Below are 72,089 nucleotides of genomic sequence, written 5' to 3'. Positions count from 1 at the left end.
GTTAGCCTCCTCTTTCAACTTGGAGTCAGAAGTTCAAAAATTGAAAATATCTGTGCCTCTAATAGAGTTGGTAAAGAGTGAAGTATTTAGAAAGCCTATCCTTGAAGCTCTTGAGCTGGAAACCACACAAACCTCCACTGACTCTGTCAATTTGCAAGATGACAAGCTTACCATTGTGCTTAGCCCCATGATTGAACCTGCTAATAATAATTCTCCATATTTTTATGTTTCATTGACCATTCATGACAAAATCCTCCACAACTACCTGCTAGATACAGGGGCCAGCCACAATTTGATGCCTAAAGCTGTCATGGAAGAGTTAGGCCTTGACATCAACAGACCATATCATGATTTGTTCTCTTTTGATTCAAGAAAGGTGAAATGTCTTGGATTGATAAAAGATCTAGCCATTACCTTAACTCAACTACCCATGAAGAGTATGATGATGGATATTGTGGTAGCAAATGTCCCTCCTAAGTTTGGCATGTTGTTGTCTAGAGGATGGATTAAGAGACTAGGTGGGACATTACAGAATGATCTATCTTATGCCACTGTCCCGATTTTTGGAGGAGAAAGAAAAAGATTATACAGAGAAGCACAGATGGCATATATCATTAGTGATGGGAAGAATCCTATGAATCATCCCATATATGCAGTGGACACCAATTTTGGAGCATGTATTCTCCAAATAGAAGAATCTCAGAAGGCCGCAATGCAGATAAGGAAACCAACAGTTTAGACCGATGAAGAGCAAGGAAGTCAGGTTTGGGAGATGTTCTTTAATGGAGCATGTTCCAGGGAGACTGCAGGAGCAGGGGTGGTGCTAGTATCTCCAGAGAAAGAAAACACATAGTTGTCTTTTAAGCTGGTTTTTCGAGTCACTAATAATATAGTAGAGTATGAGGCTCTGATGTTGGGCCTTAATGTAGCAAAAGATAGAGGAATTAGGAACATAAAGGTGTTTGGAGATGCTGATTTGATCATTCAGCAAGTAAATAAGACATTTCAGTCAAAGCACCCAAGGCTAAAAGCATACAGAGATGAGGTATGGAGAATTAGAGACTCTTCTGATTATTTTTGTATTTCATATATCCCTAGAGCCAAAAATCAGCTTGTTGATTCCCTTGCTATGTTTGCTAGTCTATTCATCCCTCCCATGCCTCCCAGACTAGTTTATGAAGTCCAAATAAAGTACAAACCATCCTTGCCTAACAATGTTCACCATTGGAAAGCTTTTGATGATGATGATGAGATAAATAGGTTCCTTCAAGTCGTTGATGAGTTTTCCAAAATGCAAATTGACCAGGAAAATGATGCCTTGAAAGAAAGCCCTCAATCCCAGCTTAGAAATAAAATTGGCAAAAATAGCATTGTCCAGCTTCCTAGTAATCATATTCCTAAGGGTCTAATTCCTCTAGAAAGACTGTTTGACCAGAATTATGTGCCTTACAAATTTGCCCAAAAAGAAGACCAATCTGCAGTCTATAAGCATGATATAGAGAGTCCAGGTCAGCCTAGATACATACATTTGTCCACTCATCTATCTGCTGACCAAAGTGCTGAATATTGCAAATTAATGAAGCAATTTGCTGATGTGTTTGCCTGGGAGTATAGTGACCTGAAAACTTATGACAAAAACATAATCCAGCATAAAATTCCTTTGGAGAAAGACACCATTCCTTTCAAACAGAAGACGAGACCAATAAATCCTATGCTTCTTCCTCTAATTGAAAAAGAAATTAAGAAATTGTGGGCTGCCAAGATTATAGTTCCTCTTAGATATTCCAAATGGGTAGCCAATCTAGTAGTTGTGATTTCAGAAACTTGAAGAAGTGCTCAAAGAAAGACAACTATCCTCTACCATAGATGGAGCATTTGTTGCAAAAGGTCTCAGGAGCCAAAGTAATGTCTTTCTTGGATGGTTTTTCAGGCTTTAATCAGATTGTTGTGCATCCAGATGACCAAGAGAAGACTGCATTCACCACTCCTTGGGGCACTTTTATGTATGCCAAGATGCCTTTTAGACTGATGAATGTTGGAGCTACCTTTCAGAGAGATATGGATATAGAATTTGTGGGAGAGAAGAATAAATTTGTCCTCATCTACCTTGATGATATAATAGTATACTCCAGCAGCCATCAAAATCATTTGCAGCATTTGAAAAAAGTGTTTCTGAAGTGCAGAAGGTTTGGGATTTCAGTCAATCCTAAAAAGTCACAATTTGCTTTAGAAGAAGGCAAGCTGTTAGGACATGTTGTTTCTGCTGCAGGTGTCCGAATTGATCCAGAAAGAGTGAAAGCAATAAAAACTTTGTCTGTCCCAAGATCAAAGAAAGATATCCAGTCCTTTCTAGGCAAAATAAATTTTGTCAGGAGGTTTATATCAAATTTTCCAGAACTGGTAAAGCATGTTACCTCCATGTTGAAAAAAGGATCAGAGGTAATATGGACTGATGCAGCAAGAAAATCGTTTGAGTCTATTAAAAAAGTTGTTATGGAGGCTCCCACATTAATAAGTCTAGATTACAGCAAGGAGTTCCATGTATTCTCATTTGCCTCTGAAGACACCATTGCAGCAATTCTGTTGCAAGCAGATGAAGAAGGTTCAGAACATCCAGTAGCATTTTTCAGCAAGAGCTTGAGGGATGCTGAACTGAGGTATGATATTATTGAAAAACAAGCATATGCCCTTATCAAATCCTTGAAATCTTTCAAAGTTTATATTTTGCATTCAAAGATAATTACATATGTACCCTCTGCTGCAATAAAAGATTTTTTAACATAGCCTGATGTTGATGAAAGAAGGGCAAAGTGGATTGCAAAGATGATAGAATTTAATATAGAACTGAAGCCCACCAAGCTAGTCAAAGGTCAGGGTCTTGCCAGATTGTTAGCTGAGGAAAATTGCAGATCTTTAGATATTGACTTCCTGTGCACAATTGCAGAAATTGGTCAGATAGATAAAATAGAGGAAGCAGCTGAACCAGAGAGAAAGCAATCAGTGGCCGAAAATCTAGCTTCTTGTGATTGGTATTCTGCAATAATTAATTTCCTGCTGAAGCTAGAAATCCCTTCAGGATTTACTCAAAGTCAAGCTAGGACTATAAAGCTTAGGGCAGCTAAATATTGCATTAATGAAAATGTGCTCTACTGGAGGGATCCATCTGGAGTGCTTTTGAGGTGTCTGGACAAAGAATAGTCAATATAAGTCAAGCATTAGTTTCATGCGAGCATGTGTGGAGGGCACCATTATTGGGAAACTACTGCCCATAAGATTCTTAGAGTTCGGTACTATTCGCCCACTTTATTTTCTGATGTATTTTTATTTGTTAAATCTTGTGAGAGGTGCCAAAGATTTGAAGGAAAACAGCAGTTGAAGTCCCTGCCCTTAAAATCAATACAGGCAAAAGGACCTTTTCAGTAGTGGGGCTTGGATTTTATTGGAGAAATCAATCCACATTCCAGTGGCCAGCACATATGGATATTAGTAGCTGCTGATTATTACACTAAGTGGATTGAAGCAGTTCCTACCAGGAAGGATGATCATAATGTGGTCATGAAGTTTTTAACAGAAAATATCTTCAGCAGATTTGGTTATCCACATAAACTGGTCACAGATAATGCAGCAGCCTTCAGGGCAAAGGAATTGGTGGAAATGTGTGATTCAATGGGTATTAAACTGGTTCATTCCACCTCATATTATCCTCAGGAAATGGTCTAGCAGAATCCTCTAATAAAAGCCTGATAAGAATAATTAAGAAGCTATTAGCGGACAACAAAAAGAATTGGGATTCAAATCTCAAGTATGCACTGTGGGTTGACAGAGTGACCATTAAGAAATCCACAGTGAATTCTCCTTTCAAGCTGGTATATGGCACTGAGGCTGTATTCCCAATTCAGCTAATTCTCCCTATGGCAAAATTCCTTCAAACAGAACAGAATGAAGAAGAAGACATGGCGAAAAGGATCACTGAATTAGTAGAGGTACATCAGATTAGAGAACAGCTGGTTGAAAAGGCTGTAGCACATCAGAAAAAGATCAAGGATGCTTTTGACAAGAAGGCAAAAACAAATAATTTTCAGGTTGGTGACTTGGTTTTGAAATGGGATGCATTGAAGGATAAGAAAGGAAACCATGGGAAATTTGATGCTTTCTGGATAGAGCCTTTCATCATTTCACATATTCAGGGGAACAACACCTTCATACTGAAAAGTATGGGAGGAGAGGCAGTTTTTGATGGCCCAGTTAATGGGCGTTTTCTAAAAAATTATGTTGTTTAAGGTCCTTGGCCTGAAAAGTTGTAAATGTTTTGTTTTCATCAGTTTTGTGTAGTCAATGTAGACTCCATACCCAATGCAACATTAGGAATTTTGGTTAATTTGTTTTCATCAAGAAGGCATTGATCTGTAGGTTCTTGAGACCTCACAGGGAGGATCTCATCCCCAGAAGGAGCCAATGTTAGCTCTACTATAAGATTAAGCTTTTGATGGGTAAAACACAGGTTTGGTAGTGCTGGTTGTGTTTTCAAGAGGTTCGTAGCAGTTGGTTTCATCTCCCCCTTCATTCTCCTTATTCTCCTTTAAACCCTTTTATCTATGTTTTTCAACCAAAACCCTGTTTAAGCCACCCTCCACCTTGTTCATCATCATTTCTCCTTTTTCTCGGGGGTCCTTTGTTTAAAATCACATATAACGGTTTTTGTTCTTAGCCCGAGCGCAAAGTTGAAATGGACATATGACCATTTCCTCATAACCTTAAGCTTTTACAAAATCCTTGGCGCGCGGATTTCCCTGTCACATCACATCCACCAAACGTGTGTGTTTAACATCCACCATCCAATCATCTACCGCACGATCTGATAGCATTTGCTCCTCCCCTCATCGAATCGTGCCCGCTCTTTAACTCGCGGGGAAAGCAGTTTCCCCGCCATCCCATCCACCACTCATCACAATCTGATTACATTGCACCCCCACTGTATGGTTACTACCCATTCCCGTAAGCGGTGTGGGGAAAACCATTTACCGCCCATCCCGCCTACTCCCGCACATGTTAGCCTCTCGTCAGTCATCGGATCCGCCCGACCATGATCCAACAGCCCTCATTTATTCCGATCGTCCATCTCCCAATCTCCACTATCAACAAATCTCAGTTGTTCATCCTTTTCATGCAACGGCTCGCATCTGTTGTTCCCACTCCCTCCTGATAGCTATTGCAAAGCACTCTCCACCATCAATTCACGCTATCCAATGGTGGATCTTCCTCCATGCCACCTACGCCCACTGCCTCTGTTACACTTCCAAGGGATGAAGGATAAAAGTGATCAGCTTCCCACTAGCACTCTGCACATTGAATCCTCAACAACCGCATTCAACACAATGTACACCCAAAGGACGAAAAGGACGGCATCGAGTAGATCAAAGCGTAAAACAGTTATGGAACCCCTTCAACATTACACTCCATCTGTTCAGAGAAGGACAACCGAGCAGCAGAAAGGTCATTTTTCTCATTAAAACAGTCAAAGTGTGTCAAAGACCATATTTGATTGTAAATGTGGTTGGTGGTCCATTATGACCCCTCCACGCATAGCATAGCAGAGAAATTTTGTAAACAAACTCCATATATACCCACAAACAAGATGCAATGAGGGTTGATGAATGTTATTTTTGATGTAAGGTTCAACTTCTGGAGACTGTAATTATTGTGATACCTGCAGCTTCTGGTCTTCATTTTCAGCTAGTGCAAGCTTCTTTTGTTGTTAATTGCTCACTTTCCACTTCTTCTTCTTTGTTCCAGGCTATGCCTGTTATGCATTTTTCATGTGCTCTTGATGTTTAGCATTAGAGGGGCCATCATCCCACCTCTGTGTTAGAATCCAGTTATTATTATTGAATGTCTATGTAGGTTTTTGTTGTTTTAATGCCAGAGAGCTATCATCCTGTCTGTGCATTAGGAAATAGATTTACATACCTTTTAACTGGTTGTAGCTGGCCATCACAGGGTCCTGTGCATCTACTAGTGTGATCAGTATTCTCTATCATCACATTTTCCTTAAACTGTGAGTAATTTGTGGTCTAAAGCCTTGTAGTCTAAGGGTGTTCACCCATGTTTGGGGTCAAGCATAATATAAGTGGTTATCTGACTTGAAGATGCATCATTTCTTTCATTCATCCACCATTTTCCAACATTTTTGTTGAGTTTGTAATGTTCCCGAGCATCTCTGATATACAACCTAGGAGAGTTTCTTGGGGTGATAACAGTAACATCTGCAATAGAGGTTGGTTTTCATCTATTGCACTTATTGAAAAATTAGAATTTTGGGAGCACAGGGGGGTTTTCCACTACTCCTATAATCTGAAGGTCTAAATTCATGACAATGTTAACAAATGAATCCCTTGAAGTGGGTTTATGATATAACTGAAGGCAATGCCCATTATCAAGCAATGGTGTCCTCACATTATCAATGGTAACCAAATTCACAGTCCCATTGTCAAAGACTGCATCTACCTCATAGGGACCTAGCCATCTACTGTAGATCTTACCCTTGAAGTCCTTGAATCTTGAATCATATAAGAGAGCCCAATATCCTTTCTAAAATTTATTCCTTTTGATAAACGTGTAATTCCACTTAGCTCTTTGTTGTTGGATAATGTTTGTTTGTTGGATAGCAGCCAGTCGTTTCTCCTTCAATGCATTGAGCTAGTTCAATCTTTGCTTTTTTGTTGTAGCCAGATCCAGATTTACCTGCAATGTTGTTCTCAATTTCTTGATTTCAAACTCGATAGGGAATAAGGGATTTTTACCGTAAACAAGTTCATATGGTGAGAATCTCGTAGTATTCCTCCATGTGGTTCTATATTCCCACAACACTTCTAGAAGTTTATCAGCCTAATTCCTTCCATGACTAGCCATAGTTTTTGTAATAATCCCCTCAATGACTTTGTTGGTGCTTTCCACTTGTCCATTTTCTTGTGGGTGATAAGGTGACATGATTCTATGATGGATTTCATGTTTTTCAACCAACGTTTGGATCAAATGAGATGTAAATTGGGGTCCTCCATCTATCACTATCTCCCTGGGTATCCCAAAATGAATGAAGATGTCTTCAAACAAGAAGTCTAAAATTGCCTGCACCATGGCTCTAGTTAGTGTTTTTTCCTCAACCCATTATCTGACATATTCAGTGCAGACCAAGATGTAGGACCTAGGTCTAGATGAAGGATTAATTGGCCCCACAAAATCCAAGGCCCATTTCTTAAATGGTTCTAAGACTATTTGATGTTGTAACAACATCTCATCCGATTGCAGTGGTTGGCCCATCCTCTAGCAGCTATCACACCCTTTCACGAACTTCTTGGTGTTATCACCTGGATTGAACCTCATGCTAAAGGAAGGAAATGCCAAGGTAACCAAAAACCACGCTTAGCCAAGTAGCTAGCCCTACTAGGCCAGGAGAGGGCTCTCTCCATAAGGATCCTAGCCAAGATGACTAGATCAAGAAAATGATATTATTCTAGGTATAGTAGCACAAGGTTTGATTTGATTTTGAATGGTTTTGCTGGATCAGGAGGAGCCAAATAGTTAGGGCAAGGAGATTAGGTCAAATTTGTAGGGTTTTCAATGGGGCAAGGTAGGCACAAGGCTCGATACTCTAGGGTTTGATGGGCGAGATGATTTCAAGACAGGTGAGGAGCTAGAAAGAGCATGTAAGCAACATGGATTCTTCCTAAACTGAAGAAAACATAGACTGTGAATATTTTCCAAAAACAGATCATAAAGTTATGGGTTCTGACTATCAACTTGAAAACATACACATAAAGAATATGAAATGATGAAATGGAGTCAAAAATACATTTTAACACATGAAAGCATAAGAAAAACTAAACTAAACATAATACCACATGGATCGGAAAGAAATAGCTGCAACTTTTTATTAATCTCCTGCTAAAACTGATACAAAATGATGTCTACTCAAAGCATAAGCATCCAGCTGAGTCCAACCCTTTACAATGAGAAATAATAAGAAGATATAGACACTGATTCAACCTCCTCCCATCCTCATAGGTTGAATCCCTAAGATGGGGAACTAATCTAACAAAAACTGAACAAGAAACTGGAATCTAGGTATCCTAACAACTTGCCTCTAAAAGTGAGGAAACTAGTTCATTTGTCCTCAAGATAACTTTTAATCTAATGAATCTACCTTCTAGTACTTATTATCCATCATATTTACATGCCTAGTCATCATTTACATCAGTAAAACACCGTCCATGAGAGGAAACCCAAAATTACAATCAAGGCATAATGAAATGGAAACCTAGCACAATTTTGTCCTATGCACAGTGCCCAAGCTCTATGCATAACGATTTTTGCAGGGCCATTTTGGAGGCCTTCCTGGTGTCCAAATTGAGCTCATGATAGTGCATTGGAAATATCTTCAAGTCTTCTTTCCAGAACATCTTGAATTCCTTCTTTTGAAGTTTATTTGACCCCTCAAAGATGGATTCTCCCAAGACTGCTTCTGTGTGTCCAAAAAAAAGGTAGAAATGTTTTTTGTGGGTGTTTTTTGACCTTTTGGTTGACCAGTTCTACTTTAAAATCTTAGAAAATACACAGGGTACATGTACTCATCATTGTGAATCCAAAAATTCTGACCATTTCCTCATTGGATGCCCCTAGGAAAAGCACAACGTCAGTGGCGTTGTGCATAGAGCCAAAATTTATGTGTCAAAAATTGCGAAATTCTTCAAAAGGAAAAAATTCTTCAAAACTTGCTCAAAATTTGTGGAAAACACCACCATTAAGTATCTTGGTTAGCCAAGGAATCTTTAGCAAGCAACCTAAGCCTATCATCCTCCTTTTTGCCTTTGAGTGCTTGTTTTAGCCTTGTTTTCATTTGCTTGACCCTTATGTTGCAAATCTTATTCTGAGTTCTGTAATGGTGAGCCAAATTCCTAATGATTTGGTTGTCCCTATTGGCCTTTTGTAGCATCTTCTCCAAATGCAAATTGACCTTTTCAAGCCATGTTTCTCTATCCTCCTCAATTTCCTTCTCAATTCTTTGTCTTGTAGTCAAGGTAGTCGGTGTTTCTTCCTCTTACATTACTGACTTTCCCTTGTCACTTTGCCTCTTTGCCTTGAGAAGTTCCAACTCCATGAGGACTTGTTTGTCACTTAGTTTTTTGTTTTCTTGTTGAAAGTATGAAATGACATACTTAGCTCTCGCTAAGTTTTCTATCAGTGCTTGGATCTGTGCATTTTTTTCCCTTATGGTTATATTTTCTTTTGTTGCCTCATCTTGAGCCTACAAGTCAAGTACCTCAATGCCATGATGGATGTGTGGCTATTCTAGTTCATCATCTTCCATCAAATCAAATTCCCCTTCCTCCTCATCATCAAGGCTTTCCTCCAGCATCTTTTCTTTCTCTTTATGCACCTGCTACACTTGTTGTACCTGTTGTATTGATGAAGAAGGAAAAGCCCCTTCCACATTTTGTGGAACAAGTATTTGCCTATGAACTGATGAAGAAGGAAAGGCCCCTTCCACATCAATTGGAGTAAACACTTGCCTATCTACTGCAAACAACTTTCTAGCCCCTCTCTGATATGTCTTGTAGGCTTCTGGCTCCTCAACAGCTTTAGTCTCTTTAACCTTCTCATCTTTATTTACTTTGGCACTGTTGAAAGGTCTTTCTGCTTCTTGAGGCACTGGTGGAGGAATCTAAGGACCATTGAAGATGTCATTGGCAATGAATGTATCCTAGGAGATGTTAAGGAGGTTGAGATGATGTAGAAAAATCATCTTAATTAGGGAATAGTGATAGATACTACTCATATGCTGGGGGTATGGATTTTTTTGTACAATGTAGGCCATCTTCTCAATGTTCCTGAATAAGAAATACAGGATGCTAAACATTTTCACCCTCGTAAAGTTCATAAGAAGCTTAATGTGATAGGTGTACAACCTAGAAAATCTGCCCTCACATGTAAAATATTTCATAATCATCCTCATCATAGGGGCATACTTGTCTTCAAGGAACTTGAAAGAAAAGGTCCTCTTCTTTTCATTTCTATACCTAGATTTGATGTATGGCTCATAGTAGTGCTCATCAAAATCTTGTGCCTTATACCATTTTTACCCCACTGTTACCGGGAAATCTAGTGTCTATTCAAAACTGCTAGTCCCACTAAGACGTGTAGCTATCTTAGAAATAAACAAACTAAAGTTACTTATATTTTCCTTTACGAGAGAGAGATGAGAAAGAAGCAGAGAGTACCAACCTAAGTCTTCAACTTGGATCCTTGCTTGTTTCCTTTCCCCTTTGACAGAATCTTGCCACTGCCTCCTTACTTGTCCCGCTTCAAAGAGTACTCGTAGAATCACAGCAGCATAATACCATCAAAGCATAGAGATCTATCACTGTAAACAATATAAGATCAGATATATATTGACCATACACATGCATATATCAACAAAATATTCAGAGATACACAAGAATATGGACGAAAACTCAAATAGCTTTATTGATAAAAGTAGTAGAAGAGAGTATTACAACCACTTGGTCTGACCCAGCACCATCCTCCCAGCTTGAAAGCCCTCTTCACCTCATACAAAGCAAGATCACCCAACAATGTCTTCAAAGAGAAACCAGCTGCACCTCTTTGTAAATTACCAAATTCCAACCTCTGGATCTCTGGGATGAGGGATCCATATATAGATATTTGTAAGGGGGTGAGTCAGCTTCTGGGATTTTGATTAGTGTCATCTCTCTGATAGTTCTTGGTTCCACTTGGAGATTTAATGATCTCTTACTCATCCTTGGGCGAATTCATGGAGGCAAGTGTCAAATGAACAGCTTCTAGAAGATTCTCAATGTTTCCACCTAGCAAACTGTTTTTGCCATTTGTCTGCTCTTGCTCATCACACCCTATAGAAGGGATTTCCAATATGCATCGCACTTTTTGCATGTGGCAGGTGAGATGCATCGCACCCTTTGCTCTAGGTAGTCTGTACGGTCCTGCTTTGACCAGTTCTGAGAGGTTTTTCATGGAAAACTTCTGAGAGATGATGTAATCAGTTGACCTTGCTCCTTTAGGGTATGAAACAACACTTTTAGGGACTTAGAGGCCCTTGGTTTATGGACATATGTGATTGGGGTTGCAGTGCCCAAATATGTCTATAACACGCACATTTGGAATCCTGGTGGCATCAACAATCATGGAGGATGAAACTTTAAATGTCACCCCGACAAGAGTTACTCTGTTATCACAGAGATTGGCTACAAAAAGCCTGGTCAGCTCAAGATGATGTTGAATTCTTTGTACCTACTCACAAAACTCATAATAGCCAAGATGCCTAAAACAAGTGATAGACATATGAGAAGCCTGCAACTCTCTAATGTTTGATGGTTCCTGCCTAATAATTCTACCTCCCTTATGTGGTTTTCTTTGATGTTGAGGTTCATCTCCGAAACTTTCATTGCCATTATTTTCCTCCTCCTCATAATCTCTATCCTCTTTGTCCATGTTTGTTGAATTTTGAAGTTGTGTAACCCTAGAGAAGGTAATCAAGGAGTGAGTTATGGTGAATAGAGATAGGGGAGGGGAGATGAGCTTATGCGGTGTAGGATGGAATATATATAATATGATAATGAGAAGGAGGGTATTCTTCTTTCATAGGGACTATTTAGTAAATAGGGTTTAGGATTGTGTTTGAGGGAATTAGGGTATAAGGAATAGGTGGAGGGATTTGTAGGCAATCTAGGGTTTGAATTTTGAAATAACAAACCAACTTCAAAATGATGAATTGAATGTCGGGAGGATAGCTCAGAGGTTACACTTACTTGTTTAAAAGCTATAGAAGGCAAAAAACACATTTTGAGTGGTTGATAGGGTGTTTTGGCACTTGTTGGCCCTATGCGCAGCGCCACCTACAGATGCGCAGCGCTTCAGCTCTATGCGCAACGCCTTTCAAATTTACACTGGAGAAACTGTCGTATGCCCAACGCTCCACTCCTATGTGCAACGCTCTGGCCTATGTGCGCATCGCTCTATCTCCTATGCACAGTGCCTCTCTCCTATGCGTAATGCCTCTTCTTTGCTTAGCCACCAATTGGCCTCAATTCCCTTCTTCCCTTAAAGGTTCTTCTTTCTCTTTGTCAAATGAAAGTGATGAATTTGAAAAAGGAATTTGACATCTTATATAGGGGTTGATTTTGATTTTTCCTTAAAGAAAACCCACTTTCTAATGTTGTGGAACTTTCTCTTTGTCTTGAAATCTATGTTTAATTCTTTTCCTTCTTGGTCTCTTTTCAGGTGGATGATACTTGGATTGAACTAATTCCTTCAGTGGTTTCACTTTCTTGCAACAAGGAGAAATGTTTGGGGCAAATAGGAACACTTATTACACAAAATGGATTGAATTACATCAAAAGAATATAAATCAACTAAAAATTCTCTATTTTTACCTCAAAAACATGTTTTTGAGATGAAAATTACATTAGTGACAAAGGATCTTTGCAAAATCACCATGACTTACTGGTAATCACTCTTTGTTTATTGGTCATCCTCATACTTTTTTCCCTTTATTTGCACTTGAAACAATGCTTTTGACCTTGGAAATGAACCCTAAAACAGACCTAATGGAAATACCTTAGAAATGAACCCGAAAACCTAATGGAAAGACAACTGCCTTGACACCTAAAGTAACATATTTGAAACCTCAATTGAATACAACATGGAGATGTGTCAGTGAATGCACCTCATGAGGGAATATTTTATTTTCAGAGAAGAATACAACCATTAGTGGACCATTTTGACATGACCTAATGAAATGATCCAAAATTTCAGTATGAGACACCTAAAATGAAAATGCAAAGAGAATATTTGATCCCTAATGGAAGTATGCATATACTGACACTAACACTTAGCATCCTGAAATATTGTTGGCCAATAATATCCTATCAAAAGGAATTTGTATTCTATCCATTTTTCTGCGAAGTTCCCTCCACAAGGTTGCTCGTGACAAGCCTTAAGGATATCAAAGATCTAATCTTCCCTAACATAATGTCTTTTCTGGAAATGTGGTCCAATTTGATAGATATTCCCATCTATCTAGGAATAAGTAGAACTCTATTGTATGATTTTTCTCTTTTTCTTGGAGGATAAGTATTGTGGAAATCTCTCTATAGCAAGATAAATGGTTATATCTAAATGCCATGGTGAGTGAGTAGAAATAGCAAAGAGATACTCATCAGGGAAATAATCCTTAGTAGGAATGAAATTGTAATCAATAGTTAACCTAGAAAGAAAAACAGCTACTACATTATCTTTTCCAGGTTTATCTACAATTGTGATATCAAATTCTTGTAACAACAATAACCAGTGTGTAATTATACCATTGGTAATTGGATTGTTCATTAAAAAATGAATTGCGGAGTGGTCAGTGTGTACAAATACTTGATACCTAGTAATATAATGTCGAAACGTGTTGATGGCATGCACTATTGCTAGGAATTCCTTCTCGATCACTATGTAGTTGAGCTCAACCGAAGTCAAATTCTTGCTTATGTAATAAATAACATAAGATTTCATATCCTCAAGCTCGCCCAAAAATGCACCTACAACAATATCATATGCATCTGTATCTATGTGAAACGATAGTTCCCAATTAGGTCCACATAAAACCAGAGCTACTGACACAACATTTCATCTTCAAAAAGGCCTGCTCACACTTTCCTCTCCACAAAACTTCCACATCTTTCATAAGTAAGGAGAACAATGATGATGCAATTTCTGAAAAATTCTCTATAGACCTTGTGTAATACCCTACATGTCCCAAGAAACTCCGTACCTCTTTTTGTGTCTTAGGAGTTGGAATTTTCAGAATTACCTCTATTTTAGCAGGGTCTACCTTGATCCCGAGCATAAATGTAGTGTTCCAACACTATCCCTTTAGTGTTCATCATGTGACATTTCCAGCGCTCAAATCAACATTAGTCTGTATACAACATTCCAACACTTTTTCTAAGTTAGCTAATTCTGTTTCGAAAGCATCACCATAAGGTGTAAATTCATCCACGAATATTTCAAGGAAGTTATTCAACAAATCAGAAAAAATTCCCAGTATTGCCCTCTGAAAAGTTGTTGGTGCATTGCAGAGTCCAAATGGAAGTACTATGTCTGCAAAAATTCCCCAAGGGAAAGTAAAGGTTGTTTTATCCTGATCCTCTAGGGCAATCTGTATTTGGTTGTAGCCACTAAACCCATTTAAAAATTAAAAGAAACTTTTTCCCATAAAGGGTGTCAAGGACCTAGTCTATAAATGGTAAAGGAAAATGTTCCTTTTGGGTGGCTTTAGTGTGTTCCCTGTGATCCACACAGACTCTCCACTTGCCATTCTTCTTAGGGACAATGAAAAGCAGAGACGCCCACTGAGTATTATATATTGGATAGATAAAGTTAGCATTTAGGAGCTTTTGTAATTCTTCTTTCACTACCTCCTTCAATGCAGGGTTCATCCAATGCTGCAATTGTCTAATTGGTTTGCAACCATATTTCAAATAAATCTAGTGAGTGCACAAGCTGGGATGAATCCCTTTCATATTCATGTAGTCCCATGCAAATTCCTTTTTGTATTCCTGTAACATCTGTAAAACCAGTTTATTTTGCTCACCAGTCAATTTCAGATTAATATTCAAATACTTTCCTGGTTCTATTTCAACTGGAATGTTGACAACATGCAGAGTGGTTCTCATTCATTCAAAGTTTGCATCTTCTACCTCTTCTTCCTCCCTTGAATTTTCGATAGAAGTGACAGAAAGTGAGTTACTAATAAATCCATTAATATCATCTTCTGTCTCATCCTTGAAATACTAAGCTTTTCCTAGAGTGAGGAGCAGTAGGGAATGATATGATTCAGGCTCAAATTCATCCCACTAGGGATTGTTCAAATACATATTTTGTTTTGATGGGGGTAAAGGTTAAGGTTCTCTATAGCCTGGCCATCTGAAATCTTTATAGATCTAGATCTGCACCCTATAAATGCATCTGCAGTGGCCAAACAGGGTCTCCCTAGAATCAAATGATTTCTCCCCAGGTTGGATTTGGTTTGAAAGATAATAAAGTCAGTCGGATACCTCTAGGAAGCTATTGTGGTTACTACATCTTCTAATACCCCCTTGAGTTTAACATGAGACCTATCTATTAATTCAAGTATAGTAGGCATATGCCTAAGTCCATGTAGCCCCGCAGTGGTAAAGAGGTCATTTGTCATTACATTAATGGATGCCCCAAGGTCAATTAATGTATTAGTTATGAGTTGGCCATCAATATAAAAAGTAATCGTAGGCTTCCCTTGGATCATCATACTTGGTTAAAAGAGGTTGAGAAGTCATTAATTCGAACAATTTCCCCATTACGTATATGGTAGCAAGGTCCTTAGGCTTCTGTTATCTCAAAACTAGACCCTGATAGGCTGCCGATTAGGTAGACTTTAAGTAACTCTTTCAAACCTACTTTAGGCTGAGGCTTAGCCTGCCCAACTTGAGAGGGCTCTCTCACAAGATTAAATATTTGGATAATGAATAAGATGGCTAACTCTATGAAACAAAATGAACAAGTATAAGAGTTTGAAACACAATTAGAAAGTATCCATTGGGCTTATGAGGTTGAAACACAATTAGAAAGTATCCATTGGGCTTATGGAGTCAGATATGCTTCAGTAGTGACAGTAAGGTTAGCTTTACATAGAAGTCAGGGCATTTAGAATCCAACATATGTAGAACAAACCAAACACATAGAGGGCCAACACAGTTTACAAATGTATGAAGGAAATTAGAGCACTGTTAGTGATTTCTAGGTAATCACACATTCATAACACTATAGATAATAGGAAAAAGACAACACAAGACATTCATAACATCAAATTCCTTCTGATTCCTGAGAAGCAAAGCCAATACTGTATTACTAAAAAACAGAGTCTTTACACAAAGCACAATATGAGAGCTTTTCTGAATAATTTTCCAACACTTTGTACATCAGCTCTTCTGCTATATATAGAGCTCTTTACATAACTTAGATTCCTCCTCTAGGATGAGGAAAATTCGAATTCTACCTGACCTGACACCTATTGACACTTAAAACTAACTATTAAATGCAAATGACAACTAACTAGCAGTCATAGAGACCTAAAACAATTAGGAGTGTAACTCCTCATTATGATTAAAAAAACCTTATCTAGGAATTAAACACTCCTTTTGACACCTATTACGCCATGAATTTGAATTTGATGGTGCTCATAACCCTCTAGCTAGCCCTTGATGACTCATCCTTTTATTGTTCCTAGAAACTAGGAGACTATTCCTTGCTCTGTTCTGGCTGAAAAATAGGTCTTGGGATAGAGCTCATATCTTCTCATAAAAAATGTATTCGGAAAAACTGAAGGAGGTTTTTGTGAACCAATCCAGGCTGAGAAAAAGGTTCTCTTGGTTTTTTGAAACACCTTCCCTACCGCCCAAAATTTGTCTTTGAAAAACAGGTGTAAAACAGAGAAATATGCTTGTGAAAAACTGCACCTACAACATTTTCGTAGCGCAAGTTTGGTCCTTCATTTCTGCCATATCATAATGGATTTGAAGAAAGTGGAAGAGGTTTTTGTACTTCAGTATCTTAGGAATGAAAATGTCTTTCAATTTTTAGAGATGAGTTTTTAACTGCTCAAAAACTCTTCTAGAAGTTGACTGGTAAAAACAAGGAGATAAAGTTCCTCCTTTTTTGCTTTCGGTCTCCACAAGCATCTTCAAAATCAATTATCCTTGTTGTTCTTCATAAAATTGCATTGGATTATCTTGTTTTACATAGACTTCAGACATTTTCCATATATACGTTTGAAGACAAAACCCCTTTAATGCTAACTCAAGTATTATGAGCAATACTTAGCTATGAAATAATGATCCTTTTATAACAAATAGCTTAGAGTTCAAATATGTCTTCCTTCTGCTTGTTTTGCCCTTGCTGTATACTCACACTTTGTAGATGATCCTTTTCATAAACACCCTTTCAAAAATATTTTCCCTTTGTCTCTGAAAAATCGGACCATCAAGTCATAATATGCAACTACAGTAGTTTCGTAGCGCGCTACGAAACTGCTGTGCAATTCTAAAAACATAGCTTGAGGCCAAAAATTCAACTCTCTTGATCTTTCCTTTGCTTGAAATGGCCTTTCCATCTGCCATGAAGTTGTTCAAAATTGCTGTGTGATTTCTTTCAGCTAACTTTCTCCTGGTTATTCTTCTTTGTACCGTTTCACCTGTGAATTGTTCTTGTATCTTTTCTTTGATCTCACCTTTCCCTTTTTTAGCCTGCTGGGGTGTGTCTTGAATTACTAATGGTCTTATGGGCTCCTTTCTTTCTGTATACTCCTCCATGGAATTCCTGCAACGTGAATATTAAAGAAGCCTGCACCGTCTCAATTTTGATCACTGCCTCGCTTGCAATGGATAAGGAAAGCTGCCTCGCTTGCAATGGATAAGGAAAGCTGCCTCGCTTGATCTTCAAAGAATTCAAATTGAACACCTGTCAATGTGCTCCTCATGCATGAACCCAAACCTAAATCATAACTGTGAATACTTGGCCCTTTTTGAAACTTGCAACCTAAGCATACCAAGACACCTAACGACTTTAACAATGAGAATGAATGGCTGCATGTGATAGGCATGGTTCAAGGACTGACACATGGTGATGAAAAATTAACGAATTTTGATGGAAAATACAGTTAGACCAAATCTGGCACAAATCCCTAATTTCGTAGCGCAACCAGTGTAAATTATGTGTTTTGCACTATGAAATCTCCTATTTACAAAACTATCTAGGTGTTTTCGTAGCGCACATAGTGTATTTTTGTGAGTTTGTGCTACGAAAACTCCTAGTTGATTTCGTAGTTCATGTAATTTTTGAAACAACCTTAACACATGACACTTTGAATAAATGTGGGACTAACGGCGGGTAAAACAAGATTGTTGGACATATTTAACAGAGGGAACAAGACTCTATCCTATGTTTTAGACTCCTTAAATGAAACAATAGAAATGACTTGACCAAGACTGACTTAGAACTTTGAAACCATACAAGTTGTCCAAATTATTTTTGAAATTTTTTTCAGTGATAACAGCTTCCTTCCAAGTTTCTTAATGCAGAGGTCTCATACTATTTTGGCATAAATAGGTACTTATTTAAGAGCTTGCAGCAGAGGAATTTGTATGTGCAAGTTTTGCAACTCCTAAGAAAATCGGATTCGGGTTTTGAGGTCATTCTAGTCAATTAATCTTTGAGGATATGAAGGATCCTAATTCATAACAATCAAATCAGTTTCTATAGGTATATCAGCCTTACTCGAGTTGGTTGTTACAGGAGTAACATTCCTTCTCGGGTTGGATATTACAGGTGTAACGGTCTGCTCTGTATCGGCTGTTACACATGTAACAACTACCTCAAGATCTACTGTACCTTCTCTGGAAGGCTCGCATTCCTCCTCGGTGATGATAGGGGAGTGGTTTGGTTTAATAACCTTACCCGACCGTAGTTGAATTTAATTAAGTCTAATGGGAGCAATAAGTTAAGTCTGGAAGGTAGTTAGAGCCTCTATGCTTTGGGATGCTTCATTATTCAGGTTAGGGTTAGGTTTCACAGGTAATTAGAGTCGCACAGGCAGTGTAGGAACAAGATTTTGCAAAGGGGGCAATTGTAGCTATTTATGCATTGGTAATATAGATGGAACTAGACTTTGGGAATTCCCCCTCCAGTTCTGATTCCAAGGATATGGTTGAGATGGAGGATATTGAATGGATCGAGAGGGGGAACACTGGTTCTAGGGTGAAGGAAACTGTGCTAGAGAAGGAGAAGAGTATTTGCATGGATATTTCTGACTGTTATATGCATTATTCCACAAATTAAGAAAGGAAAAATATTGGGACATACCTAGAGGTTCTGGGTACCATGGTCTCCTAGGAGTGATGAAATAAGAGGATTCAACTTCTTCACTCAACTCTCTAACCACTGCTTTCAGTCTGGGCAGCTCTAGACATTAACTTGTAGAATTTTCTTGCTCACAAATATCACACAAGATGATGTTGTTCACTTCACACTCCCTCAAGGGATGTTTCTTTCTACATTTAAGACAGAACATAGCTAAAGTTGTATTAGCTTCTCCTTGTGTCTTCTTGATCTGTGCCATCGTTATCTTGGTAGATAGAGTACAGAGGATGTCGGTTTTTATATTTTCAAATAAATTTATGATCCCTACCACGTTCACTCCTCCACTTTCATATTTTTGTATCCAGGCAGAGGCATCTCAGATTGTGCTTCTCCCCTTCAATGATCCTCTAGATCATCTCAAACAGAGCTTTATGATTTTGGTGAATGGTTGTTTGAGATATCTCCCCCTTCCCTAATAGATTCAAGATATCAAGCCAATCATCCTTGATTCCTCTGATGAGTATGGTCTTCAAGATCTCGTGATCTAAATCACTATGTTTAGACCTCTACAAATTGTAATGAAACTGCTCCACATAGTTCTCCAAGCTCTCGTCCTCCTTCTATATCATCCTGAATACTTCCTCTCTCAAGCCCTTGGTTCTGCAATAATCTTGATACTTTGATAAAAATGTCTCCTTCATGTCGCTCCATGTTCGAATAGAAGCAGAGCCTAACCCATGGATCATCTCACGGTTACTCCTTTTAGAGTAGTAGGAAATAATTTTAATTTCTGAGCATTTGAAACATAGTCATAGCTCCGGCACAAGACATCAAATTCAAATAAAAAGGTGTCAGGATCTTCTACATTTATTCCTTGAAAAGCTGGTAGAGATGACAAAGGAATGTTTTTCAAGGGAGCCTCGCCTCTAATATCCCCAATTGGGAATTCAAAGGTGGTGATAGTAGCATCTATTTTAGTGTTGTTGTTATTGTTGTCCCCCATTATTAACCCTTCTGATCCTTGTTGTAACGGCTGTTTTTCAGATCGTTGTTGTGATTGTCTTGTAGGTGAAATTGGTAGCTCACGCTGCTTCAGGGCTAGTTATTTCACTGTGTTGCCCAAATCTGGATATTGATAAACCAATAAATGTTCTCATGTTTCAGGCTTTTGATGTTCCCCTTCAATTTCCCCTTGTCCCTCTATCCTAAGGTTTTGGTCAGTAACTTCCCCTTGCTGCTCCTGAATTGGATGCTTAGTCTTGGGAATGTTCTCACTAGATTTAGAATGGTATGGTCCCCAGACATAAGAATTAGACGATTTTGTTCTTGTTATGGGAGTAAGAAATTTTTGTGGCCTTGTTTTCCTTGCGTCCTTCTAAGTACTTGAATATTATTTTTCTTCCCTTGAGATCAGTTCATGGATAAATGCTTTCCTTTTTACGACCCATTTTTCCTGTGACTAATTAGAGTTGGGGGTGTTTTGGGTATTTCTATAATTACTATGGCTGCACACATAGACCCTATGTGTATTGATTCACACCCTAAGTGTCTCATTCTTGACAATGGTGAGCTTGCCCAGGTATGTTAGAGCGATGCGCAAGTTCTTACCTCTCGTCTTACCGCCCAGCAACTGAACAACTAAAGACACGCTTTAAGAAAACACCAAAATGCCACAGCCTAAGTTCCTTAGTGATCCTAGAGGTGAGCATGCCCAAGTATGTTAGAGCAATGTGCAGGTTCTTACCTCTCGTCTTATCGGCCAGCGGCTGTAGACTAGGAACACTCTATCATCAAATAAACAACTTGGCTGACTGTATCATCAACTGCCATCCCCGGCAATGATGCTAAAATGTAGTGTTTTTTTAATTAATCCTAACTGGCCAAGACTAAAACCATTTAATTGTCAGCCCAAGGTAGGTCTGTTATTTCAATGGATTTTGCACTATCTATGCCTATATAATACAACCAAGAGTGAAAATAGAAAACAATAAAGAATGTCATTGAACCAATTGCAGAAACTTAATCATTCATGCATAAATCAAAACATGCTATAGAAATGGAATCACACTTCACAATTACCAAACCAAAGGTGCACCACACACTATACTGATAACTACTCCAGCTGGTCAATTACCATACTGCTAATCAAATTTTTGTAACAACATAGCATAATTTTGGAACTAAAGCAGATATATTCTACAAATTATATAGTGGTAGCAAAAAATCATCCAAATAATAAAAGAGAGAAACAATAATATAAAATTGCTCTACCGCTACAGTCCCTGCTAAAGAGGAGGAACCTTCCTCCCTAACAGGGGCGCAGGAATGAACACACGATTAGTTGAGTCAATTTAGAAACAACAACAACATCATTGTAGTGTCTTTGATACTAAAAACAACTAAAAGTTACAAGATCAAAATAAAAATACTCTCTATGATGTCCCCCCCACCTAAGGGATTAAGTTTTCCTTATAGAAATTACATACCCAAAATTAGGAATAGATCAGTCATGAGAATCTCATGATTCTCATGTTGATCATAAAATAGAAATTGTTATAACTAGTTTCTAAATACGATTTCTATTTAAATACATTTGTTAAAATCATAACCGCTTGGATCTGTCACTTTCTAAATATGTAGTTCATAACTTCCAGTAGTTATTGCATGCAATAGTACCCTATTGTAGTGGCTACAACCGCCCTAAAAAAGTTTTCCTTCGCTTCATTTTGGAGCCTCCCTACCAGCTATCCTCAGCAGCATGTCTTGCACTATCAAGTACATGAGCTTGAGTGGTTTTCTAGCAGCATGACGACCTCTGCATGACAACTTGTTTCACTGCCCTCAAAGGCTACTTCAATGGACTTGGTCCAACTGTTGGCTGAGCAGCTCCCTTAGGAAATTGCATAATTCTAGAGGGGAACTAACCTTCCCTCCATAAATCGTGCAATCCTGTCTAGCAGCCTACTGGGCTCAAAAATTGTGCAGTCCTGTTAGTCGGCCTTCCCAGAGAAAACTGCACAATCTGACCTAGCAGGACTGCTCAGCCTAGAAATTGCATAATCCCTTTGGGTAGGCAGCCCAGCTCCCTCCCAGAAATGCACAGATTTCTCCCTCAGGCAAGCAAGTTGTTGCATGAGCCATCAGGTTGACCAGTTCCACCCAGGACCCTGAAAACTTGACTTGCATGCATGGGCTTCCTTTTCCTAAAATAGAAAACGTCAACATGAAAACAACATCCCTATATTTTAAGGAGCTATTTTTAGCAGCTGGAGGTTACATGCAAAGATTGTTTTAGAATATTTCATCCAAGTGTCACTTTTTCTAGCACCGTTTCAGTTTTTGTTAGCATCTCACTATTGTCACATGCATGACATTGTTTTTCATGAACAGTCGTTGATTTGACGTCTCTATTCACACACATGCATGTTGTTCCATTTTCTGAATCTTGCATTCACTATTTGCATGCACGATCATTCAATAATACTTACACTCAGTCTCGTCATGCATTCACATCCACATTTTCTTTTAGTTGCCTGTCGACGAGTTTGGGAAACCTTGGCCTAAACTCTGCCTCACCAAGACAGCATTGTGCAATCCTGAGAGAGAAGCCTCTACCTTCCTCCCAGAAAATGTGTCATTTTCCCCAGTGACTATCCTCTAGTCTTACATTGGGAAATCCTGAGAGGCATTGATTGTTGGCCCAGAAAATTGTGCAGTGCAGTCACTGGGCCTACAACCCTTGCCAGCTGAAATTACACATTGCACAATCCTAGCAGCCAACAAGCCAGTCTAGATTGTGCATTACACAATTCAAGTAGCCAACCAGCCTCTAAGCAGTCTGGACTACCTTTTGTGTAGTTCCGGCAGCCAGTCTCCCAGCCTCCCAAAACAAATTGTGCAATCCTTTCCAGTCAATCCCGAGTTATGTTGCATGTCCTCCCTGAAGTTTGCTTTAGTTTTAGCTGATATATTTCCTTCCATGAATGTCGCCATGTCTGTAGATATAGCAAGTGTTTGTCTGCTTCTCAGCAGTTTAGGATCAATGGCCTCTAAGAGAGCAGGATCAAAGGATATCGACAGAAGTGCAGCTAGAGCAAGAGTTGAGTGAGTGTCTACAAGTGTTCCGATCTATGAAGACACCAAGCTAACTATAGACAAGGACATCAAGTTTAAATGGAAAGAGGTCAATGATGCATTTTTTGACACATTTGGGGAAGACCTCGAAGACTGCCAAGTCTATGTGAACATTCACAAGTCTAGCTTGTGCCAGATTGCATGCTGGTATCCCATGTTCCCATGTGCGGACATGATACATTGGATTGTATCGCACACTATTCCCAAGATGATGACATTGAGCAGTGTTAGCGGGACGAATATTGCTACCTTCAAGGCACAGGATTATGAACATATGTACCATATGTCGAAGCCAATGATCACCATGGAGACACCCTTCAACAGACCCAGTAGCAATTCCAACTCTAGATATATCTTTAAGTACTGGGTGAACAAGCCGGCCAAATTAAGGATGACACCCAACGAGGTTTACAAGACGAAGATACTATGGAAGGCGTATCAATACTTGGTCATTTTTTCATGTCTCTTGTATTTCCAAGAGAGCACGAAAACCTTGCCACTGAGTTGGGTGATTGCGTTGGACCAACTAGCCAATGAAGGCAAAGCATGCAACTAGTCTGACATGTTGTCTCACAGGTTGAAGGAACATCTAACAAGAGCTCTATGGCTGCGCAAAGATTAGCAAGCGGAAATATACATGTTCGCTTACATCTTGGATGCAATCTATGCCCATCAGGAGTTTCTGGTCTTGAAGTGGGCATGGACATCGATGGAGACCTCTGTGAACACTTATTGTAAGATGTTCTCCAAATGCAGCTTGAGAGGAGTTATCACACAGTTGTCAAATCATTTTTCCACCCCCGATGTACAAGATGATATTTTAATAGGTTCCACCTTGCATGTCGAAGGCAACAATGGAGTAACTAATCGACATAGCGGATTGGTATGCCTCATCGTATGAAACCTTCATATGGATGTACAGCACGGAGAAGCCTCTGCATGTTTTACTAAATTTTACCTAATGGAAAATATCATCATGCAAGAAGTATCATATCACATCTTGGCAGGACTATCAACTAGGCTGCACTAGGAGAAGAAGGTATGGAAGAATAAGGCACCTTGCCCCACTCTTCCGTTGTGGATCGGGTTATATGAGATATGGAATTTTAAGCATTGTGGATGTCGAACTAGAGGAGATTAAGAAATATCCATTCGACGCCCAAAGCTACAATCCATATGACCTGCATTATTTTGTAAAAGATCATTGCACGAGAGTACAGTTTCAGTGGATCTACAAGGTGTGTCATTGGGTGGAGGAAGAACCATGGAGATATTGTTACAGCTTCTCTAGACCCGATGAACAGTTCATCATCATTGTGGAATGGCTAGCGAAGCATCGTGAAGCAACATGTAGGAGAGCACCAGTAATAGCATCAACAGAGGTAAACATACTAGCACGTGACAATGGCAAGAGGAAGATTGTCGATAGCGCAGAGATAGAACAAAGCTGCAAGTTTCGAGCAGACCCACTTGTACAGAAGGAAGCTTTAACAATAGAGGCGATGAGGCAACAACGTGATAGGAGGAACGCGTAAAGGTAGAGAGAAAAAAGGAGAATGGAGGAAACAGAGAATGGAGAAACTCCGAAAGCAACAGGAGCAGCACATACAGGAGAAGGAAAAACAGCAAGAACAGGTACAACAAGGGACATAACATGTACAGACAGATGAAACTGCTCCCATACAAGTAGACGACTCATCCGAACAGCTGGCTCCAAGAAGACACGGTGAGCAGTCGCAGGAATGGGACTTTGTTTAAGAGATTGAACAAGCACTTGAGCAGATGGATATAGATATGGAGCAACAGGACCTAGAGCAAGACATCAGCCTCATGCCTCACCACCAAGAGGCCAACACACTAACTTTATCGGATATGGAAGCGGAGCAAGTCCCAAGCAACCAAGGAGACACTAAGATCCTTGGAGACAATCCGAAGGGAGAGATGCACAACATCTCATTCGATGAGTCTCAACATAAAGTTGTGCAATCTCACAAAGTGTCGACTCTAGATGATCACACATCTCCTATACAGTTTGGAGAATGAGTTATTGTGTCTGATGTGTGCAAGCATCTAACAGCATTGGTCGATGCTACCAAAGCATATGCCAAAGCCACTAGCTCGAATGTTCACTTCTTGATAGCTGAGAACAAGCAAATGGCTAAGGAGTTATAGATAGACAAGCAGGGAGGAGAATTGGTTACAGCATCTGCCCGAGTAGAGTTGAAGAAGGCAATACTGGATGAAGTATTGTCCCTTGACACAATCATGTGGGCATTGTATTCCAAGTTTGGTGGCATGCATAAGGATGTTGTCTATCTCAACGGTTGGTAGCAGCGGTGTGCCAGTAGAGCATGTATCCTATCGAATGTGCATGCTTTTTTTGATTACATGTAAACATCGACAATGAGATACAAGAGAGCCCCGTTACACTTTCCCAAGATGACAAATCCCAGAGCGGTCGAGTTGAAGGCATGCATCCAGAGTTAGATCCGGAAGTTTGAAGATCTCCCACAACTCATCACTAGTCTATAGGCTTCCCATTCATAGGAATTCCAGAGTATGGATGTTGTTGTGCACACACATGCGATCCCATCTATTGGGACACTCACCCAAGAAAAGACAAAGACACATGTCCGACTTGATCTTGACTCGTACTTTGACAAGTTGATGCAAATAGCTACCAGCCCAAACTTGGTGATCAATGTAGACACCATGCATCAGTATGTCGTTGGTCCAGCCATACTCAAGGCAATGATGTGCATGTTATCTAATGAGTTGGATAGAGGATCTTGAGCAGCGTGCCTGCATGCTATGAAGGAAAGAGTTTGTTTCCAAAAAGATGTCACCTTAGAGTACACTGACACCATCACGAACTATCGAGCTTGGCATCAGTTCACTACTGTCGACCACCATGAATATGTCAAAGAGCTAGTCTTCCCACAGTTTTCTGAGTCATAGTGATGTCTTGCATGGCTTGCTCAAGCCTATTTTGTCTCACATGGGTACATGTGCATATTGTATATAATGTCTTGTTAAGTTTAAGTTCGAGTGTCGGTAGTTAGATGTAACAGTCATAAAGTAGATGAAGAGTCATGAGGGTAGATGAACTGCCACAAAGGGGAATTTCAAGGGCCACCCCGCCCTTTGCTCTATATAGTCCCTCATAGCTCATTGTAGAGGCTTTTGGTTAGCCAAGCTTCCGATAGGAGTATCTTAGAGAGAGCTTGGAAAATATTGTAACAAGCCTTGGCTTCTCCACTATGCATAGCTAGTATATCTCTTTGGAGCAAGCGGCAGTGACTGTAATGTTTCGCTGTCAGAACTAGTGGTTGGTCATGGTTGTATTGTATGACTGGAACTTACACTTATTAGTATAAGAGAGCCAACACATTTCATGCATGTCGTATTATATTTGAGCTATCTTGTTTACTCTAAATGATATATGTATATGTTTTCTTACACATGCATGTGTAGGTATTTTCTATATGTGTATGTACGAATCTTACTTAGAAGTGCTTTTGGTTTAACCATCATTTTCAATTGCTAGCTTACTTTCCTTCCATGTTCTGATGCATGTTTTCTCATGTGTTCCCTTCTTAACATTGTGCTTTCACAAGTTTCTAAGGGGTGCACTCAACTCACCATCCATGTGTTAGAACCGTTCCTGCACCTTCCTTGACTTGCTGCACATGTCACACCCTTGCTACCAATAGGGACATATTATTTACCTATTTTTGAAACCGTGGTCAAGGAAATACTGTATGACCCACTGCTGGGACTCCTACACCAAACAGCCTGAGGTCTAGTTGGGAATTTTTATCGGGGAGATCCCGTGACATGATGGTGGGTCCATCACCATCAATATTTTTGTTTGTAGAAGGAGGTTCAGATGAAAATCTATGTCCTCTCATCCTATTTTGAACCTTTTCACATCTATCATGGATTCTATCACACTCACACCTCCACAATGTTTTTCTCATGCCGAACCTCTCAACATCACGAGGGAGTTTTTTGATCTCTTTTCTGAATTCATGTATGTGTTGGAAATAATACTGAGAGGGGGGGTGAATCAGTATTATCAGATCAATAAAACTCTTTCAATACTCAGAAACATATACGCTACTTCAGTTAAGTGAACCAGCGTGTACACGCTACTGTGTCTAAAGCAACCAGCGTATAACCAGAAATCTTATGATCCAATTAGTTTATCTTCAGTAAATGCATCATGACATTATTAACCATATTAAAAGTAAACAGGTGCAGTATAACAGAACAGATCATCACACAAAAGCCACACACATGAACACCATGATATAAGGTGGAAACCCAATGTGGGTGAAAACCACCTGTTGCAAGTCGTCTCTATCTTTCCTTAATAAGAAACTTCAGTTTACAATCTTTTATACTCGTGCAGCCTTATACCAGTACGCAGGCTACAACCTTCTCTCGTTTTCCAAACTCTCCTGGAAGGGAGCTCCAACCCCCTTTGCTCTTGTACTAGCAAAGATACTAGTACGTAGGTGCTGGCCTACAATCTTCTTTCCTTCAGGTACCACTTTTCATCAATTTTCAGACTGGATACTCCTGAAGCACAACATTTCAATCTGAAGACCACGATTCATTCACTTTTCATAGCAAATCATAGAAGCACAAAACAACCAATACTAGCATCATCAAACTTTGAATCACTGAACCACTGAAACCCTGTCAACACCTAGTCACCAGAGCAGACTACAGAACCCTACAATAACAGACAGACCCAACTGCAACCCAAAAATTAAGCTTCAAAAGATATATGCTACTTCAATGAAACAAACCCGCGTATACACGCGCTTTTACCGAAGCCAACCTACGTACAGATCTAAAAATAATTTCTCATAACTTGCAGCTGTACCAGTCATCAGTCACACTCAGAACATAACATTGCGTCAGTATGCAGATCTAAAAATATGCGTAATCAACCATATACCGATAGTTCATTTCAAACAATTTGATCCCGATCTATCCTTCCATCAACCGATGTGATCTCTCCTTAGCTTAGATCAAGCAATGTATCATCAACCCAGAACCTGCATACTAGATCTCTTTCTTCATTAGATATTCAAGACTTTTTTCAATGCACTAGTCTAATGATCTTCTTCTCCTTATATAGCATTAGGCCCTCCTCAATACCACGGGCCAAAACCATAGTAATACAATACCATCAACTTCAAAACTCGGGATCAACACGACTGTCGAGATACCTTGGTCCAAAAACATAGGCTCTAGTAGCGAGGACTAACGACCACGGACCAAAGGGAAGCTTCTCAACATGTACGCTCTTTTCTGTTCATGAAACTGCGTGTATACGCGACTTCGTATATAGCGAGCCTGCGTATCCGCGACTTAGTATATAGCGTACCAGCGTGTATACGCACCTTGGGCTTAATGAACCTGCGTATATGAAATTTCTCTTCATTCTTGTAGTCTGGACTGAGATCTGTCATCAAAGAGAGTTGCCATCAAGGACAACACCTGTACCGTAGCGCCACACCTATGCCAAAATGCCAACAATCTCCCCCTTTAGACTTGATGGCAACCCCAAGATCCTTAGAATCATTCTCCCCCTTTGTCATCAAGGGAAAAGGGCTATGCTCCCCCTATGAATGTGCTGATATCTCTACTCTGATGTGCTGAACATGCTCCCCCTGACTATAGGCAAGATCTGCAAAAGATGTTCTTCAAAAAGAACCAAGACTTATACATCATAAAGGACCTTCCTATCACCAAAAGACTCAATACATACATCCATACTCCCAACCAAGAGGGGATACATCAGAAATTTACATATAACAACCAATTACATTACATCATTCATCCCAGGCATAGTGGGGAAACCAACATAGGCCGTTACATGACCTTGACACCATAGAAGAGATATCACAAAAGAGATACATGACATAGAGACGAAATAACTAGACCAAGACTTATGAAAGTCACCAGCAGCATCTGATAATCATCTTTTTAGATCAGCAACCAAGATTTCCTTCTGTGCTCCTTCTTCAATAGTTGTGAACTAGGACCAGAAGCATCTAAATGCCAACAATGCTTTATTAGACTTTAAGTTGCTCCCCCTGAAACTGTGTCTGCTGCTCCCCCTGAAACTATGCCTGAAGGACTCTGTCATACCCATCTCATACATTCTCCAATCAAAATCTGCCCTTGCTGTTCATAACTCCATATACGTGACTTCACCTGCATAAATCAGCGTATGTACGCGGATATCCCTTATACAACACGCGTACACCAACTTTTCTTTAGAACAGACAAGCTTCAACAGCAGGATGAAGCATCAATTACTCCCAGCTTCTGTCTGAGATATTCAAAAGTCTCCCTGGGCAGTGGTTTTGTGAGAATATCCGCAACTTGTTCTTTAGAAGGAACATACTCCAACTTGACCTTTTGTTCAAGCACTTGTTCTCGGAGGAAGTGATACTTGATTGGTATGTGCTTGGTCTTTGAATGCATGATTGGATTCTTTGAAATACTAATTGCACTTGTATTATCACATAAGATAGAGACAGGTGGAGTGCAAGTGATTTGAAAATCCTGCAAGATCTGCATCATCCAAAGAAGTTGTGTGCAACAAGATGCCGCAGCCACATATTCTGCTTCAGCTGTAGATAAAGCAATCGAACTTTGTTTCTTGCTGAACCAAGATACTAATCTGGAACCCATGAAGAATGCACCACCACTTGTGCTTTTCATGTCATCCACACTTCCGGCCCAATCTGCATCTGTGTAAGCATGAAGAGTGAGATCTGTATCTCTAGGATACCATAGGCCATATTTTTGAGTCCCTTGAAGATACTTGAAGATTCTTTTGACTGCCTGAAGATGAGTTTCCTTTGGGTTGGCTTGAAATCTTCCAACAATTCCTACTGCATGCATAATGTCTGGTCGGGTACCTGTCAAATAAAGCAAACTCCCAATCATGGATCTATAAGTTGGTTGATGAACTGCTGTTGATTCATCATTTGTACTAAGGCTGCATCCTGTAACCATGGGGGTACATACTGGCTTTGAATCTTCCATGCCATACTTCTTCAAGATCTGCTTGAGGTACTTGGTTTGAGACAAGAAAATACCTCCTTCATTTTGTTGGATTTGCAATCCAAGAAAGTATGTCAATTCTCCAAGTAATGACATTTCAAATTCTTTCTGCATAACCAAGGCAAAGTTTTGACTCATAGCCTCTTCATTGCTGCCAAAGATAATATCATCTACATACACAACAAGTATTAGCAATTTGTTATTTTCAACTTTCATATAGAGATTGCTATCTACTGATCCTTTTGAAAAGCCTTGTTGGTGAAGATATTTGTCCAACCGATAGTACCAAGCCCTTGGAGCTTGTTTGAGACCATAGAGATCCTTTTTCAATTTGCATACAAGGTTTGGATCATTCCCAAGAATGAAACCATCTGGCTGCTCAATGTATACTTCTTCTTCTAAGTCTCCATTCAGAAAGGCTGATTTCACGTCCATTTGAAATACCTTGAAGTTTTGAAAACTTGAGAGAGCAAGGAACATTCGGATGGCCTCAAGTCTTGCAACAGGAGCAAAGGTTTCTTCAAAATCTATTCCTTCTTGCTGTGCATACCCTTTACAAACAAGTCTGGCCTTGTTTCTAATTACTTCTCCATTTTCATTCAATTTATTTTTGAAGACCCATTTTGTCCCTATGACATTCTTATCTTTTGGTCTAGGAACCAATTCCCAAGTGTTGTTCTTTTCGATCTGCTCAAGTTCTTCATCCATTGCTTTGACCCAACATTCATCTTTGCATGCCTCTTTCACATTTTGTGGTTCAGTGGAAGAGAGTAATGCCAAATAGCTTGAAGCTTCTGCAATTGTTCTTCTTGTTTGTACTCCTGCTTCTTTCTGTCCCACAATCTGAGATTCTGGATGATTCTTCTGGACATATCTGGATGGAGTCTTCTCTTCTATTCTTGTCTGCTCCTCTGGTTCTTCTTGAGGTTCTTCTTCTTCTTGAGGTTCTTCTTCATCATTCTGTCTTTGAGGGTAGCCTTCATCTTCTTCGATGTCTTCATGATGAACTTGCCTAGGAATGTATCCCTTCTCATCAACCACAACATCAATGCTGTCAACAATTCTGCCAAGTCTTTTATTGTAGCACTTCTATGCTTTGCTATGTGGAGAATAACCAAGAAGAATGCCTTTGTCTACTCTTGGTTCAAGTTTTCCAAGTTGCTCATCAGTATTCTTAATATAACATTTGCTCCCAAAGATTTTGAAGTGCTTCACCGAAGGAGTCTTACCACACCAGAGCTCATGAGGAGTTTGAGTGTTGTTTACTCGGACATTTGTTTTGTTGAGAATAATAATCGCAGCATGTGCAGTTTCACCCCAGAAAGTTGCGGGAGTACCTGATTCATCAAGCATAGCATGAGCCATTTGTTGGATTGTTATGTTCATTCTTTCCACAACTCCATTTTGCTGAGGAGTTCTAGCTGTAGAGAATTCTCTTCTTATCCCATGTTCTTCACAGAAATCGAAAAATTCATTTGAGGTAAACTCCCCACCTCTGTCAGATCTGAGGCACTTAATCTTGTGTCCTGATTCATTTTCAGCCAAGGCTTTGAAGGATTTGAATTTTTCGAATGCTTCATCTTTGTGCTTCATAAGTCCTAACCAGACAAACCTGGAGAAATCGTCAATGAATAATATCAAATATTCTTCTCCTCGAGGTGTTCTTTTTCTGAATGGACCACATGTATTTGTATGTACTAGCTCAAGAGGCATGCTAGCTGATCCTTCCTTCTCAGGAAAATTAGTTCTGGTTTGCTTTCCGAACTGACATGATTTGCATATGGTGTTGTCTGGAATTTGGATATCTGGAAGATCACGAACTGCCTGATATTTGCATGCTTTCCTTATTTGTGGAAAGCTTAGATGCCCCAACCTTCGATGCCATAGCCAATGTTCATCATTCTTGCTCAAATAAAATTGTTGTTGTCTTTCTTCAAATATGTATAGATTATTTGGAGTCCTTCTTCCTTTGATCACTGTTTCACCTGTATCAAGATCACGGACACAACATCCATTTGATCTAAATATTACCTCTGTTCCTTGATCGCACATCTGACTGACACTCAGAAGATTATGCTTCAATCCATCAACATACAGAACATTTCCAGCTTTGACCTTCTGTTTCAACGGAGCAACGCCTTTTCCTTTTATGGCTGCAGAGATATCGTTTCCAAAAGAAACTTTCTTTCCCTTTTCTAATGTGGTATATGATTCAAGTTTTTCTTTGTCTCCTGTCATATGCTTCGAACATCTGCTATCAATGTACCATAGACTTTCTTGACCTTCTGCATAAAAGGCTATCCCACATCTTTCTGGTTGCGGTTCCTTTATTCTCCATGTTCTGAAATTTGAGGTTTGTTCCTTCTGAGTTGTCTTCCAGAACCTGCTCCTGCATTCAGAGTCTTCATGACCAAAGTTATTACAAATAGAGCATTCAACTTCATTTTCAAGAACCGAAAAGTTGTTATAAGTCCTTTTCATGGTTCCAGTCATACTTCTCTGCTTTTGAGCTTCTCTAGTCATGATTGTCTTGTAGGCAACACATTGAGCTGCTTTGTGACCGAAGTTATGGCAAGAAAAGCATTGGCCATTAAAGAAATTTCTCCGATAATCAGATCTATCATCCAACCGATTGTAGCTTCTATTGACATCCATTCTTGGGGCAAATTGGGAAGATTTTACCTGTGGCTGATTGTAGCTTATGTTTGTCCTTAAGGCCACTTGTCCCCGAACTTCTTGATAGTCTTTATTTTTTCTTGAGGTAAACTGTCCCTGATTCACCTGATGACTCTTATTTGGTCTTTGTTCGCTCCTCCTTGCTGCATCAAGATAACTTTTAGAGGTAGAAGCTTGAGATGTTTCTCCATTATATCCCAGACCAGTCTTGATCAGAGGAGAATGCTGCACATTGATAATATCATCCAAGGTTTCAGATCCTTTAACAAATTTAAGATTAATTGCTTTTGTTTTCTCAATCTCCTTTCTAAGACAAACAATCTCACATTCCAATTTTTCAAGATGTTTTTCCTTTTCTACCAGTTGACATTGTAGAGAATCAATAATAGCACTTTTCTCTTCTAAGCAAACTTTGAGATTATTCATTTCTTCATAAAAGCCTTCTACATATATAGCATCCATGTAGTCATCATCTTCAAAAGCCATTAAAATTTTATATCTATAACCTTGTTCGTCTTCGTCACTATTTGAAAGACCATCACTATCTTCATGAGTGTAATAGCTTTTCTTCTTTTCATTCTGTTTCTTGTTCCATTTAACAGGTTCCTTTCCCTTGTCATTCTTATCTTTGTGAGGACATTTGGCAGCATAATGACCTACTCTTCCACAAGCAAAGCATTTAAAAGGTAACTTACCTCTGAACCTTCCAGAACCCCTTTGAAGATTTCTGACAAAATTTGATTCTTCTTCTTCATCTTCTGGCACGTGACTTGCTTCATAATAATCTTCTTTACCTGAAGCCTTGAAAGCAGCTTCTCTTATGTCTGATGGACCTCCTTTTCTCATTTCATAAGCAGTTAGAATTCCGTGAAGCTGAGACATAGTAAGAATTCGTAGATTTTCTTTTTCTTCTATTGCAGACACTTTAGATTCAAATTTGGGGTACAATGATCTTAGAACCTTTTCAACCACAATAGCCTCTTTTATTTCTTCACCCAAGTTTTTCATGAAATTAACAATCTCATCTACCCTAAGGAAATAGTTAGCCACACTTTCATCATTATACATTCTAAGAGTCTCATACTTAATCCTGAGAGTTTGAAGTTTAGCGCGCTTTACCTGTTCGTCTCCTTCATAGCTCGTGACAATTTTGTCCCATATTTATTTTGCGGATTTATAGTGCATTACCTTCATGAATTTTGATTGGGATATACATCCTAATAGGGTACTGACTGCTTTCGCATTTGTTTCATACTTCTTTTTCTCGGCTGCATCTGTAGGAGTAGCTGAAGGAAAAGTGTAGCCTGTCTCTACGATGTCCCAAACTTTTGTACCAAGAGATTGAAGATAGGCAGTAACTCTTACCTTCCAATAATTGAAGTTTGTCCCATCAAAAACTGGTGGCCTGATTGATGCTTCTCTCTCGTAGTTGCTCATGATGAACGATCTACCTTCATAAAACTCAGTATTATCAGATCAATAAAACTCTTTCAATACTCAGAAACATATACGCTACTTCAGTTAAGTGAACCAGCGTGTACACGCTACTGTGTCTAAAGCAACCAGCGTATAACCAGAAATCTTATGATTCAATTAGTTTATCTTCAGTAAATGCATCATGACATTATTAACCATATTAAAAGTAAACAGGTGCAGTATAACAGAACAGATCATCACACAAAATCCACACACATGAACACCATGATATAAGGTGGAAACCCAATGTGGGTGAAAACCACCTGCTGCAAGTCGTCTCTATCTTTCTTTAATAAGAAACTTCAGTTTACAATCTTTTGTACTGGTGCAGCCTTATACCAGTATGCAGGCTACAACCTGCAGAAGGCTACAACCTTCTCTCGTTTTCCAAACTCTCCTGGAAGGGAGCTCCAACCCCCTTTGCTCTTGTACTAGCAAAGATACTAGTACGTAGGTGCTGGCCTACAATATTCTTTCCTTCATGTACCACTTTTCATCAATTTTCAGACTAGATACTCCTGAAGCACAACATTTCAATCTGAAGACCACGATTCATTCACTTTTCATAGCAAATCATAGAAGCACAAAACAACCAATACTAGCATCATCAAACTTTGAATCACTGAACCACTGAAACCCTGTCAACACCCAGTCACCAGAGCAGACTACAGAACCCTGCAATAACAGACAGACCCAACTGCAACCCAAAAATTAAGCTTCAAAAGATATATGCTACTTCAATGAAACAAACCGGCGTATACACGCGCTTTTACCGAAGCCAACCTGCGTACAGATCTAAAAATAATTTCTCATAACTTGCAGCTGTACTAGTCATCAGTCACACTCAGAACATAACATTGCGTCAGTATGCAGATCTAAAAATATGCGTAATCAACCATATACAGATAGTTCATTTCAAACAATTTGATCCCGATCTATCCTTCCATCAACCGATGTGATCTCTCCTTAGCTTAGATCAAGCAATGTATCATCAACCCAGAACCTGCATACTAGATCTCTTTCTTCATTAGATATTCAAGACTTTTTTCAATGCACTAGTCTAATGATATTCTTCTCCTGATATAGCATTAGGCCCTCCTCAATACCACGGGCCAAAACCATAGTAATACAATACCATCAACTTCAAAACTCGGGATCAACACGACTGTCGAGATACCTTGGTCCAAAAACATAGGCTCAAGTACCGAGGACTAACTACCACGGACCAAAGGGAAGCTTCTCGACATGTACGCTATTTTCTGTTCATGAAACTGCGTGTATACGCGACTTCGTATATAGCGAGCCTGCGTATCCGCGACTTAGTATATAGCGTACCAGCGTGTATACGCACCTTGGGCTTAATGAACCTGCGTATATGAAATTTCTCTTCGTTCTTGTAGTCTGGACTGAGATCTATCATCAAAGAGAGTTGCCATCAAGGACAACACCTGTACCGTAGCGCCACACCTGTGCCAAAATGCCAATAGTATGATGGTGAAGGCGAAGTGGCCTAGTCTTTGTTCTTACAAGACTTCCTTGCCATGCTCGACGAGGAAGATGGATGTTTTGATGAAGTGGCCAGCCTGCACCTTGCATAGACACCTCGCAAATCCCCACTACGGTGGTGTTGTAGCCTACCATCTAACAACGTGCACTCACTTGAGAAGTTATGTGATCTCATTGAATCTCCTTTCCATCATTTTGATCCAGAATCTCTTGACCAAAAATTGTTACAACAATGGAAGGCCCTGCATGAATTGCCTATGGATTTTTGACAAGGCTTCCATGTTTTGCAGTTTGAAGCTCCGAAAAGCCAAATGAAATTTCCTTATCTTTGGGATAGATTCAATTATTATCTTAAAAAATCAGTTCATTCGAAGAAGAAGCTTGAGCCCAACCCTCACTCAGCATACTTTAGTGGTGGAGTTGTGTAATCACAGATGGATATGGTCGTTGTCATCAGTGCTTCTGTCCCCTCATCAAACAGCTCCACCACTGCAGAGTGATGCGGGAGAACAGGCATGCACATATGTTCAACTATCACATCCTCCCAACATCACTTCGCTTAATTTTCACATGGATTTGGTTGTGATTCCATTAATTCGTCACATTCATTTTGTACCTCAACCTCCATCTTCCTACTGGGATGATCCTCCAGATGATATTGTCTTGTGTTCTTCCTTTCTTGACTCTACACTTGTTGTGAATGAGGATCAAGCCATCGATGAAGTTAGTGTTGCACAACCAACATGTGCTGTCATTCATGAAGAGTATGACTGGGAACTTGAGCATCAACAGTCAGCAAAGGATGAGTCCCTTCTGTTTGTGCCCCCTCTATTCTTTCCTGACATCTTTGATCAATCTGTCATCCATGATTTCACATGTGTATATCCATTTATAGATGCACCCATTGTTGATCATTCACAGGACACACTGGATGTCAGTCCATCATTAGACAGTGGAGAGGATAAACTATACATTGAAAATCCACTTGAATTTTCATCTGCCTTTTGCGGAAACACAGAGGGTGAATTTGTCTGCTTCTCATCTATCCCTCTATTTGATTCATTAGATCATGAGGATGCTGATGAAATCATTGATTTTCCTGATCGTAGGTATTGTGATGTATTGACTCATGTATTCAATCACAATGATGATTCTATCGCAATTGATTTTTCAAAGCCACTTGTTTATATTGATCTATCTGTCGATGAAGTCGAAACCCCCCAGACTGTTGAGGCACTTTAGCCCAAGCTGATGGTTATGTCAGGCCCTCACTGTCCTAAGGTTGGTTTCACTTCTGATCAGGAAATTGTCGAAACATGCAAGGCTCCTCATCAGTGACTCATTTGTATGAATTGAAGGTCAATCTCACACACATATCATACTTCCTCCACTCGAACTACATGTTCCCATCACTCATGCTTTGGAGGAATCTTACATTGCAAGCACAGGTGCACAACGCAAGTTATCTTTTCTTCTTTCGTTTTCTTGCATGTCATAGTCAAGAGTATGCATATTCTTCACAGTTGCACATGGTGTCTCACCACACCATGATAAGTCCACGGACTGCATTTCATGTACTTGCACTCACTTATCTTCTATGGACACATTTTAAATTGGAGTGTTTTTTTCTTCATTGTTATATTTTTCATGTTTGTTGGTTCACACAGCTATGGTGTACACAAACCACGCCTTCACCAACATGGGTCAACCAATGCACCGGTGGTTGCATTAGAAGTATCACTTCAAGTGATTAGGCCCATGCACCGTTAGCTTAAGAGTAGGAGGAGTGTTTTCTTTTGGTTTTTTTCTTGCATGCTTGTTTGCTTACTTACCTTGCATGTTTGTTTGCTTGCTTGCTCACTTGATTTCTGCTATGCTTTCACATTTACTTCTTATTTTTCTTTGTTTTCTGTTTGTTTTCTTGTTTTGTGGTCGTAGGTTAGTTTTTCATGAAACCGTGTGTGAATCTTGAAACGAGATGGGTAACGTACAAGAGGACTTATGAAACTATTAATACTTGGTTATCTATCATCCAAAATTTGTATGAAGAACTTGTTATCTTCGGTCCACGATACGCCAATGGAAAATACTTATTGTTCAAAGTGAACCTTGGTTAAAACACAATGCTTGCGCACTAACTAGTGTCACATACTCTAGTCAGTTGTTTATGGGTTAACCCTTCACAGCGCAGTCAGGTAGAGTAAGGTGAGGGGGAAAACCTTAATAGGCACGTTAGAGGTATATAACAAAATACTTCTCTGAACAAAAATGCTCTTCTTATCTCAAAAGTTGGGATCCCTCGTCTACCTATGAAACGAACAAGTGTTATGCACATCTTATGAAAATGAAAAATGAAAAAAATGAAAATTGATTTTTTTTTAAAAAATGAAAAATGAACAAGGTGAAAGAAGAGAAAGGCTTCCTATTCAGAGAGGTGATGCAAGCAACTCAGCTGGGGTACTGACTACGCTCACTGGCAGCGGAGCGATGCTTGTGTTCCTGCGTGACTCCGCTGGGGTACTGTCTAGGCCTATTAGCAACAGAGAAACACTAGAGATGAAACTAAGACTCTCATGACTATACTTCTCGTGCACCAATATACCCCTCATCCCCAATTGAAACAACTATGTTGGCTTGGTTTAGAATGTGTGTTAACCGACCAAGAGCTTGGTGTTGTTGGGAAAAGTATCCAATACGGAATGACCCTCTCCCACTCTAAGGGTGATAGTACCTCAACAACAATCAAAGCAAAGCTATTCGAGATTACTTCTTTATGAGATGTAAGAGAAGGGAGAAAGAGATCCACTAACCGTTGTCTTCCACTAATGATTGATCCAATCTTCCCTCTTTACTGCTTGCTCCCAGCTCCTTGCTCTTTCACTGGCCCAGCTACACCAAGATCCTGCAAAATGACAAGAGAGGGAAACTACAAGAAGCATACATTCATAATTGATTCAAGGATTAGAATAAATCAAATATACAAGAATCAATACGCCATTGAGACACATGCATATAGAAGAACCTCAAATGCTTTATTAATGGAAGAAGTAAAGTTCAGGAAGTGATACAACCATAGAGGCCCAATCCAGCATCACCTCCCAGCAGAAAGAAATCTCCTCTTCACCTCCTTCAAGCAAATCACCCAATAGTTCTATACTCAAACCAACAGCACTTCCTTACATTCACAAGATTCAAGCCTCCTTAGACCTCATGAGAGAGCTCTATATATAGGAGTTTTGGAGAAAGGATGAGTCAGCTTGAGCTTGGCATGGAGCTGACTAGTGTCCTCTCCCACTTCAGTTATTCTTCAGTTCTTGAGTCCACTTGGAGGTTCTTGCTTCCACTTGGAGATCTAGACCCTCTTACTCATCACTAGGCAAATTCCTTGATCCAAGTGTCATTTTGGAAGCTTCCTGGGCATTGACACCTTGAGGAATGACTGTGCCACTTGGCCTAACTCGCCCAGCGCAGGTAGCCTTCTTTACAGTTGACATTCAGCGCAGGTACAGAGTGGAGCAGTTGACACTCAGCGCAGATGCTCAGTGGAGCAGTTGACATGATCCAGAATTAGCTTGTTTTTGAGTGTTTCAGGTGGAGAACTAATATTCAGTGCTGTGGTTTGCTGACCTTGTTCCTCTAGGGGTAGGAACAACATGTTTAGGGACTTTGGATCCCTTAGATTATCGACATTTCATGCTTCATGCTGTAAGGCACAAAAATGTCTATAACAGTTGCCCCCTAAAGTATGAGGTCGTTTATCGGGTGAAATGCTTTATCAGGAGGATCCGAAGTTCATTCAATCGCTGAGAGGTGACCTGTAATAAAATACAATACAATACATTATTTTTCATTCTGCTTTCATGATCTAGCTGAGGCGGGCATTCCCATGCTCAACTTTATAAATTCATTTTGGTACATAGAACAGAAGATCGTCTGATGGTAGACAGATAATTCTCTGCTGAAATTATCATCCTTTGAGTAGGATGATCATCTGCTGCAATCATGTACATGCCAAATGTCTTTATATCCTGAATATATATCGCAGCCCGGATGGATGAAACTAGATCCGGGGTCTTCAAACTCGTTCGATCTTCACTCTAAGTACAAGTCGATCCATGTGAGAATTGCGTTGAAGTCGAACATGGAAAGACATCGCTTGATTACCGGTCAATAATGAAAACCGTTAACAAGCGCGAGAGGAATCACCGATAATGATAATGACCCTCAAGGTACTGCAGTACAATTCACATGGTGTGAATATAGGACTTGGCGTCGAACACCACGCAAAATCTTCTGGTCGAAGGTCATTGATGTATACCTGTCGCCAGAAGTGAGAAACTTGCCATTGAGGCATGCAAGCTTCAAAGTACTGAAGGGGGTGTTCCTAGATCAACGTCTTGGATAATGAGCTGAAGTCGACAAGAAGCGATCCGTCAAAGGAGGGCCTTAATGAATCCCACATCAGTGACACGGAATGGAGCTAATGATTTTAGTGGAGGTGAAAACAATCTGTGAAATATGATTCAGGGTGGCGATCATGGGTGGATGAAGGATAACGTATGGCAGTGGATGGGACACGGTCGACTCTTTCTGAACAACATCTCTTGAACATATAACGACACTGATGCGATGGATCGGTAGCATTACCCCAAATGTGGATGGTTTGGCGAAGACCATGGTGATGATACCGGTGAATGAAACAACCCAACCCGATGTGATACGGAGGAAAAGTGTCACGTTCAAGAGCGACTTGCTACCATTAAAGCTTTGAGGTTCTCCCAATTTTTCCCCAGTCATTTTTGACCAGTACCTCTTTATTTTTGTCAAGCTTGAGGAGGATAACATATGCTTGTTCTATAACCTGCCCTTCGGGCAAGCCCATCGCTATGTTTTAACGAGCCTAGCGATAGGGAAACTCGTTCTCATCTAAAGACAAGTTTGTCTCTATTTAATCAACTTAACGAGTCTAACGACAAGGAAAACTCGGTCCTTTTCATTTTTAGAGAGTCTGAAAAGGTACAGAAAGTTAACTCCAAAATTCCTTTTTCGTCATCTAATCCCTTAAGTCCGAAAAAGTATAAAACAATACAGAAGGGATGAGTTTTCGATAACTTTAATGAGCCGAATAAAACAAGCGCTCGACCTTTTTGTGTAATAATCCCTCAGGTCCAAAAAGATTAAAATCTAGAGGAGGGATAGCTCTTCTGGTCCTTTTAACGAGCTGGAAGGCCAAAACTCGGCAAACTTTTCATATTTTACGAGTCAGGAGAAAAGAGCTCAAAGAAGACTCATCTTTTGAGGAACGAGTGATAAACAGGGATAGCAGCAGATTCCAGGTACAGGTTGGAATTTTCCAATCACGGTAGTGTCACAAGGATGGCTAGGTGAAATCACTCTTCGCAGCTGTTCCTCAAAATGGGTGAACAATCATATGGAGGTGAACGATCGGCCAAATGGAATGGAGGTGGCAGGTGCAAAACACGACCAAGGCTTTTTATGGCTGATGAATTTACGATCACAATGGTTATTTACCGGTATTGGGTTCATTTTTTAAAGAGCTTGAATGCGCCAAAACACTGCTCAATCTTATGTTTATTTTTTAACGAGCATGAACTATGTGCTAAAACTGCTCGGATCTTGCTTTTCTATTTTTTAACGAGCATAAATTCCGCGGTAAAACTGCTCGATTATATTTTGCATGCCCCCAGCATAATAATGCAAACGAGGCACATGCCCCCTAGGCTCTAGGGGGTCGCTTCATTTTTTAATGAGGTTGACACAGTAAAGAACTATCCTCTTGACTCTTTATTTCATTTTTTAACGAGGTTGACATAAGATAGGAACTATCCTCCACTCTTCATTTTTTAACGAGGTTGACCTGAGATAGGAACCATCCTCGACTCTTCATTTTTTAACGAGGTTGACCTGAGATAGGAACCATCCTCGACTCTTCATTTTTTAACGAGGTTGACCTGAGATAGGAACCATCCTCGACTCTTCATTTTTTAACGAGGTTGACCTGAGATAGGAGCCATCCTCGACTCTTAGATCCATTAGAAATAGAAGGTTTCATATTCCACTGTGGCCATTTCCGCTGGATTACTCGAAGGTGGTAGGGCAAAAGTACCCATTAAAGTGGGGTCTTTTAGGAAAATTACTCCGATATTTTGGAGAGAATGATTGCTTCCATGGATCATTGGAATGCTTCCTGTCACAAATGGTGTCACAACTTCTGTCGAAGTTGTTGTCGAACTGCTTGGTTGATCTTTTTCCTTGCCGTTCGACAACTGCGGATTCCCGTAACATTTGTTCCTTGTCGAAATCAAAGCATCATTCTGTTGCTTGGAGGTCGACAACATCAGCACCTGGCATGGGGAAGCATTTCCACTATCAACCATATTTTGACCTGGGTTGGGAAACGGATCAGTCAACATAGCTGTATTTTTCGGACTCTTAAAGAATCTTTTTATTTCAGCTTTGTACGGACAGTCTGTCGTCCAATGATCCTCGTCACATATAAAACATGGAATTTTTGGTTTTCCTTTCCTAGGAGAGTTTGAAGAAGATCTTTTAGGAGATGACTCTCCTTGTTCCTTCTTCATCCCTTTGTTTTGCTTCTTCTTGCTTCCTGGTTGATTGGTTTCTTTGCCCTTATCTTCTTATATAGCATTTACTTCCGAAGCAAGAATTTCTTCTTTTGCACTTTAATCCGAATTCTTACGGGCTTTCTTTGACGAAGCCTTTATCGATTTCGCGTTTGCCGTGCCAATCACACCGTCACCGGCATGAGAGTCACTATTTGATTTAGGAGGGGGAGGAATTGAAAACTCTGGTCTAGGGGCGTCAGGTATTTTGTCATAGAGTGTGCCGGACTGAGTATAAACTAAGTCCAAATACTGTGCATGAGCAATCACTTGCTCCTCTGTTACGACTCCCCCATTGGCCACATCTTCCGTAATAGCCGAAAGTAACGACTTTATAAACCATTCAGCTAATAGCTGATCGGGAACGTACGTTTTCACCATCCTACGACGACGACGCCACTCATGTATATGATCAGATATATGGGTGGCAGTTTTCTGCTTGAAGTTGGTCAATATTTCTGTTCCCGTTTCATACCTTATCGGTAATTGAAAATGGGTTAAGAAAGTCGTGGCTAAGGAACTAAAATTTTCGAAAGAGGCTCTTGGCAATTCAATATACCATTTAGCCGCTGGACCTATCAATGTCCTCTGAAAAAGGCGAAGTCTTATCGAATCGTCATTTAGGGTGTTCGACGAACACCACAGATGAAAAGTCATCACGTGATTCGATGGGTCTTCACCTGGATTTCCATTGAATTTAGGAATGTCAGATGGAAGTTTATGAGGAATCGCTGGCCACCAAGGGGCATAAGCAATCGGATCGTTGGTTAACCAGTGTAAATCAGGTAACTCTAAAGTTGCCACGAATGGTAACTGTTGATTCAGGTTAGGCGAAGCGCAACCAGGGTACGATGGAATCGCTTGAGTAGTGGGCCTTTGCATACCAGCATAATGTAATTGATGTTGGTATGACTGATACGGTTGGTGGACTTGGCCACTGTAAAGTGGTTGGTTTTGACCGTTTTGGATATACGGTTGTCCATTGTTCGCAAAGATCTGCTGCTCAGAACCTTGGTACACTTGCTGGAATTGTGGTTGTTGGTATTGCACTAGCCATGGTTGTGAAGCCATGTTCTGTTGTGTTATGCTAACCGTTGGACCGAGGTGTGGGGTAATTGTACCCGTTTGGACCTGTGTTGCCCCACCAGTTGGCGATTGTGGTTGTGACCCATGTTCAAGAGGCTGTTGCATTACAACCTGAGAAATCTGAGGTTGACATGTAACAGGTATCGCTTGAACTTGTGACACAGTTACAATAGCCGGTGTGGTTGGGATGTTCGTCACAGGTACACACTGTTGCATAGAATATACAACCCTTGGTTGTTGAGGTAGCATAGGTACCCAACTGCTTGATGCAATTCCAGTGTAACCTGAATACTGTTGAGAACTGCCATATGGATATCCTCCCGGAGGAGGTAATGAAAGGGCATACTGCCCCCCATACGGTAGCAATCCGGAACTCAGAGGGATTGTTAGTCCTTGAGGACTGGATGGCCCAAATTGACCTCCATGAGGATCAATCTGTCGAGTTTCAACGTAAGAGTTTCCGGATATTATTCCAGATGAACAAACTGGAACAGACCATACTGTCGAAATAGTCCCTTGGTGGACTCCTTCTAGCGGTTGTGAGCTAGTTGGGACAGCTGGTATGCCGGCAAACATTGTCGGAGTGACGGCAGGGGCTTCTGCTGTCGCTGTGTCATTTGACACAGTCCTAGATGATGACGGTTGTTCAGACATCTTAAGTCTATCCAATAGATTGCCTAGCGATTCTACAGGGACTTCCACTTGTGGTGGATTAACTTCTGATGAAGGAAATAGAGTGACCCCGACTCCAAAATGAGTTGGAGTACTTGCTTGCGGATCCTCTACAATTTCCTTTATCGCAATCAAACCCGGTGGAAGAGGAAGACCGTCAGGTCCGTAAAATATTTCTGGTGCCGAAGAAGTGGTTGCTTCGAAAGCGATAGTTGTTTGAGGAACAAAACTCTCTGGACCGGTTACAGATGGAACTGGTTCAGTTATACAAGTATTTGCCCCCAGACTAGGATCAGTATTACTGTCCTTCTGTGGTTGTTGAACTTCTTCTATAGAGGAAGGGTTTCTAGAAATGTTAGGAGTAACCGGAACCTCAGATACAGCTGGAACACTTGTTCTAACTTTTATAGGAGATTTTGAACTGGTTAAACGAGTTCGCTTTGTCCGTACTGTTTTCGATTCCGGAGACAAAGATGGTTGACTCGTAAGCCTCCGCGAACGATGGGGTTTCAATTGACTTTCTTCCACGATTTCGGATTACTCGATCAACCAAAATATTAAAAGGGGAAATTTGTGTTTCCGAATTGAATGAATTTTATTAGACGCTTTTAGACACAACTTGCTTTTTCACTTTTTAAGTGTCGAGAAAAAGCTAAAGATGACTCTAGTCTCCTTCGATGTATTAACGAGCCCGAAGTGACAAATGCTCGGTTGGACTTTTTCAGTTATAGAGTTTGAAAAAGGCCAAAAGAAACTTCTCTGGAGATCTAGGCAGAGGGTGTGCCAAACCTTTCGCAAAACCACAGAATACGTTTTATGGTATGGGTGGTCGATCTTCGTGAATGCTGTGTTCACTGCATTGCGATCAGTAGGGCGGCCGACACGGCTTCCTAGGGATAAAAGATTTATTCCTATAGGGGTTTCCCAATATATACACGACGGTACGTGGGAGCACAAGTCCGTATTAGTGCCACCGACTCTCAGGAGGAATCACCCACCTTCGTCGAGATCGACAGTCACTACGTTTAATGACGCCGGAACACGTCTCTAGCTTAGACCTCTATGTGTTTGCGTTATGTTTCAAAGCGTTGTTAGGTTCATTCAATATATTTTAAGTTGATCTTTTTAAAGTTTGCCTTTCAAGGTTCACCACGAGATGTTTGATACAAATTCCTAAATGCAGTCTAAGATGAGAAGCAAGCTTTTTCAATCTTTTCGACTTATGAAAATCTTAACTACTGAGGGAAAAGAAAGACAACATCTTTTCACACAGATCAAAGAGCATACACTAATGCACTTTTTCCATAAATCAACATACAAACTTATCAAATGCAAAATGCAAAATGCAGGTATTTCTTTTCTCTTCCTTAATGTTGATGTAATACAAAAAGAAAGCTGTTGTATAGCTTTGAATTCAATTTCAAGTGAAAGCAAACAAGTTTGTCCAAAATCAAAAGACACCTTAAGATTTACTTGTTTCGACACTAGAAATATATAAATTCAAACCATATGACGAAAGCAAAAGCTCAATCAGCTATGAACAGCAAACAAACTAACTCTTAAGATCAAAACGACACTTTATCACAGGTCTAGATCTAAGAGGCCACAGCAAGACTAGTTCACTTTCGTTATGGGAAACTGCAAATGATATAAGAAATACACAACGAACAAATACAGTTTCTTTATACAACTGAGGCGGAATAGTGGCAAGGAAAGTTGGTTTCAGATAGGTACATTGACTGGTAACTGGCTGCAAAAACAAGGGTGAAAACAGGGCAGTAAACAGGAGGGAAACCCAGTAGCACTAGGAAAAACTGGTTCAGCGCAGGTAGAACACTGACTGTTTGACCTTCAGCGCAGGTAGCCCCTTCGGGAACTGCGCTGAAATGCAGACTGCCTTCACAGTGCCTGCACTGAAGAGACAAACTTTCGTTTTTCTCAGTTTCTGGGTCACAGATTGCTCAAAAATTCACAATTTTTGGCCAAATCAGGAGCTATCAGTCAAGTACACACTAAGGGATGAAAAGGAGGATGAAAAGCTATCACTAAGAGCTATTTAGAGTCCTTGTGAATCAGCTCTTCAAATCATAAACTTGCCCAGAAACTGAGCTAGAGTAGCTGCCCTCTACTTTGCATTTGAAAGATCCAAATGCAGTTCGATTCGGTACTCCCTGTGTTTATGAAATGAATAGCAAAAACACAAACAACCAACAAGATACGATCCCCAGCGGAGTCGCCAATTTGTTGTTGGGAAAAGTATCCAATACGGAATGACCCTATCCCACTCTAAGGGTGATAGTACCTCAGCAACAATCAAAGCAAAGCTATTCGAGATTACTTCTTTATGAGATGTAAGAGAAGGGAGAAAGAGATCCACTAACCGTTGTCTTCCGCTAATGATTGATCAAATCTTCCCTCTTTACTGCTTGCTCCCAGCTCCTTGCTCTTTCACTGGCCCAGCTACACCAAGATCCTGCAAAATGACAAGAGAGGGAAACTACAAGAAGCATACATTCATAATTGATTCAAGGATTAGAATAAATCAAATATACAAGTATCAATACGCCATTGAGACACATGCATATAGAAGAACCTCAAATGCTTTATTAATGGAAGAAGTAAAGTTCAGGAAGTGATACAACCATAGAGGCCCAATCCAGCATCACCTCCCAGCAGAAAGAAATCTCCTCTTCACCTCCTTCAAGCAAATCACCCAATAGTTCTATACTCAAACCAACAGCACTTCCTTACATTCACAAGATTCCAGCCTCCTTAGACCTCATGAGAGAGCTCTATATATAGGAGTTTTGGAGAAAGGATGAGTCAGCTTGAGCTTGGCATGGAGCTGACTAGTGTCCTCTCCCACTTCATTTATTCTTCAGTTCTTGAGTCCACTTGGAGGTTCTTGCTTCCACTTGGAGATCTAGACCCTCTTACTCATCACTAGGCGAATTCTTTGATCCAAGTGTCATTTTGGAAGCTTCCTGGGCATTGACACCTTGAGGAATGACTGTGCCACTTGGCCAAACTCGCCCAGCGCAGGTAGCCTTCTTTACAGTTGACATTCAGCACAGGTACAGAGTGGAGCAGTTGACATTCAGCGCAGATGCTCAGTGGAGCAGTTGACATGATCTAGAATTAGCTTGTTTTTGAGTGTTTTCAGGTGGAGAACTGATATTCAGTGCTGTGGTTTGCTGACCTTGTTCCTCTAGGGGTAGGAACAACATGTTTAGGGACTTTGGATCCCTTAGATTATTGACATTTCATGCTTCATGTTGTAAGGCACAAAAATGTCTATAACACTTGGCAGATGCTACATCTCATAATCAATCAAGTGTGGAAACCAAGACAAATAGAGGACTGAACAATACTTCCAGAGGTGTTAAACTTTGTTTTAATGAATAAGGTCCATTCACAGAGCTGGAGTTCTGCCAGTGTGTCGCCAAGTATTGTAGAGGCTACAACCACCCTCCAAAATTTTTCCTTAGCTTTGTTTTGGAGCCTCCCTACCAACCATCCTCAGCAGCATGTCTTACACTATCAAGTACATGAGCTTTAGTGGTTTTGTAACATCCTGAAAGCCTATGCATGATGGCTTGTTTCACTCCCTTCATAGGCTACTTCCTCGGAATTGGTCTAGCTACTAGACGAGCAACTCCTCGATCCGAATTGGATCCTTGAAAATTATCAGAGTTCTATGACTGTTTCAAATTATGACAGACTTCAAAAAATATTATGAACAACGAGCTATTAGGAAGGACCTCTGGACAGTGGCAGTTTGTAGCCAGCACAGAGCAGTGAGGACATTCGGTCAAAGTGCGCTGACCATTGGCCCATGTGGACCGTGCATGGTGGAAAAATGGCAGTTGGGAGGCTCAAACCCAGAAACGGAGGCTTTTTCTAATGTGTGATTAGCGCATCACTAGGAAAAACCCCTCGAGAAGTAAAAGCCCCGACACCCAGTCATGCAAAAATAGATAAAACCATGGCAAAAGTGCTAAAACCAATAGTCAGGTCTTGCGCTCCAAAACTGGCAGAATATCAGAGGCATTTTGGGCGGTAAGCGGGTTTGGCAGAGGACCAATTAATGCCATACATTGAATGACTCTTGTCTGGTGGGTGACAGAGAAAACCACTCTCATCACAGGCTAACGATCGAGAAAGTCAACCACGCGATAAAAGTGATGAAGGTAGGATCTCGAGGCCCTAGATCTAATGGCGGATATTGCACCCGATGGGAGACCAAATTTTACTGGAAGAATAAGCTAAGGCATATAAAGATTTGAAGTTTGATTTGACTGATAAGCTGGGGGATGAATCATTTCACAAAATAACTAAAGTAACAAACCATTCAAGGAAAAACCGGCACTCAGTTCATGAGGAGACAAGTGGCCACCTCCTGTGAAACGTTACACAATGGTGATGACACAAAAGCAGGGAATTCCAAGCGGACAGAGGTAGGCGAATTGAAGGGACAGAAGAGGAAGTGAACAGTCAAGGGATGGATTGGCCTTAAGCCATGAACAGATAGAGAACAGAGCAGAGAAGACAAGAAGACAGAGAGGATAGAGAAGACAGTGAGATAGAAGAGCAAGAAGCAGAGAATAGAAGTCGAGCTGACCTACAGAGCTAAGGCAGCATCGAGAAGACAAAACCGAGAAGGCTTGAGAGGTTCGAGCAAATCCCTGTGAGGATATCAATTGGGAACTGAGTACCAAATTGGACTCATCCCATTAAGACCAGTTGAGGTCGAGACTTGGTAAGGGGGAGTCTGTGTACTCTAGTGGCTTGGGGAATCCAAGTACCACCCTACTAAGCATCATCTGCTATAGGAGACTCAAATTGAGCTCCGCATTGTAGAAACTCTGCTTAAAGACACAATAAAAGAAGGACACCATTGAAATATGGACCAAGAGACATAGCCCAGGAGGATTGGGTGAACTCCTTATTAAATTGTTGTGTTTTGCATTTGCTTGTCGTGTTTCTCTTATTGTTTTCCAATGTCTGTGTATTTTGAAATCTTATCGATCCGTCGCCTAAGATAACATAGACACATACACACCAGCACATGAGTCTATAATACCTAAATTAATTAATTGAGATCATACATAAGTGTTTTTTAGATCAAGTGGTATCAGAGGTTTAGGCTATTAAGGTTAGACAAGGTTGTGCTGGATTTAGCTGTTGAATGCTAACTAGATCAAAGCTCAAATTAGGAGAAGGAGAGTTGGTCAAAAATAATCCTGAGATTGGAAGTGTCTATCCTCAGAAGACAATGTCAGAGGAAGGTTCTGTGGGGCCAGACCCTCAATTTATATATAGTTTCTTGGCCATAAGGTCCATGGTAGAGGAAATGTATAAGGAATTTAGAAAAGATAAAGATGAATATTCATCAGGCTCCAAACAAGATAAAGGAGAAGAAGACTCTCTCCTCCATGACCACTTAAAAGGCAAAGGGAAAGAAGAAAGCTTTCTCACACCTCCTAATGGCCCTGAACATAAAAAGAAGACATATTTGATTAAACTAGATGTTAAATATTGGAGAGTTGAATGCAAAAAAGTTGGAAAATTGGATGAGACAAATTGATGTTTATTGTAGAGTGTAGAGTATTGATTCTGACAAGAGCAAGATTCATCTGGCTAGCCTACGCCTTGGAGGCACTAACTTGGACTGGTGGGAAGGCAGGACCCAAGTTGACATGAAGAGACATGGTAAGACTCTTTCTGTCTAGACTAAATTTGTTTCTACAATGAAAAAGCAGTTCTATCCACTGGCCTACATGTAGCAAGCCATGATGAGCTGGCAAACTATTTGTCAGTTGAAAGGGAAAAGTGTACATGGTTACACCCAAGAATTTAGGAAGAGAGCATTGATTCTACGAATCTCACTAGACTCACCTGAGACTCTATTGAAGTACATCGGTGGTCTACATAGCTACATGAGGCACACTATCCTCATGTTTAATCCCACTAGTATAGATGAGGTATCTATTTAGGCTATACATCTAGAAGCTAGAGGAAAGAATGGAAACCCAAAAGTTGGGGGATTATCCCAACCCACTACAAGCAAGAATAAGGAGAAAAGAAAACAGAAATGGAAAGAAAGGAAGGCCAATACTGCACAAAAAAGCAAGTCTTCATGCACTCACTATAAGAAGGATGGGCATGATGATGAGCACTGTTGGATTCTGCATCCGGAGCTAAGACCTAAGAAGATCAAGGGCAAGAAGAAGAAGACTACTGCAGCTATTCAGAAAGATTTGGGGTCAAACTCAGGAGATGAAACAACCATTGTAGCCACAGGTTTAAAAGGTTGTCCACTTTAGACAATGCAAAAATCAAGAAGGTGCAGGAGTTGCTCGAGAAGGGGTTCATCAGACCTAGCACATCACCATGTGGATCTCCAATTGTTTTGGTGAGAAAGGAAGATATATCATGGAGAATGTGCATTTATTACCGGCATTGAATAAGATAACAATAAAAAATCGTTATCCCCTTCCTCGCATAGATGATCTATTAGATCAATTGAAAGAAGCTCTTTATTTTTCCAAGTTAGACTTGCATAGTGGATATCATCAGGTCAGAGTTGCAGAACAAGATGCATGGAAGACTTCTTTCAAAACAAAGCAGGGATTGTATGAGTGGCTGGTTATGCCTTTTGGCTTAACTAATGCTCCTGCTACTTTCATGAGAATAATGAATGATGTACTTAGAACTTTTCTTGATGATTTTGTTATTGTATATCTGGATGACATTTTGATATTTAGCAAAACATGGGAAGAAAATTTAAAGCATGTTAAGCAAACACTAGATGTTTTGAAAAGAGAAAGAATTTATGTTAAACTCCCAAAATGTGAATTTGGCAAAACATCTTTGAATTATTTGGGACATATAGTAGGGGGTGGTGAATTGAGGATAGATCCCTCTAAGGTGGCAGTCACTGTAAACTGGCCTAAACCCAAATCTGCTACAGAAGTTAGGAGCTTCTTAGGAGCATCACAATATTAGAGAAATTTCCTTTCTAACTTTTCCTTAATTGCAGCTCCCTTACATGCTTTAACAGGATTGAACAAGGTGTTTCAATGGGGAGGCAAACAGTAGAAAGCCTTCGACACCTTGAAAGAAAAGATTAGTACAGCACCAGTAATAGCACTGCTAGATCTTCAAAGACCCTTTGAGATCCAAACAAATGCCAGTGACTATGCCATGGGAGCAGTGTCGATACAGCACGGTAAACCCATATGTTATCATTCTGAGACATTTAATTCTGTAGTAGTTAACTATCCTACATATGATAAAGAATTGTATGCATTAGTACAGAGTGTGAAAAAGTGGAAACATTACTTAATGGGCAAAGAGACAGTAATACATACTTATCATCAACCACTTCAATATCTACACTCCCAAACTAAGTTGCAACAATCAAGACACTATAGATGGATGGGTTTTCTACAACAGTTTCATTTATTCATCAGATATAAAAAGGGCATACACAATAAAGTTGCAGACATGTTATCTAGACCCATTATAAATGCATCTACTATGATTAAGCATAATTCTATGTTACATGAGAGCTACATTGAACAATATGCTTAAGATATAGACTCTAAAGATGTATATGCAACTTTAAGTCAAGGAAAATGAGTAGAAGAATTGGATTATCATGTAAAGGACCGACTCTTATATCATTGTGGGAAGCTATACATTCCACAAACTGAAAGAGTAAAGATAATTCGAGAAGCACACACTTCTCTAATATCAGGTCACTTTGGGGTAAGTAAAATAGTTGCACAACTACAAAGGTTTTGTTGTTGGCCAAAACTGAACGAGACAGTTTCTAGATATGTAAAAGGGTGTACTATGTGTGCTAAGAGTAAGCCTAGCAATAGAAAACTAGGCTTGTACACTCCATTACTAGTTCCTTCTCATCCTTGGGAAAGTGTTTCCTTGGACTTTGTTGGAGGACTGCCCAAATCTAGGAAAGGTCATGATTATCTATATGTTGTTGTGGATAGGTTCAACAAAATGTGTATTTTGATACCTTGTAATAAGCAGATTACAGCAGAACAAATTGCAAAACTGTTCCTTCAACATGTATGGGTTCATTTTGGATTACCCACTTCCATTATATCTGATCAAGACACCCGATTTGTGGGAAAGTTTTGGTCAAGTCTAAGGGAACTAATGGACACCAAACTGAAGAAAGGCATAGCTTTCCATCCACAAATTGATGGCCATATAGAAGTAGTTAACAGGACAGTGATCCACTTGCTCAGAGGATATTGCAGCAAGCATCCTAAGCTTTGGATTAAACATTTGTGTTATGTACAACATGCTTACAACCAAGTCAAACATTCTTCCACACAAATATCTCCTTTTGAGACCTATTTTGGTTTCACACCCAGGTCACCCTTGGATTTTTTCTTTGGTAAGGACACAATAGTTGAGGGACACAGCGATGTGGACAAGGCAACTAGGTTCATCGAACAAATCCAACAGATTCACCAAGCAGTACAGGAATAGCTGGAAAAGAGCCAAGCCAAATATAAGGCAAGGCTTGACAAGCATCGGATGGAGCATAGTTTCCAAGTTGGTGATCAAGTCTGCCTGTATATCAGCAAGGACATGATGCAAGGTGAAGGTAAAAAGCTAAAACCTATCAGGTATGGATGTTTCAAGATGCTTGAGAAAATTGGCGAGAATGCTTTTCGCCTTCATCTACCAGCTTACATGGAGATCTACTCAGTCGTAAATGCAGATAGCTTGAGAGTATTTGAACCTTCGTTAATTGAAGATCCTGAAGAAGAGAGTCAATTTCCTTCTATTAATGACCTGCTACCTGAATATCTTAATGAATTTTAGGAAGACATAGTTCTAGACAGGAAGGTGAGAATGACGCGTAGGGGAGATGTTGAGTACCTTAGAGTTGGGCTCAAGGGTTCAAAGCCGAGTAGTGCAAAGTGGATGGAGATTGGACAAGTGAGACAATTGTACCTCACTTAGATGATGCTTGAAAACCAACCTTTTGTGGTCCAAAAGCTTTTTCAGTGGGAAGGCCGTGATCCGAATTGGATCCTTGAAAATTATTAGTGTTCTATGACTGTTTCAAATTGTGATAGACTTCAAAAACTCTTATGAAAAATGAGCTATCACGAAGGACCTCTAGACAGTGGCAGTTTGTAGCCAGAATAGAGCAATGAGGACCTTCGATCAAAGCGCACTGACCGCTGGCCCATGGGGACCGTGCATGGCGGAAAAATGGTAGTTGAAAGGCTCAAACCTAGAAACAAAGGTTGTTTCTGATGCGTGATTAGCGCATCACTGGAAAAAACCCCTCAAGAAGGAAAAGCCCCTGCACCCAGTCATGCGAAAATAGATAAAATCGTGGGAAAAGTGCTAAAACCAATAGGCGGGTCTCACGCTCCAAAATTGGTGGAATATCGAAGGTGTTTTGGGTGGTTAGTGGGTTTGACAGAGGACCAAGTGATGCCATACGTTGAATGATGTGTGTCCAGCAGGTGAGAGAGAAAACCACTCTCATCGCAGGCTAACGGTTTAGCAAGTCAACCACGTGATAAAAGCGATGAACATAGGATCTGGAGGCCCCAGCTCTAACGGTGGAGATTGCATGCTATGGGAGACCGGATTTGACGAGAAGAATAAGCTAAGGCATATAAATATTTGAAGTCTGATTTGACCGCTAAGCTGGCAGATGAATCATTTCACAAAGTAACCGAAATAACGAACCGTTTGAGGAAAATTTGGCGCTCAGTTTGTGAGGAGACAAGTGGCCACCTCCTATGAAACATTACATAGTGGTGATCACACAAAAGTAGGGAATTCCAAGCAGACAGAGGCAAGCAAACCAAAGGGATGGAAGAGGAAGTGAACAGTCAAGGGATGGATTGGCTTTAAGCCATGAATAGACAAAGAACAGAGTAGAGAAGACAAGAAGATAGAGAGGGCAGAGAAGACAATGAGATAAAAGAGCAAGAAGCAGAGAACAGAAGTCAAGCTAACCTACAAAGCCAAGGCAGCATCGAGGAGACAGAACTGAGAAGGCTTGAGAGGTTCGAGTAAATCCCTTTGAGGATATCGGTTGGGAGCTGAGTACCAAATTGGACTCATCCCATTAACACCAGTTGAGGTCGAGACTTTGTAAGGGGGAGTCTATGTACTCTAGTGGCTTGGGGAATCCAAGTACCACCCTACTAACTTGCATCATCTGCTACAGGAGACTCACAGTGAGCTCCTCATTGTAAAAAATCTTCTTAAAGACGTAATAAAAGAAGGCCACGACTGAAAGCTGGACCAGGAGACATAGCCCAGGAGGATTGGGTGAACTCCTTATTAAATTGTTGTGTTTTGCATTTGCTTGTTGTGTTTCTCTTACTGTTTTCCATTGTTTGTAATCTTATCGATCCGTTGCCTAAGATAACATAGACACACACACCAACACATGAGTCTATAATAGCTACATTAATTAACTAAGATCATACATAAGTGATTTTCAGATCAACTGGTATTAGAGGTTTAGGCTGTTAAGGTTAGATAAGCTTGTGCTGGATTTAGCTATTGAATGCTAACTAGATCAAAGCTCAAATTAGGAGAAGGAGAGTTGGTCGAAACTAATCTTGAGATTGGAAGAGTCTATCCTCAGAAGACAATGTCAGAGGAAGGTTCTGTGGGGCCAGACCCTCAATTTATAGATAGTTTCCTGGCCATAAGGTCCATGGTAGAGGAAATGTATAAGGACTTTAGAAAAAATAAAGATGAAGATTCATCAAGATCCAAACAAGATAAAGGATAAGAAGAGTCTCTCCTCCATGACCACTCAAAAGGCAAGGGGAAAGAAGAAAGCTTTCTCACACCTCCTAATAGCCCTGAACATAAAAAGAAGACATCTTTGATTAAACTAGATGTTAAATTTGATTTACCAATATATGATGGAGAGTTGAATGCAGAAAAGTTGGACAATTGGATCAGACAAATTGATGTTTATTGTAGAGTGCAGAGTATTGATTCAGACAAGAACAAGATTTAGCTGGCCAACCTACACCTTGGAGGCACTACCTTGGTTTGGTGGGAAGGCATGACCCAAGCTGACATGAAGAGACATGGTAAGACTCTTTTTGTCTGCAGTGAATTTGTTTCTACAATCAAAATGCAGTTCTATCCACTGGCCTACATGCAGCAAGCCATGATGAGCTGGCAAACTCTTCGTCACTTGAAAGGGCAAAGTGTACAAGGTTACACCCAAGAATTTAGGAAGAGAGCATTGATTCTACGAATCTCACTAGACTCACCTGAGACTCTATTGAAGTACATCAGTGGTCTACATAGCTACATGAGGCACACTATCCTCATGTTTAATCCCACTAGTATAGATGAGGTATCTGTTCAACCTATACATATAGAAGCTAGATGAAAGAATGGAAACCCAAAAGTTGGGGGATCATCCCAACCCACAGCAAGTAAGAATAAGTAGAAAAGAAAATAGAAATGGAAAGCAAGGAAGGCAAATACTGCACAAAAAAACAAGTCTTCATGCACTCAATGTAAGAAGGATGGGCATGATGATGAGCACTGTTGGATTCTGCATCCGGAGCTGAGACCTAAGAAGTTCGAGGGTAAGAAGAAGAAGACTGTTGCATCTATTCAGAAATATTTGGGGTTAGACTCAGGAGATGAAACAACAATTGCAGCCACAAGTATAAAAGGTTGTCCACTTTAGAGAATGCAGAAATCAAGATGCAGGTGCAGGAGTTGCTAGAGAAGGGGTTCATCAGACCTAGCACAACACCATGTGGATCTCCAATCACTTTAGTGAGAAAGAAAGATGGCTCATGGAGAATGTGCATTGATTACCGAGCACTGAATAAGATAACAATAAAAAATCGTTATCCCCTTCCTTGCATAGATGATATATTAGATCAATTGAAAGAAGCAGTTTATTTTTCCAAGTTAGACTTGCATAGTGGATATCATCAGGTCAGAGTTGCAGAACAAGATGCATGGAAGACTGCTTTCAAAACAAAGCAGGGATTGTATGAGTGGTTGGTTATGCCTTTTGGCTTAACTAATGCTCCTGCTACTTTCATGAGAATAATGAATGATGTACTCAGACCTTTTCTTGATGATTTTGTTATTGTATATCTGGATGACATTCTGATATTTAGCAAGACATGGGAAGAACATTTAAAACATGTTAAGTAGACACTAGATGTTTTGAAAAGAGAAAAACTTTATGTTAAACTCTTAAAATGTGAATTTGGCAAAACATCTTTGAATTATTTGGGACATATAGTAGGGGGTGGTGAATTGAAGATAGATCCCTCTAAGGTGGCAGTCATTGTAAATTGGCCTAAACCCAAATCTGCTACAGAAGTTAGGAGCTTCTTAGGAGAAGCACAATATTGGAGAAAGTTCATTTCTAACTTTTCCTTAATTGCAGCTCCCTTACATGCTTTAACAGGATTGAACAAGGTGTTTCAGTGGGGAGGCAAACAACAGAAAGCCTTCGACACCTTGAAAGAAAAGATTCGTACAACACGAGTGCTAGCACTACCAGATCTTCAAAGACCCTTTGAGATCCAAACGGATGCCAGTGACTATGCCATGGGAGCAGTGTTGATACGGCACAATAAACCCATATGTTATCATTATGAAACATTTAAGTCTGCAGTAGTTAACTATCCTACATATGATAAAGAACTGTATGCATTAGTACAAAGTGTGAAAAAGTGGAAACATTACTTAATGGGCAAAGAGACAGTAATACATACTTATCATCAACCACTTCAATATCTACACTCCAAAACTAAGTTGCAACAATCAAGATAATATAGATGGATGGGTTTTCTACAATAGTTTCATTTAGTCATCAGATATAAAAAGGGCATACACAATAAAGTTGCAGACATGTTATCTAAACTCATTATAAACTGAATCTACTATACTTAAGCATAATTCTGTGTTACATGAGAGCTACATTGAACAATATGCTCAAGATATAGACTTTAAAGATGTATATGCAACTTTAAGTCAAGGAAAATGAGTAGAAGAATTGGATTATCATGTAAAGGACCGAATCTTATATCATTGTGGGAAGCTATGCATTCCACAAATTGAAAGAGTAAAGATAATTTGAGAAGCACACACTTCTCTAATATTAGGTCACTTTGGGGTAAGTAAAACAGTTGCACAGCTACAAAGGTTTTGTTATTGGCCAAAAATGAATGAGATAGTTTCTAGATATGTAAAAGGGTGTACTATTTGTGCTAAGAGCAAGCCCAGTAATAGAAAACTAGGCTTGTACACTCCTTTACCAGTTCCTTGTCATCCTTCGGAAAGTGTTTCCATGGACTTTGTTGGAGGACTGCCCAAATCTAGGAAAGGTCATGATTATCTGTATGTTGTTGTGGATAGGTTCAACAAAATGTGTATTTTGATGCTTTGTAATAAGCAGATTACAGCTCAAAAAACTACAAAACTGTTCTTTCAACATGTATGGGTTCATTTTGGATTACTCACTCCCATTATATCTTATTGGGACACCCGATTTGTGGGAAAGTTTTGGTCAAGTCTGTGGGAACTGATGGACACCAAACTGAAGAAAAACACAGCCTTCCATCCCATAGTGCGCTGACCGTTGGCCCATGGGGATCATGCATGGCGCAAAAATCGCAGTTGGGAGGCTCAAACCCAGAAATGGAGGTTGTTTCTGATGCGCAATTAGTGCATCACTGGGCAAAACCCCTCGAGAAGTAAATGTCGTAGCACTCGGTCATGTGAAAACAGATAAAACCGTGGGAAAAGTGCTAAAACCAACAAGTTGGTCCCGTGCTCCAAAATCGGCGTAATATTGGAGGCGTTTTGGGTAGTAACCCGGTTTGGGAGAGGACCAAGCGATGCCATACGTTGAATGACATGTGTCCGGTGGGTGAGAGTGAAAACCGCTCTCATCAAAGGCCAACGGTCGAGCAAGTCAACCACATGATAAAAGTGATGACCATAGGATCTGGAGGCCCTAGATCTAACAGTGGAGATTGCACCCGATGGGAGACTGGATTTGATGGGAAGAATAAGCTAAGGCATATAAGGATTTGAAGTCTAATTTGACCGCTGAGCTGGCAGATGAATCATTTCACAAAGTAACCAAAATAACGAACTGTTCGAGGAAAAGCTAGCGCTCAGTTCGTGAGGAGACAAGTGGCCACCTTTTGTGAAACATTACACAATGGTGATCACAGAGAAGTAGGGAATTCCAAGCGGACAGAGGCAGGTGAACCGAAGGGATGGAAGAGGAAGTGAACAGTCAAGGGATGGATTGACCTTAAGCCATGAATAGACAGAGAACAAAGTAGAAAAGACAAGAAGACAGAGAGGACAGAGAAGATAGTGAGATGGAAGAGCAAGAAGCAGAGAACAGAAGTCGAGTTGACCTACAGAGCTAAGGCAACATCGAGCAGAGAGAACTTAGAAGGCTTGAGAGGTTCAAGAAAATCCCTGTGAGGATATCAGTTGGGAACTAAGTATGAAATTGGACTCATCCCATTAAGACTAGTTGAGGTCGAGACTTGGTAAGGGGGAGTCTTCGTACTCTAGTTTCTTGGGGAATCCAAGTACCACCGTACTAAGAATCATCTACTACAGGAGACTCACATTGAGCTCCTCATTGTAAAAACTCTGCTTAAAGACACAATAAAAGAAGGCCACCACTGAAACATGGACCAGGAGACGTAGCCCAGGAGGATTGGGTGAACTCCTTATTAAATTGTTGTGTTTTGCATTTGCTTGTCGTGTTTCTCTTACTATTTTCTAGTGTCTGTGTATTTTGCAATCTTATCGATCTGTTGCCTAAGATAACATAGACACACACATACCAGCACATGAGTCTATAATACCTACATTAGTTAATTGAGATCATACATAAGTGATTTTCATATTACTCCCTCAAGAAATTGCACAATTCTCGAGGGGAACCAATCTTCCCTCCAGAAATTGTGTAGTCCTATCTGGCAGCCTACTGAGCTCAGAAATTTTGTAGTCTTGTCAGTCAACCTTCCCAGAGAAATCTACACAACCTAACCTAGTAGGACTTCTCAGCCCAAAAATTTCTCAATCCCTTTGGGTAGCCAGCCTAGGTCCCTCCCAGAAATGCACAAATTTCTCCCTCAGGCAAGCAAGCTGTTGAATGAGCCATCGGGTTGACTGTTTCCACCAAAGATCGAGAAAACTTGACTTGCATGCATGGGCTGCCTTTTCCTGAAATCGGAAAAAGGAACATGCAAAAAACATCCCTAGATTTTAGGGAGCTATTTTTAGCAGTTGGAGGTTACATGCAAAGATCGTTAAAGGATCTTTCCTTCAAGTGTCTCTCTTTCCTAGATATTTGGAATACGCATCATGAGCATCAAAATTATTTATTTGATGCTTCAGAGCTCATTCCTTCACATCGGTCTTGGAGCTCTAACATCCCACAAAACATCTAGGAGTTTTCGACACATCCAGCTTAGCTATTTCCGGGTAAGTCGACCTAACTTGTCTTTTGCAGCTTTTCTGTCACTTTTTTATGTTTTGGCTTGTGTGAGTGTTGTCTACTTGACTTATGTGAATGCTTGCTTTCGTTTACATGCACATTAGCTTGTACTAGCATCATTTCATTTTTCATTAGAATCTCATTGTTGTTGCATGCAGGACACTGTTTTGCACGAATGGTCGCTGATTCGGCGACTTGCTTCACACACATGCATGTTGTTTCATTTTCTTAATCTTGCATTCACTATTTGCATGCACTATCATTCACTCCTACTTACACTCAGTTTCATCATGCATTCACATCCACATTTTCTTTTAGTTACCCGTCGCTGGGTCTGGGCAACCTTGGCCCAGAATCTGCCTCACCAAGACAACATTACATAATCCTGAGAGAGAAGGATCTACCTTCCTCCCAGAATATGTGAATTTCTTCCAAATGACTATACTCTAGTCTTGCATTGTGTAATTCTAAGAGGTAGTGACTGCTGGCCCAGAAAATTATGCAGTGCAGTCACTAGGCCTACAACCCTTTCCAGATGAAATTGCGCATTGCACAATCCCAACAACCAACAGGTCAGTCTGGATTGTGCATTGGGAAATTCCAATAGCCAGCCAACCTCTAAGAGATATGGACCACCTTTTGCACAGTTCCAATAGCCAGTCTCTTGGCCTCCCAGAAAAAATTGTGCAATCCTTTCCTGTCGATCCTCAGGTATGTTACATGTCCTCCCTCAAGTTTGCTTTCTTTTTAGAAATATTTAATGTCCTGCATATCATTGTGTCTCCACATCTAGCAGGTCTTCATCTACCTCTCAATAGTTCAGGATCAATGGCTCCCAAGAGATTAGGGTCAAAGTACACTGACGGAAGTGCAACTGGAGCAGCAATTGAGCGAGTGTCTACAAGTTTGCCGATCTATGAAGATACCAAGCTGATTGTAGATAAGGACATGAAGCTAAAATCGAAAGACGTCAATGATGCATTTCCTGACACATTTTTGGAAGACCTTGAAGACTTCCAAGTCTATGTGAACATTCACAATTCTCGCTTGTACTGGACTGCAAGCAGGTATCCCGTGTTCACATTCGCGGACATGATACATTGGATCATCTTGCACACTGATCTTGAGACGATGACATTGAGCAATGTTAGCGAGATGAAGATTCACACAAGATTATGAATAGATGTACCATATGTCGAAGCTAGTGATCACGATGGAGACACCCTTCAACATACCCAACAGCAATGCCAACTCTAGAGATATCTTGAAGTACTGGGTGAAGGAGCCAGCCAAATTCAGGGTGACACCCAACCAAGGTTACAAGACGAAGATATTGCGAAAGGGGTATCAATACTTGGGTCATTTTTTCATGTTGCTTGTATGTCCAAGAGAGCATGGAAACCTTCCCACAGAGTTGGATGATCACGTTGGACCAGCTAGCCAATGAAGGGAAAGCATGAATCTAGTCCAACATGTTGGCTCACACACTGAAGGAATAGGTAATAAGAGCTCAACAGTGGCCCAAAGGTCAGCAAGTAGAAATATACATGTCTACTTACATCTTGGATGCAATCTGTGCTCATCAAAAAGTTTCAAGGCTTGAAGTGGGCATGGACATCGCCAGAGACCTCTGTGATCACTTATTGTAATATGTTGTCTGAGCGAAGTTTCAGAAGAGTTATCACACAACTGTCAGATCATTTTGCCACACGGGTGTACAAGATGTTATTTAAATAGGATCCACCTTTCATGTCGAAGGCAGTAATGGAGGCACTGGTTGAAATAATAGATTGGTATGCCTCACCGTCCAGCACCTTCATACGGATGTGTAGCGTGGAGAAGTCTGCACATGTTTTACTAAAGTTTTCCTTGGACAAGCTCGACATGCAAGAAGTATCATACCACATCTCGGCAAGACTGGCAGCTAAGCTACACCAGAAGAAGAAGGCACCTTGGCCTGATCTTCCATTGCGGATCAGGTTATATGAGATACAAAATTTTAAGCATGCAAATGTTGAAGCAGAGGAGATCGAGAAATATCCATTCGGCGCCTAAAGTTACAATCTGCATGACCCACATTGTTTTGTAAAAGATCACTGCACGAGAGTACAATTTTAGTGGATCCATAGGGCGTGTCATTGGGCAAAGGAAGACCCATGGAGATATGGTTACAGCTTATCCAGGCCCAATGAACCATTCAGCATCGTTGTTGAATGGTTAGTGAAGCAGCATCCAGGATAGCACTAGCAGCAGTGGTAATAAAGGTAAACATACCAACGCGCGACAAAGGCAAGAGGAAGATTATCGATAGCATGGAGGAAGAAAAAAGCTGCAAGTTTCTAGAGAACCCACTTGTGTAGAAAGAATCTTTAGCAATAAAGGTGAAGAGGCAACATCATGATAGGATGAACACGTAAAGGCAAAGAGAAAAACAGAGAATGGAGGAAACAGAGGAGTTGTATGAGTTGAAGGAGCAACTCCAGAAGGAGTAGGAGTTATGCAGATAGGAGAAGGAAGCCCAATAAGAACAAGTACATCATGGGGTGAAACATGTATAGACAAATGAAAATACACCTATACAGGTAGACGACTCATCCAAATAGTTGCAGCCAAGTAGACAGGGTGAGCTGTTGTAGCTCTGATACCAATTGTTGTAGATCTAACCCGAAATATTATAGATCTGATATGAAAATGTAAGATAATGCAAATAAACCCAGAAATAATATGAAATGATTCTTTATTGATCAAACCCTTAAGGTAGGGCAACACCATACATTCACTCCTTAAGGAAGGAGAACACTCCACAAGCCATATGCCTGTTCATACAATAATACTTCCCTTCGTCTTCATGTGGAGTCTCTAGCCTCTATATAGGCCTCATACATACAATACCATGCATCATTACCATGGTTTCCTCATACCATCAACTAATACCATGGGCCCATTACATTATTATTATCTACTTGTGGTCCCTTACATGACATGGGTTAACCACCTTATTTATTACTATGGCCCATCCCATTATTACATTATTACCTTGGGTACCTGCCTTGGTACCCCATATTATCCCCCCTAGGTATATAACATTCCACCCCCCTAAGCATGTTTCGTCCCCGAAACATGGGAAGAACACAAATAATAAGATCTACTCAAAAGAGTAGTCCATTGATACCATGCACGTGCATCTAGCCATCCAAGAGAAAGGTGAAGCCTCGATCTCGCTGGTGCCTCGCTTTCTTGAGATGGAAGTTGACCGTGGCAGCTCTTCTGTGTTGATGTGTAGTAGGTGGATCGTCTCTCCTTTCTATCCATCATGTGACTACTTGGTTTCCATGATAGTTGTCTTGCGGGGTGATGTGGGTGATGATATGTTGAAGTTTTAACCCACGATGGCTTTTGCTTGACTTCCCCCTGCTGTGGTGCCTGTTTTGGTGTCTTCTTTTTCAATATGACTTCAACCACTGAGCCCTCCTCTGATGTATCATCACCTGTAACCTTTTCTTCTGCAGCCTCTGTTTGTGTTTGATTGTCGATCATCAAAGGCTCATCACATGTCAGTCCCTTGAACATCTTCTGCTTCAGCCTCCATGTGCTCTACCTATTTATGGATGGAAATATCCTGTAATGTAATTTTCTTCTTTTTATACCATAGCTTTAGGAATTTCTTCTGCACATTAATATTGATAGTACCCACGGATTCCATCCAAGGATATCCCAAAACAACATCCATATTATCCATTTCTGAAGCATAAAAATCACCATGAAAAACATACTTATCCATAGAAAGCTTCAAATCCTTATAGATTTGAACATCCTTATCATCAATCTGTGTATGTTCAATTTGTTTTGCTGGGACTTGCAATTTTTTTGCCAAATTAACACTGATAAAATTATGTTTACAACTAGGATTGATAGAAACAATGATCTTCTCTTTCTGAATCAATCCATGAATCTGCAATAAGGATATACTAGTAGGAAATAACCCTTTAGGTTCAATGGTTTCCTTCTTTTCTGTAAAAATAAAATCTTTGCTAGGCAATGTGACCTGACGAGCTACCTAGCAAGCCTCCTTCCGCGTGGGAGGGTGGTGAAGTAGAACTTGAGCTTTGATGGCTTCTTTAAGACCTCTGATAAAACATTCCTTGAAGAATGTATCTGTGAGACCCTTAGTGCGGAAGGCTAAGGCTTCAAAAGTGGTAATATATTCCTCCACTGTACCAGTTTATCAAAGCTTCGTGAGACGACCCAAAAAAGAGTCTTCCTGTTCAAAGCTATCTAGGCCCGCCATCACAAAAATATTTGCGAAAAAATTGAAATGGTCACGGATCCGTCAATATTGCTCAGAATCCCTATTATAGCCTATTTTTAGAAATGGAACAACCATTCTACATCTTCCCATGTGATAGAAATCCTGATTCAGACACTGGAATTTCAGATCTGCGCTGCTACTCTCCTGACGTCACCCAAAATTTCTGCAAAAAGAGCTGATTTTAAATCAACGATATCTCCCTCATCCGGACTTCGATTCGTCTGATTTTTTTTTTGAAATCATGTGTTTTTTCACAAAGATTCCAGATATACAATTAGATTTTGCAGATATGGTGCCGAGAGTTCTAGATCTGCGCCGAAAATTCGCTGCCCTGAAAATTGCCTGCAACCCCACTGATTTTTTAAATCAGCGATATCTCCTTCATCCGGACTCCGATTCAATTGATTTTTTTTTTTGAATTTGGGTATTTTTTCACAAGGAATACAGATCTGCAATTAGATTCTGTAGATCTGGCACCAAAACGTATAGATCTGATCTGAAAATTCGCCACCCAAAAAATCCCTGCAAAAAATAAAAAAATTTCTCCACGGTTTGCCCAAGAAAGTGCTCTGATACCAATTGTTGTAGCTCTGATACCAATTGTTGTAGATCTAACCCAGAATATTATAGATCTGATATGAAAATATAAGACAATGCAAATAAACCCAGAAATAATATGAAATGATTCTTTATTGATCAAACCCTTAAGGTAGGGCAACACCATACATTCACTCCTTAAGGAAGGAGAACACTCCACAAGCCATATGCCTGTTCATACAATAATACTTCTGTTCCTCTTCATGTGGAGTCTCTAGCCTCTATATAGGCCTCATACATACAATACCATGCATCATTACCATGGTTTCCTCATACCATCAACTAATACCATGGGCCCATTACATTATTATTAACTACTTGTGGTCCCTTACATGACATGGGTTAACCACCTTATTTATTACTATGGCCCATCCCATTATTACATTATTACCTTGGGTACCTCCCTTGGTACCCCATATTATCCCCCCTAGGTATATAACATGAGCAGTCGCAAGAACAAGACTTTTCTCAAGAGATTGATTTAGCACTTAAGAACATGGATATGGATATGGAGCAACAGGAGTAAGAGCAATACATCGACGTCATGCCTCACCACAAAGAGGTCGACCCACCATCTTCACCGGATCGGTAAGCAAAGCAAGTTCCAAGCAACCAAGGAGACAATGAGATCCTTGGAGACAATCCACAGGGAGATATGCACAACATATCATTCTATGAGTCCCAATATAGAGTTGTGCAATCTCATAGAGTGCTGACTCTGGATGATCACACATATCTTGCATAGTTTGAGGAATGAATGATCATGTCTAACATGCGTAATCATCCAACAACATTGGACGATGCTACCAGACCATATGTCGAAGCCACTAGCTCAAGTGTTCACTTCTTGATAGCTCAGAACGAGCGAATGGCTAACAAGTTATAGATGGCCAATTAGGTAGGAGAATTGGTTACAACATCTGTTCAGGAAAAGTTAAAGAATGAAATACTAGATAAAGTCTTGTCCCTTGACACAATCATGCGAGCGTTGTATTCCAAGTTTGCTACTATGCATAAGGTAGTTATCCATCTCAACGGTTGGCAGCAATGATGTGCTAGGAGAGCATGTATATTTCTGAACATGCATGCTATTATTGATTACATGAAAACATGGACAATGAGATAAAAGGGAGCCCCATTACACTTGCCCAAGATGATGAATCCGAGAGCAGTGGTGCTGAAGACACACATCTGGAGTCAGTTCCAAAACTATGAAGTTCTCTCATAGTTCATCACTAGGTTACAAGCTTCTCATTCATGGGTATTTAGGAGTATGGATGTTGTTGTGCACGCACACATGATCCCATCAATTGGGTCACTCACCTACGAAAAGACAAAGGAACAGGTCTGACTAGAGCTTGACTCATACTTTGACGAGTTGATGCGCATAGCCACCATCCCAAACTTTCTAATTAGTGCAGACATCATCCATCAGTATGTTGCTGGTCTGGCCACACTTAAGACAGTGATGTGCATGTTATCAGACGAGTTGGACAAAGGAGATCAAGCAGTATACCTAAATGCTATGGAGGCAAGAGTTCGTTTCCATAAAGATATCACCTTAGAGTACACGGACACCATCGAGGACTACCTATCTTGGCATCATTTCACTGTTGTCGACCACTGTGAGGATGCCGAAGAGTTGGTCTTCCCATGGTTGTTTGAGTCATAGTGATAACTTGCATAACTTTCTCAAGCCTATTTTTTCTCACATGGGTACATGTACAGATCGTATGTAATGTCTTTTCGAGTGTTATTTCAAGTGTCGATAGTTGGATGTAACAGTCATAGAGTAGATGAGGAGTCATGAGGGTAGATGAACTATCACAAAGGGGAATGTTAAGGGCTTCCCCACTCTTTTCCATATATAGTCCCTCATAACTCATTGTAGAGGCTTTTGGTTAGCCAAGCTTCCAATATGAGTATCTTAGAGAGAGCTTGGATAGTATTGTAATGAGCCTAGGCTTCTCCACTGTGCAGAGCTAGTATATCTCTTTGGAGGAGCAGGTGGCAGTGACTATAACGTTCCGCTATCAGAACTAGTGGTTGGTCATGGTTGTATTGTATGACTAGAACTTACACTTCTTAATATAATAGAGCCAACACATTTCATGCATATGTCATATTGTATTTCAGCTATCTTGTTTACTCTAAATGATATATGTATATGTTTTCTTATGCATGCATGTGTAGCTATTTTCTATATATGTATGCATGAATCTTACTGAAATGTGTTGCTGGTTTAGCCATCACTTTGGATTGCTAGCATACTTGCCTTCCATGTTGTGATGTATCTTTGCTCGTGTGTTCCCTTCTTAACTCTGTGCCTTCATAGGTTTCTAAGGGGCACACTCACCTCAACCTCCATGTGTTAGAAACTTTCATGCACCTTCCTTGACTTGTCACATATGTCACACCCTTGCTACCAACAAGGATATCTTACTTTCCTCTGTGCGAAACTGTAGTCAAGGAGATACCATACGACCCACTGCTAGGACTCCTACACCCAAACGGTCTGAGGTCTAGTTGGGACATTTTACCAGGAGATCCCTTGACATGTTGGCGGGTCCTACACCATCAACATACCCACAATTTTGACAGCTACAGTGTAACAACACCCCGCGATCAAGTAACTATTTGGGATGTAACAAGAACACTGGATAACAACAACCTTGTAATGACACCTAAGGTGTAACATCAGTAATCGATAACAACAATGTGGTGTAATGGAAATGTTTGTAACAACATCATGGTGTAAGAAAAAGATTTGTAACAACACACAGAGTGTAACAACAATCTGTTTCATCCTACTCTTAAACCAACCAGTGCAGTTGTTCATTCCATAACCTCGTTCTTTCCAAACAACACCTGAAAAGGAGTAGAGGATCCAAAATATTTTTCCAATGCTTACCCTAGTTACCCATAGAAAGGAATACTGCATCATTATATCTAGAAAAAAATGGCAAAATCACATGATGGCAAAATATGTTGTTCACAATAAGGAAAAAGGTAGTTAACATGTAAATTTCTATTAGTCTCGAGGAAAAAGAGTCAAAATAGGGGAAAGAAAGTATAGGAAATAGGTATAAAAACTACACCCAACATACATTACTAAGGGATTCACCTAAGGTATTGGTTAAGTCCTAAGCTATATAAGGAGATGGAGATCAAAGTGTTATGTGTGCAAGTAATGGGTTATTGATGAATGATTTGGTCTGAAATAGGTGTGCACCAAGGATATTGAAGGAGGTTTACATTTAATAGATGTGAAAGCATTGTAGTGACTAATGGACATGTTTGATTAATAATTTATGATTATAACTAACAATGATATATTTGTGATGATAATGACACTCTAACATGAGCATGTGATATCATGGGTTGCAAAAAATGTTTCATGGTTGTAGTGAAGATATGACTCTGTAATTATAGATCTGTATGATGGTGTGTCATTGAGAATTCATGTATGTATGTGGATCTTCCTCTGGGTAGTCACGTATATATTTTGTATTATGCACAGATCTATACGCTTGTGTGGTGAATGATAACCGCATAGATACACAGATATTCTTGATAGGATCCACGTACATATACTAGGGTTTTGTAGTATGAGATGTTAATGATGTATAATAAGTTATGTTATGTTTTTTGTTGTCTTTTGATGATGTCTCTCTCATGATAATTTGTGATTTTTCAGCTCTATTCGTGTAGAAATTCCCATTGTAGATCACCTGGTAATGCAATGTACTAAAGAAAAACACTTGATCTACTTCTACAAACAATTTATCGAAAGCTTAATCGAACATGAGCAACATCAAGCATGAATAGATATAACTGAGAATGAGAAGTAATCAACCATAACATAAAAGATATATCACTAGGGAAAGCACCAGCCTAAAACCAAAACTCTATATTATCATACAAGTGGAAATCTTGTTCAAGTTACAAAAAGAATCAGCTCTCAAGCTATCATGCTCTCTCTTTACTCAAACAATACAGCTCACAGACTCAATAAACATAGAATATATCTTCCTCAAGTCCTCCAAGTCTCCTATTTCCTTGTGCAGTTTTGATTGGGGTCCAATGATATCAAATGTGTGAATTGGCTTCATCACACTCATTGTAACCTCAGGTCCAACTGCGCAATCCATAAGGAATAATATTCCTTTTGCATGCAAGGAATATTCACCAAGGAATATCCTAGCATCTGATAGTACACTGTCCCTCCATCTGATCTCAAGTAGGTCTCTGACTGAACTGACATGCATGAGTTGTCCATGAGTGAATACTTAGCTATCTGAATTACAGTAGTTACATGCATGTAAGCAAACTAACTAAACTCTCATTAATTTAACAAACTATTAAATTAATCTAACTAGACTTGACTAAGTTAAACTAAGTCAACTAATTACAACTCAATATTACAACACATCCTTATCTCTTTAACTGGAGGTTAAATTCCTCAATCAAAGGAGAAACTGTTGCATGTCCTCACATAGACTTCAAGTTTGATTTTCCTTAACTAATTAAGTCAAGATGAATTAATTAATTAATTTCCAAACTACTGTTGATATCAAATTCAAATTTTACTTCCTATGTTTAGTCCAGGGACTGACTAAAATAAGAAGGGATCCCGAAATTCTATTTTTAGAAAAGCTATTTTTAGCACTTTCACTTTTCACCCATTGTTGCTAAGATCTCCAATGGCTGAATTGCTATTTATAGCTAGGCTATTTATAGTAGTGCTATTTTTAGCATTTCTTGTTGCACACTTTTCAACACTCCCTCTCAACAAGAAAGGGATTATCAGTAACCCCGATCCTGTCTCTGTGGAACTCGAACTTGCATTTTGATAATGCCTTTGTCAAAATATCTGCATCCTGCTCCTCGGTCGAAACATACTACAACATCATGATCCTCTTGACCACACAGTCTCGTAGATGATGGTAACGGATATCTATATGCTTGGACTTGTCATGAAACACTACATTCTCAAAGAGTTTTATGCAACTCTGATTATCACAGTATATCACTGTAGGATCCATCATCTGACCAAACAATCCCACTAGAATCTTCCGCATCCAAATGGCCTTGCATGCTACCTGAATGGCAACCATGTATTCAGCCTCTGCTAAGCTAAGTGAAACTGATCTCTGTTTCCTGTTTTACCAAGAAATTGCAGCTGAACCAAGGTTGAAGATTCCTCCAGAAGTGCTCTTCCATTCTGATGGACTACCTACCCAATTTGCATCCGTGAAGCCTTGCAGCTTCACTCCCTCTATCTGTATGTACCATAATCGGTACGATGTAGTGCCTCTGAGATATCTTAGCACATTCTTTGTTGCCTTTCAAAACAGCTTGGTAGGCTAAACCATAGATTGACTCAGTTGGTTCACCACAAAGCATAAGTCGGGTCGTGTGTTCACCAAATACATAAATGAACCCACCAGCTATCGATAAAAAGTAGTAGCTACTACCTCAACTGAAGTAGCATCCTCCTTCCTCCAGTTCCCAGCTAGAGGAGTCTGCATGGGCTTGCACTTCTCCATGTGAAAGCGCCTGAGTATCTCATTGGCATACTTGCCTTGAGACACAAATACTTCCCCATCTTTCTGCCACACTTCCATGCCTAGAAAGTAGTGCATGAGGCCCATGTCCTTCATCTTGAACTCTCTTGCAAGGTCCTCCTTGCAAGACTGTATCAACTAGTCATCACCTGTCAAAATCATATCATCGACATAAAGTACAATAATCAATGGCTTACCATCTACCATGGTGTGGTATAGGTTCGCATCTGCTTCACTCTTAGTGAAGCCCAACCTAGTGAAATAGCTGTCGATCCTAGTATACCAAGCACGAGGTGCTTGCTTCAGCCCATACAGTGCTCGCTTGAGTCGGCAAACATGTGACTCGCGATAGAAGGTCTCAAATCTTTCAGGCTGCTCAATGTATACCTCTTCCTCAATCCTCCCATTGAGGAATGCCATCTTCGCATCCATCTGATGGATATTCCAACCCATCTAAGCTGATAGAGCTAGCATCGATCTGATAGATGAGTACCTTGCTACGGGAGCAAAGGTCTCATCTTAGTCAATCCCCTCAACCTGTGAGAAACCTCAGGCAACAAACCTTTCCTTGTGTTTCTCAACACTGCCATGAGCTACCTGCTTTGCCTTGTAAAGCCATCGGGAACTAACCACTGACTTGTCCCCAGGTCTAGGGACAACATCCCATACACTGTGCTGTATGAAAATGTTAAACACACACATGGAAACAACATAATCTGAAAGATAAAACATGAGAATCTATTTTTATTAACAAATGATATACATTTATAGTACATGTTCTGACCGTTGGGTTCCACATCCCAAGGTCTCTTTGAATCCTTTTGTCTATTTGGCTTCCACGCTAACCCATTGAGGATTAAGTGTCCAACATTCCCCCGCTTAATCCGAAGGGTTATGTATGAGTCCAAGAAGAGAGCTGTAATACAAAATGTGCAAAAATACATGGCAGCACTAGGTTGAATGTTCTCTCTAAAATGTTGGTATAAAGGGTGGTGGTTTAAGGATGACCACCAACACTAGAACGCTTAGTGCAGTTCCCAGAACTCTTCGAAAACTGGCAAGAAGATGACGTCTTCTGCTAGAGGAAGTGCTCCTACTGTTTTGAGGAGGGAAACCTTCAACCATGAAAGGGAGGTCTCACCCCTCATAAAAGGGAGAACTTCAACCTAAAAAGGGAAGTCTGAACCTGTGATGGTTTAAGGATGACTAACAACTCTGGAATGCTTAAGGCAATTCCTAGAACTCTTCCAAAATTGGCAAGAAGATGAAGTCTTCTGCTAGAGGAAGTGTTCTCAAATTTTTTCCTGGAATTCTCCCGAAACTGGCAAGAAGCTGAAGTCTTCTGCTAGAGGAAGTGTCCAAGATTACCAACTAAAGGCATGTTCAGGGGCATCTTTGTCTCTAGCTACAACTCTGAAACTGGTGTGGCAGGTTGTGGCTCAAGCTCGCTTGATGTGGCTTTGAAGCTTGTAGATGACCATCATTTCCCCCCTGTTAGATACAAGGTGAGATGATGGAGAAAACTCAACTGCAAGATTATTCAATACTCTAGAACAAGTTCTGACATGTGACTAGAATATCTTCTTGGATGTTGATGCCCATTGCTAAGAAGCAATCCATCCAAGATGAATATTTTTTCTTGTAAGATGTTTGTTTTTGAAGCATCTGTGTGAAGAATGGGTGGTTTTATGACAATGCTTACATGGATGAAGATCAAAACAGTGATCTTTCAAATGGCCAAGTCGGTCACAGTGTTGTCATTCCACAATCTCTTGTTGTTTCTATTGATGTGGAAGAGGGGCAGAATCTGGAACAGCTGG

Source organism: Pinus tabuliformis, chromosome 6 (genome assembly GCF_031772625.1).
Source record: "Pinus tabuliformis cultivar Carrire ecotype Pingquan chromosome 6, CPIR1, whole genome shotgun sequence".
Lineage (NCBI taxonomy): Eukaryota > Viridiplantae > Streptophyta > Pinopsida > Pinales > Pinaceae > Pinus > Pinus tabuliformis.
Note: the sequence above shows the minus strand (reverse complement) of the source record.